At 42.2% G+C, this 71,744-nt stretch overlaps 4 protein-coding genes across 4 annotated transcripts in view; 1 reads left to right on the plus strand and 3 right to left on the minus strand.

Annotated features, from left to right (window-relative positions):
• mrpl1 (mitochondrial ribosomal protein L1) overlaps window positions 1-894 on the minus strand; it is a 14,352-nt gene extending 13,458 nt beyond the window's left edge. Inside the window, exon 1 of the mRNA XM_061072168.1 lies at window positions 854-894. Coding sequence (XP_060928151.1) covers window positions 854-884 — 31 coding nt within the window. The 5' untranslated portion in view covers window positions 885-894. The remainder of the gene's footprint in view (window positions 1-853) is intronic.
• Window positions 895-1,952: 1,058 nt separating this feature from the next.
• Window positions 1,953-12,075, plus strand: cnot6l (CCR4-NOT transcription complex, subunit 6-like). Its single transcript, XM_061071697.1, has 12 exons — window positions 1,953-2,017; window positions 4,085-4,206; window positions 4,989-5,175; window positions 5,644-5,729; window positions 6,020-6,109; window positions 6,282-6,350; window positions 6,441-6,598; window positions 7,360-7,514; window positions 7,711-7,862; window positions 9,352-9,579; window positions 9,966-10,168; window positions 11,854-12,075. Exons 2-12 carry the CDS (start codon window positions 4,095-4,097, stop codon window positions 12,073-12,075), a joined length of 1,662 nt encoding a protein of 553 aa, XP_060927680.1. The 5' UTR covers window positions 1,953-2,017; window positions 4,085-4,094.
• A 5,748-nt stretch (window positions 12,076-17,823) lies between these two features.
• Window positions 17,824-19,373, minus strand: LOC133002482 (interleukin-8). The gene is made up of 4 exons (XM_061072309.1): window positions 19,288-19,373; window positions 18,770-18,887; window positions 18,504-18,584; window positions 17,824-18,022 (listed from the first exon to the last, which is right to left on the minus strand). The coding sequence occupies exons 1-4, from the start codon at window positions 19,358-19,360 to the stop codon at window positions 17,959-17,961; spliced, it is 336 nt and encodes a 111-aa protein (XP_060928292.1). The 5' UTR covers window positions 19,361-19,373; the 3' UTR covers window positions 17,824-17,958.
• A 9,424-nt stretch (window positions 19,374-28,797) lies between these two features.
• On the minus strand, window positions 28,798-51,256 carry LOC133001835 (early estrogen-induced gene 1 protein-like). Its single transcript, XM_061071534.1, has 12 exons — window positions 51,207-51,256; window positions 50,844-51,107; window positions 36,634-36,754; window positions 35,753-35,782; window positions 34,235-34,351; window positions 33,893-33,939; window positions 32,978-33,129; window positions 32,022-32,129; window positions 31,248-31,443; window positions 31,029-31,150; window positions 30,472-30,541; window positions 28,798-29,652 (listed from the first exon to the last, which is right to left on the minus strand). The coding sequence occupies exons 2-12, from the start codon at window positions 50,984-50,986 to the stop codon at window positions 29,607-29,609; spliced, it is 1,152 nt and encodes a 383-aa protein (XP_060927517.1). The 5' UTR covers window positions 50,987-51,107; window positions 51,207-51,256; the 3' UTR covers window positions 28,798-29,606.
• Between the last annotated feature and the right edge of the window lie 20,488 nt (window positions 51,257-71,744).

Consider the following 71,744-nt stretch of genomic DNA (forward strand, 5'->3'; position numbering starts at 1 on the left):
ATTAACTCTTCATTGTACCCTCGGCACAATTGTAAATTAGGTTATTATTCCTCAATGTGTTTTCCGAGGCGTAGATAAATAATCAATCAAAGCGTAGCAGCAGAGCCACGAGCTTCATGAAGGATTTGATTCAATAATGAGGGAAATGTGGACATCTGTAAATTAGATCATAATGCAAATTGAACAGTGGGTTTATCTGTAGTAAATAATGTAAATTATGGCTTCTATAAACACAACAGGCTGAAACTACAGCCTCTCCCGTTGATATAGTAAACCCGAAACCTCGTTCAGAAATCTCCCTCTTTAAGACAAACGTTCTTATAAACAAACACACACATATTTAAAAATAACAAATTCAATGACAAATTCAATCATTTGTATTAACTCTTCAATTCGGCTGCACATGACCAACGATTCGTGATCTTAATTTAGCTAAACTTCCACTTTTCTTATTTCATCAACGCTTCTCTCCGCCGCCCACCACGACGTGTTGTGGTGCAGGAACGCGCAGCACAGACCGGGGGCTCCATCCACAAAACAACAAATAGCGTTAAATTAAAAGCTGCAATGTTGATTCTATTAACGCCGAATTAAACAGAACATGTCACTGATTCTGAAATGACCAAACACGATGTTATTCAAAGTGTGGAATCATTCACTAAGGAAGAGGAAAGTCAGAATAACACATTTCCCAGACGGGGTTCGGGAGATTCTGTGTTCGTCAACCAGTAGAGCTAGCGAACACAGAAGCTAACACACGAATATACAGTTTATTAATCTATTATCTTATAAATGAACTGGTTTAAACCAGTTCCAGTGAAGTGAGTTAAAGAGTTAAACTGGAGCAGCTGACCTTTCCACACAGTCCGCGTGCAGGATGCCATGTCTGGGAACTCGTCTGCTCCGGGTGGAAACAGTGACGCTGTGACAATGGTTCCGTCCGAGGAGAAACAAATCTTAAAGAGTGATAATCAAATGGCTCTTTAAAAAGATAATATAATATGATAGATGATACGTTTAAGTTGTATAGACTTTGATTATATCGTGTAAAGTAAACCACAAAAAACTTGAATATAAATAAGAAATATCCTTGTGGAGATTTCAGGGTCACATTTAATTATCTGCTTCTTTTGTGTTATGGGGGAAACTGATTTATAAAAATACCCCACAATTAAGTTTTAAGTCAATTAAAGACAGTTTTTTGAAGATGTTTTACTTGGTGAAATCACTTTGTGCCGATTCTCCACTCGCTTCCATATGTTCTAAGGTAATAACACAAAGTTGTGTCCGTCTATAAAATATTAATTTAGATATTGAAATTATTTGGTTGTACTAACTAACCAGAACTCCATCAAATCTGAGGCAGTAAACTCTGTCCTTCTAATGTTTTGTGTATATTTATGAGTTTTTGTGTTACACTAATACCACTATGATATTAGTATAATACCCTAGAAATATGATACACATTAGTACAATCACATTCTGTATATCCTAAGTGTTATGCTTATCCAGTAGAAATTAATATATTTGGGGGCAGTAAACTTCACCTTTCCTAAGTATAAAACATCTATTAAAATTAAAACACTAAGTATAAATGTTTATTAATATATGTTTTTGTGCTACACTTATACCATTATGATATTAGGACAACCCCCTAAACATATGATACACATTAGTACAGTTATATACTTTTAAATGTGTTTCCTCAGTGAAGGATCCGTTTAATTCCACCAGAGGTTATTTATTCTGTATAAATTAATATTTTACTTTCTGTATTATTACCTGTCAGCCCCATTTTCGCTTTATTATTTCCATTATTTTATTATAAATTATAAATAAGCAGAAGTGAAGAACAGGTGCTGACAGGAGAGGAGAGGGGTCGGGGGGGATGAGAATCGGTGTGGCGCGCCGCGGGCACGAGCGGAAGACGCATTTGTTGTTCTCCCCCGAGCTTCCGGTTCGTTCTGCGCGGGTTCGACGCTGATGTCTCCACCGGATCCTCCGGCCCCGCGTGCAGGTAACGAGCCTCCGGTGCTTCTCTTCCGGGTCCGGGTCCGGGACCCCCCCCCCCCCCCCCGCTGTCCCGGGACTGGCCCGGGTTAGAGTCACGCTCCTAACCCCGCTCCCCCCCCCCTCGCTTGACTCGTGTGTGTGTGTGTGTCCCCCCCCCCCCGGTGCTCCGCCTCGCCGGGTCCCGGGCGAAGTCTCCTCCTCCTCCCGGGAACCAGCCGCTCTGACCCGGCACCGGGGACCGGAGCTCACCGGGACCCGGCTTCTCTCTCTCTCTAAACCGGTTACCGGCAGATAGCGTGGAGCCGGGACACCCCCCCCCCCCCCCCCCCCCCATGGCCCCGGTGTGACAGCTGCTTAGAACCCCCCCCCCCCTCTTGCATGGGGCCCTGTCACTTCTGACATGACAGCTGTGTTTGGATCCTCAAAGCTGTTCTTAATACTGACTCCCAGTTCTCCCAGTTCTCCCAGCAGCTGACTCCCAGTTCTCCCAGTTCTCCCAGTTCTCCCAGCAGCTGACTCCCAGTTCTCCCAGTTCTCCCAGTTCTCCCAGTTCTCCCAGTTCTCCCAGCAGCTGACTCCCAGTTCTCCCAGTTCTCCCAGTTCTCCCAGCAGCTGACTCCCAGTTGCTTCTAGCATGCAGTGTCCCAGAGTTTAAACCCCTCACATGTGATATGTGTCTCTGTGTGTGTGTCTCTGTGTGTGTGTCTGTGTCTGTCTGTGTGTGTGTCTCTGTGTGTGTGTCTGTGTGTGTGTGTGGTTGTGCGTCTGTGTCTGGCTGTGTGTGTCTGTGTGTGTCTGTGTGTGTCTGTGTGTGTCTGTGTCCCCGCCGGCAGCCGCCAACTTGTGACCCGGTCCCGTGTAAACAGGTTATATAAGAAACTTCTTCACCCCCCCCACTGAGCAGCTCCGTACTCTGACACAAGTACAGCCCCCACCCCCCCCCTCTGCTTTGAAGTACAGAGCAACACGTACCCCAGAGTATTTAAAAGTACAAGTAAACATTGTGCAGATAATGTGTCTCTTATGTAGTAAACAGCTTTATTAACTCTTCATGTATGAGCAGCTGTTGCACTGAGTGTTCCCTGTGTTTACATATATATATATATGAGTTTATTGTTATTACATTTTTTGATTTCTTTGGACGTGTCGCTGCAGATTCAGAATCGCACACATTGTGTATCGTGGTGTGTTTACAACGTGATCGCTGAGATACACAATATATCTCATATTTAATACTATTCCCTGGAAATAACACCTCTATTACTGTTATCACTGCTGCTCTCTTCATCTCTGTCATACACTTTCTTGTTTATAAATACTTGAAAACTCTTTTCTCATGAATCTTGTAAATATACAACAACAAGTATTGTTATTTGGTTCATCTGATAATCGGATGTTAATATAGATAAAGGTTTAAATTAACGTCTTTGCAGATCAGAGGATGTATTTTGTTTTTTTATTTATTTATCAGTCAACAACCACACACCTGAGCAACTTTCCATGCAAGTTTTTATTTGTATTTTATTATTACTTTGTATTTAGTCTTAAACAACAATAAGAATTTGTTGCTTTTATCTATTTTAAACTTAATTGTTTGGATGTTTGACTTTTAAACTGGGAAAGTTATTTAAAGATTTACAACGTTTTTCAAACTAAAAATAGTTTGCAGATTTTTTGCCCAAGACCAAACACGTCCTTATTACACAACCAGAAAATATGTTTCATTTTCAAATTCATTTTGTATATAATATTAAAAAAAAATGTTTAATAAAGTGTAAAGCTTTTTATTTTGGGCTATAATTATGTTTCACTGTTATTCCATTTATTATTTTGTAGTTTTATTGATTCATTGTTTTGAATATATGTTAGTATATAATATAATAGTTAAAAATTTCACAATCCAGAGTCTGCTGTTGGGATAATGATTCATTGATTAATCATTCCTGCTCTATTCTTTGTCTAATATCTTTTATCATTTATTCTTTAGCACAGGACCGATTTCTTCTTGTGGCTTTTTTATCAGTTTCTGAATTCAAAAGTAAAAACCTCGTGTTCTTCTTCTGTCTCTCAGATTAACAGGTATGCCAAAGGAAAAATATGACCCTCCAGATCCCCGCCGATGTTACACCATCATGGCAGCCGAGGACGTAGCCAATGGGAAGAAGTCTTACTGGGCTGAGCTGGAGATCTCTGGTCAGTCCAACTCACTCCACAGAAACATCCGTCAACATGAGTCCTAATCTGACTTTAACACATAAACAGGAATATGATCAGAATATTCTATTAGAAACTCCTGTAAACATCGTAATGGGACTAATGTTTTAATCAGAATAAAGTCAGTTGTCAGATGAGTGTTTTGGTTTCTGTTCAAACTGAAGCGGAGCTGAATTCTCTGAAATCTTGCGCAGAGGAAACGACTAATCATAAATAATCCTGAGTCTCAGCCGCCATTGAAAAGTTAGATACTCCTCCTGCTGGTTAGAGGAACAGGTGTAAACCAGCCGAGGAACTTCTCTCCACACCAAACCTCAGAGGGTCTCTGATCAGACGGGACCACGAGAACTCTGAGGAGTGTGACTGAAAGTGAAAGATGAGAATAAATAAGCGTAGAACCAGGTGCTCATCAGGTTCCTGTTCTCGTGGAATCACAAGGATTTCTTTCTGAATGAAGCTACTGACAGAGAACGTAATTTTTTTTCCTTTTTAAATCGGTCACAGAGTTCTCCCCCAGTGTCGGGTCACTCTGCTGGATTCTCTCAGCCTGGTTTAATTGTGGGTTTTTGTGTCACATGATTTTTCCGCTTGTTGTTTCATGTGGTTTTTCCCTGTGAGAAGCATGAATCTGCCAAATGAGGAACTGAATAAGATATTGTTCTGTCCTGAAAAGGTCACAAAAGACAACACTCTGTTTTGTGTTGAGCCGATCAGAAGGTTTTCTCTAACGAGCTGTGAATTGTGTGTTTGTGTGTCCGCAGGGCGGGTGAGGAGTCTGAGCAGCTCGCTGTGGACGCTCACTCACCTGACGGCGCTGCACATCAACGACAACAACCTGAGCCGCATCCCGCCGGACATCGCCAAGCTGCCGCACCTGGTCTACCTGAACCTGTCGTCCAATAAGCTGCGGAGCCTTCCCGCCGAGCTGGGCAACATGGTCGCTCTCAGGTTGGTCCGAGACGCCTTCAGGGACATCAGGGACACATGAGCGCCACCGCAGCAACGGCCTGCATGAAAGCCAAACAGCCTTTCACTGCGATGATGTGTATATCCTGAATGTTCAAAACTCGTTATTCAGAAATTCTCCAGGAATCATAACTGCCCACATGCTATTGAATTTTACACTTATGATCTACTTATGTTCTTTCTTTAAGGTTCAATTGTTAATTCAGAGGATTATGGGACAAACTTTCCCAAAGCGTAGAAGAGAAATGATGGAAAAGATTTAAAAAATGTGTGGATGCGATTTTTGAAAGTGTTCAGAAACACAACTCGCCTCCAAAAGGACAAACAAAAACGAATATGATGAGCAGAGACGAAGCATTTAGACTGAGAGACGGTGGAAGTTGCATCAGAGACGAGGAATCACCGCTTTGTGACCGAGAGGTTGACATGTGTGTGTCCTGTGTGTTGCAGGGAATTGCTTTTAAACAACAATCTTTTGCGGGTTCTGCCTTACGAGCTCGGGAGGCTGTTCCAGTTACAAACCCTGGGGCTGAAAGGTGAGTTTCTGCTTTGAGTTCCATCACGTGGGACAAACAACTTGGTTTAATCCGTTTTTAACTTTTTGGACTTTAAAACTTTGGTCTTAACCTAAATATCATTTTGGTCTAAACCTAAATATCAGTTTGGTTTAAACCTTAATGTCACAATATCGGTTTGTTTCCTGACTGAAAAAAACGTCTTTAGATAGATCAGACTTGGGAACATTTCTTAAAATCAGACATAAACGTGTGTTTCCTTCTTTGCATTTTTCATATTTAGTTAATTTCTTTATGCGACTGTTGTGCAGGAAATCCTTTGTCCCAAGATATCCTGAATCTCTACCAGGAGTCGGACGGAACCAGGAAGCTTTTGAACTACATGCTCGACAATCTGGCCGGTAAGCGGCTCGGGCGCCTCACCTCACCTCACCAGTGCTTACTGGAACTCATGCATATTTAACCCTGTGGTTTATTGTACACCTGCGCACCACAGCTACACAACAGCTGGTGTACTGTGTGTGTTTGTTGTGGACAAATGAGCCCTAATCCTCCTCTTCCTCCGGTTTCCAGTGCACCCGGAGCAGCTCCCCCAAAGACCCTGGATCGCGCTGAAGGAGCGAGACCAGATGATGCCGGCAGGTAAGACAGGAGCGGTTACACCTTCAGCCTGTCGGGAGTCAAGATCATATTTACAGTCTCTAATGTGTCCCTCACGTGTCCGTCCTGCAGCCGTGTTCACGGTCATGTGCTACAACGTGCTGTGTGACAAGTACGCCACGCGGCAGCTGTACGGCTACTGTCCGTCCTGGGCCCTCAACTGGGAGTACCGGAAGAAAGGCATCATGGAGGACATCACCGGCTGTGACGCAGACATCATCAGTCTCCAGGTAAAGAAAGAGGGCAACAGCAAGCTGAATTTAGTTTTGCAGGAAAAAAGAAAAACTAATCAGACGACCATTAGAGCAGTGTACCAAGAGTCTAAAGCTTTTCGAGAGATTTCATTTGACCGATGAAGAACACGGCAGCAGATTGTCAGACTCGTTCACGTGTTAAAAACATCATCAACACCAGTGGTGTACAAAGTACTTGAAAGCCATACTTGAGTAAAAGTACAGATATCTTACCTGAAAGTGACTTCGGTAAAAGTAAAAGTCACCCGTCAGAATATGACTTGAGTAAAAGTCTTAAAGTAGCTCATATTAAAAGTAATTAAGTTTTAAAAGAATCATAAAAAACATCAAATGTCAAAAAACTGCGCCAACCTCTGCTGCTCAAGTATGAGCCAGTTTTGAGAATGTAAGAAGTAGAAAGATCAGATATTTGTGCTCAAATGTAACAAGTAAAAGTAAAAAGTCGTCAGGGAAATAAATACTCAAGTAAAGTACAGATATGTGAAAAATCTACTTAAGTACAGTAACGGCCACCACTGATCAACACGTCCACTCGCTCCCTATGAATCTCTTCATGAGCTGAGCTGATGGAGCTGATCTGTTGATATGAAAACTTGCTTTTTTACTGTTATGAAAAAGCATCTTAAGGAGGAAGTAGCTTCATCTGGATCAGAGAAAATAAGAAATGTTCCCTCACTGCACACATCCTGTTCCTTTCCCTCACTGCTGTCGTCTCTCGTCCCCGTGTCCCGGTGCAGGAGGTGGAGACGGAGCAGTACTACGCCATGTTTCTGGAAACGCTAAAGGAGCACGGCTACGACGGCTACTTCTGTCCAAAGTCTCGCGCCAAACTGGTTTCTGAGCAGGAGAGGAAACACGTGGACGGCTGCGCTGTGTTCTTCAAGACGGAGAAGTGAGTTTATACTGTTCAAGGTGTTTCTCTGGACTGAGTTAGTTCAGATCGGTAGAAAACAAACTCAGATGATCAGACCACACTGTGACTGCAGGTGGTGTCAGCAGGAATTCTATGATTTATTTAGAAGTGAAAGATGGAAGTTTTAAAGTTCTCCTCCCTGGATATTGATGCTTGGTGGTTTTCCCTCCTGCAGGTTCACGCTGATCCAGAAACACACGGTGGAGTTCAACCAGGTGGCCATGGCCAACTCGGAGGGCTCCGAGGTCATGCTGAACCGAGTGATGACCAAAGACAACATCGGCGTGGCCGTGCTGCTCGAGGTCAACAAGGACGTGTTCTCCGGAGGTAAGAGTCGCTCTGTGAACTGTGTGCAGAGCAGAACCCAGGAGGGAACATCACTGCTCTGGTTCTGGTTCTGGTTCTGGTTCTGGGATCCAGAGGGAGACGCTTTAGGCCTCAGAGCTTCACACACACAGACACTTGGTCCAGTGTTATATACATATATATATATAATTGTTAATAATATATCTGGCAAATGTTTTTTCAATTAATTGTTTAACATATTAAGAGCTCCAGGTGATGTCATCTTTGTTCTTTTTGTCTACATTTATACATTTGAAAAGACAGATAAGATTTTACACTTAATACTGTCTTTAAAATATCATATCTTTATATTATGAGTTATATTAAATCTACACATTTGCACTAGGGATGGGGGAAAAAATCGATTCAGTTACAAATCGCGTTTCCTGTGAATGACGATTTTAAATCGATATGCTGCCTCCCAAATCGATTTTTAAAAAAATAAATAAAAATAATAATAACATATTTATTGGTTTATACCGGGGGGGATATATTGGGGGAGCAACATCACCCCAGAGCATGTTGACCAGCTCTTGTTTTTGCACAAGAATCTAAACATACCCAAGCACTAGCTTTGTATCGCCTACATGCAAACAACAATAGCCTACTTTTTGTTTATTTCAAAGTTTATATTTTAAGTAAACTTTTATTCATTCTATTTAATTTACCTTTTATTTATTGTTTAAAAGTAGCCTAAGTGGCATACATTTCTTAATCTGTCAGTTTGTGTGCAGTTGACAGGGGCTATACAATAATAGGGCACATTTTTATTTATTTTCTCTATTGGCTGCCCGGCAGTCATTAAGTTAATGTTAATATTTGAAATAAAACTTGTAAAGTTCTAAGTGAATTTGACTGTGTTGTATTTGAAGGAATGATTCAACATTTTTCCATGGTCCAGTATTTAAAAAAAATAACCAAAAGAAATCCCAGGAAATCGTAATATCGAATCGCAATACCCACAGAAATTGCAATACATATCGTATCGCCACCTAAGTATCGTGATAGTATCGTATCGGGAGGTCCAAATTCAATACGTTATTCTGTATTTCGCCACCAGGGGTCAGTTGTTTCACAGATCTCTTGTGTTGGGGTTCGATCACATGATCAGTTGTGATCAGTTCATTCATTTCACTTGACAGTGATTGACAATGTGAAACTCAATTTATAGCCAGAACTTCCCGTTTGTGGTTTAATTTCTTTGTATTGAATTTCCCTTAATGTCTTTGTGACTGTTTTTATTTTACTGTCTCAGCACTTTTGAGTTTCTCAACTTGCATAAAAAAAGATCACGTTCGGGATTTAGTTTTAAATACCTTCCTCATTCTTGTAAATGCCAAGCTTTACCGGGATTGGATGTTTTTATAGCTCTTTTTTACTCATTAACATTTTAATCCTTTTTATCCTGTTGTAATTGTCCAGGTCCTGATTTCAGTCACTGATCTAATCCATCGGGTTCTTCTGTTTCCAGGCATGAAGCCGCCTCAGGAGAAGCAGCTGATCCTGGTGGCCAACGCCCACATGCACTGGGACCCCGAGTACTCGGACGTCAAGCTGATCCAAACCATGATGTTCCTGTCGGAGCTGAAGAGCATCGCTGAGAGGGCCGCGGGCTCCATGGCGACCGGCTCGCCGACCTCCGACCCCTCCTCCGTCCCCATCGTCCTGTGCGCCGACCTCAACTCGCTGCCCGACTCCGGTAGGACCGAGCCCCTGTTAGCGTTTGAGCCTCCCACTCTGGTTGCTTGGTTCCCATGTTGTGTTAATTATGCCCATTTTAGCACAAGTTGATATGGTTCCTTGGGGTCTTAATGAAATGTCTATAGCATATTTTGGTCAAAATACCACAAGGATCAAACAGCCCTCCTCAGATTGACCTATTTGGAGTTTTTTCCAGAGTTTTTTGGACGGTAGACAAGACAGATACCCAAATCAACGGGTAGAAGCACTAAAAAAGTGGAATTATCATAATATGTCCCCTTTAAAACTGTGTCTAACAGTTTGATCTCTTTACGGTTGTTTAAAATATGAATGATTCACGTGATGCACCTTTTAAAATAGGAGTTTTACTTTTGTGTCACGCAGGGGTAGTTGAATTCCTGAGCAACGGAGGAGTGGCTGAGAACCACAAGGACTTCAAGGAGATCCGCTACAGCGACTGTCTCACCAACTTCAACTGCAACGGCAAGAACGGCAACTCGGACGGGAGCATCACGCACAGCTTCCAGCTGAAGAGCGCCTACGACAGCAATCTGATGCCTTACACCAACTACACATACGACTTCAAGGTGACAAGTTTCATGTGCCGGTTGTTTCCCAAGGCAAACTGTACGTTATGTTGAGACTAGGGTTGCAAAATTCCGGGAATATTCAAAGTTGGAAACTTTCCATGGGAATAAACTGGAAATGTTGTAGGTAATTTATACTAACTGTATTAACCTTGTCATGTACAGACATAAATATAAACATTTTGTTTTGTCATAGGCTGATTTGAGCCCTGAGGAAACTTTGGGCACTTGACTATATGCTTCTGCATCGTTGTGTCATTCTTAACATAGGTCTTTGCACAGTATTTGCAAATGTACACAGCCTTTCCTTCTACATTGGATGAGGTGAAATGTCTCCACACATGAGAGAGTGCACGTGGCATTGTTCTGTAGAATAAGATGAGAAAAAAGTTTGTAAAAAAACACTAATGCAATGCCAGAGATATAAATAGTTGGCCAAACAATTGGAATCGTCTGTGAAAATATTTTACAATTGATGGATAAATGAATGGAAATAGGCTAGATGAACAGATGAACAATCCTCAATCAGCATGCTAATATATCTTCCCCAGTAATATCATGGAAACTTACCTGACTAGTCACGACACTACAGCAGGCCTCAATAGCCCTGCTGTAGAGTGAAGGATGCTGGGAGTTATCTGTGCATGTGATGGAAGAATGCACAGTGGAGGGTTGAAACTCAACGTTCCATACATCTTTAAAATAGAGTTTTGAATGATGTTTTTATTGCTCATCGTTTAATTTGCCTATTTTATTTTATTTTTTCAAAATTCCCGAGCTTAACTTCCCATGGAAAGCCCCTTTGCAACCCTAGTTGAGACTCTCGGATCCAGTTGTTCTTCTGCCAGAAGCTGCCAGGTGGTTTCCTCTCAGTACGTTAGAAAGTCTGTTAATAAATTGGCACCATTTGAATTGAATTTCGCAGAGTAAGCACTTTTCAAAAGGCTGTTAATAGATTGATGGTGATAGATACTAATAGTATCTGAAACAATTTAAAAAAAAATACATTCAAAATTAAGTTTAGCATAACTGGGGGGATTCTTCATGCTGATTTATGGCCTCGAAGTGTAGAAACCACACTGAGCCCATCCGCAGCTCCACAGTGTTTTATGCAGAGTTTCCTGTTTACAGCTATATGATCCGTTTGTAGGCGTTTACATCAGCGATGACAAATAAGATCATGATGCACGACTGATTAATGCCAAGAGATGAGTCAACTCATTAGTGGGCAGACATCCGCTGTGATGCAGGAGAGTCAGACAATAAGATTTCACAATAACAAAAAACAGGAAACTTTTCTGTATCTGACACAAAGCTGAGAGGTCGGAAAGGTCGTTAGAACCATCGTTAAATTATCCATTTGAGATGATAAATATGCTGTTTCAGGTTAATTCATCTTTATAAAAACCAAAATATCAAACTCACAGTTTCAGGTTATGTTCTCATCCCTGTCCATTGTTTTTTAGTTTGTAGTCAGATAAAGTTTCACAGCCGCTTTGTTCTAAAGGAAAAGTTCTAACACTCTTTATTATATTATATTTTAAACCTGCAGAAACCCTGGATGTATAAATCGCTGCTCTCTGATCTGATTCACGACCATGTGACCGTTTGTCTTTCTCTAACGTCTCTGCCTCTGTGTGTTTGTGTGTTTGTGTGTTTGTGTGTCTGTGTGTTTGTGTCTTCAGGGCGTGATCGACTACATCTTCTTCTCCAGGAACCACATGAGTGTCCTGGGCCTCCTGGGCCCTCTGGACAGCCAGTGGCTCAGCGACAACAGCATCACCGGGTGCCCGCACCCCCACATCCCCTCGGACCACTTCTCCCTGCTGGCCCAGCTGGAGCTCCGCCCCTCCCTGCCCCACCCGCTCAACCCCCTCAACGGGCTGCACCTGCCCGTCAACAGGTAGTGCAGCCTGACGAGGCCCCGCCCACCTTTTAAACACTGCCCCCCCCCCCTCCAGCTTTCTACAGGACCCTGTACAGTTTACCGATCACGATAGACCTCAGACTCCATCCAACCCTCTGCAGCCCGGAGACACACACTGACCCAGAAGGAGTGAAGTATTCGCCCTGGTTGTTGCTCCTCTTTGTGTTCTTTTTTTTGCACACTGTAAATGTGTATTTAATTTTTTTTCTCCCCCCCCCCACTCCCCCTAGAAACCAAATGTTGGGCTCGGGATGAAGCTGCTTTCTTTTTGCCGTCGACCTTTTTAAAGAAATATCCTCTGAATTTGATTTGGGTAAAACAAACACACAACTTAACGCACTACAACCACGTCAACACAATAAGTTCAGAATGTTACAGGAGGACGTGAAAGGTTTGTTTACATCAGTACATGTTTTAATATTTTTCAACAGCCAAGAAAACCCTAAAATACTTTAGTCGTCGATACGAGAGAAAATACTTTTTAAAGTACTGACGGGCTTTTAAAAAAACACACAATATAAATTTGTTGTAACACTAAACTGGTTTGTTTGGTATGAACCACTGGTCACTACAGCACTGAGGGGGGGGGGGCAGTTTGAGGGACACTCAGACTGCCCCCCCCCCTCAGGTCCATTCACTTCCATGACTGTTGAACCTTCTCCTCGATCGTCACAGACGAGTCGTGTTAATCTGAACGAGTTTAAAAATGCAACTTGTGATTTACATTGCCACCAAATTACCCCCCCGCCGCCCCCCCGATACTCTTTGTTTTATTTTTTAGACGGGAAAACTATCAGTGACTCAGTCCTGACGGTGACACACGATGCGCTTTATCTTCTGCACGTGAGCGGCGTCTTCAGAGCATCGTCCTGACTCCCAGCACCTGACTGGCCAAAGAACCCCCCCCCCTTCCTCCCCCCCACACAACAAGTGACTTACGCTCTGCAGATATTAAGATTATATTTAATTATCGCTGCCAGAGAGCAAAACAAAAAAGAAGCTCCTGCGAAAAGAATCTGCTCCTGATTCCAGAGCAGGAGCAGAATGTATTTCCCCTGAGGTTCCTCTCAGCTCCGTGTCTTTGAGTCCGGGGACGAGAACCCAGGGGACTAGAACCCAGGGGACGAGAGCCCAGGGGACTAGAACCCAGGGGACTAGAACCCAGGGGACTAGAACCAAGGGAACTAGAACCCAGGGGACGAGAACCCAGGGGACTAGAACCCAGGGGACGAGAACCCAGGGGACTAGAACCCAGGGGACTAGAACCCAGGGGACTAGAACCCAGGGGACTAGAGCCCAGGGGACTAGAGCCCAGGGGACGAGAACCCAGGGGACGAGAACCCAGGGGACTAGAACCCAGGGGACTAGAACCCAGGGGACTAGAGCCCAGGGGACTAGAACCCAGGGGACGAGAACCCAGGGGACTAGAGCCCAGGGGACTAGAACCCAGGGGACTAGAACCCAGGGGACTAGAACCAAGGGAACTAGAACCCAGGGGACGAGAACCCAGGGGACTAGAACCCAGGGGACTAGAACCCAGGGGACTAGAACCCAGGGGACTAGAACCCAGGGGACTAGAGCCCAGGGGACTAGAGCCCAGGGGACGAGAACCCAGGGGACGAGAACCCAGGGGACTAGAACCCAGGGGACTAGAACCCAGGGGACTAGAGCCCAGGGGACTAGAACCCAGGGGACGAGAACCCAGGGGACTAGAGCCCAGGGGACTAGAACCCAGGGGACTAGAACCCAGGGAACTAGAACCCAGGGAACTAGAACCAAGGGGACTAGAACCCAGGGGACTAGAACCCAGGGGACGAGAACCCAGGGGATTAGAACCCAGGGGACGAGAACCCAGGGGACTAGAACCCAGGGGACGAGAACTCAGGGGACTAGAACCCAGGGGACTAGAACCCAGGGGACTAGAACCCAGGGAACTAGAACCCAGGGGACTAGAACCCAGGGGACTACAACCCAGGGGACTACAACCCAGGGAACTAGAACCCAGGGAACTAGAACCCAGGGGACTAGAACCCGGAGTCCACATCCGCTGGGACTCAGGCTCTTCTATGCATCGAGCAGTTCCTCTCAAACTACAGACACTAGGAGCAAACCATTCAGGAAGCTATTCTGAAATCCTTTATAAGCACAGGGAACGTAGGAGCGTTACATACACACATGTTGTTGAAGTAGAAGTCCAACGTCTTTGTGCGTTTTTGATAAACCACCGTTGCACTTATGCTCCAAATTAAAATTCGAGTAAGATGCAAAAAGTGTTGAAATTGATTATGTTCAGACTATTTAAGGTTTCAAAACATCATCGTCATCTGGTTTTGTTTTAGGACGTTTGAGAAAAATATCAGATGGACAAGCACTGGGTATCAAAGCAGAGATGCAGCACATTAGTTCCAGGACATATTTATACATATTTAAAGAAACAAAAAACTAAATCAAACTTCTAAAATATCAAACCTCGTCTAAACCAGTGGCTCCAGAATGTGAGATCAGCGTCCTGAGATAATTAATGAGGCGGCGATCAAGAAAAATCTAAATCATATTGATTGGTACGAGGAGAAGAAGCTGAGGTTCGATCCCCGGCTCGGTCTCACAGGAGTTAACACAGGATCCTCTAACACCTTCTGAGATTGAACGAGTCGAAGCATTTGCTCTGTGGAGTGTTTGAAGAGAAAAGCCATAATTACCTAATGATAGACGCTGTCAGCACAATCCAGCGCCCCTGTAACTTAGGCTGTAACCCACATTCAGATCAGTTGAACTGGCCTGTAGGGGGCGCTGTCGGCTTCAGGTTGCACGTGATTTGACTCTTGAGGCCTATACTTCACTCCTGAACTGGTTTTTCAGATTTTTTGTTTTTGTACAACAGCTGTACAGAAATGAAACTGTCTCTGGGGACAGGGCGTCTCTCACATGTCGAGGGGGGAACGTACCATTCTCCTGACAAAGGGGTGTACGTCTTCGTCACAAGTCATAGATGTACTTGTTATACTTTTTTTTTTTCCTTTGCCCAGTGCACTATGACGTGCAGTCTTTCAACTGGTGCTTTGTACGACTCAGTATCACCAGGTGTTTGAGAGGAAAAGATCAACGTTCTCGGTTTGAAAGCCCGTTGTGTCGATGGCTTTTATTTCTCGTTTGATTTTGTTTATTTGATGTGTTCATTTGGCTTCGACCTCCTCATCAGCTCGGCTCCTTCGGCTCATCCGTTAACCATCGTTACCTCTCGGCTCCGCATCACGTCACCTTTCTACAAACAACGTGCCTAGTTTGTACAATTCCTCCAACAGCAGCACTGCCCATGAGACGAAGACGCTCAGATTAACCCAGCGCCATCATGCATCCACCCATCCATCCATCAATCCATCCATCCATCCATCCATCCATCCATCACTCCTTCCCGAACCAAACTGAGGAAATCACCGCTCACTTCAGAGTTTGAGGACAAATCATTCATTTCTGCCGCAGATCTGAAATCCTCACTTTCACCCGTTTGTGTGTTTTTTCTTTTGCCGATTCTGCTGCAGATAAACAAGCTGTGTTTTCCACAGGATTATCTAAACTGCCATTGCATGCAAGTTCTGAATGTAAACAAAAAGAATCCTGTCGTTCACAACCTGGCCCTGGTTTTTGTTTTAGTTTTTTTGTTTTGACTGTTACGTTTGTTCAGGTTTACAGCAGCGTGCTCGTGAGACTCACGCGTCCATGTTCCCTGAGGAACAGCAGGATTATCTGAAGAGTTGATCTGTTGTCTCAAAGCTGCTCTCACGTGTTTGACGGCGTCCAATCGGGTCGCTGCATCCAAACCGGGAAACATGAATTCAAAGGATATTGTGTGAATGTTTTCCCTCGCAGTGTATTAACCTGTTACTAACTATGACGCCAAATAAGTCTGATAAAACCCAGATAATGACCTTGAACTGAGTTTGAAACGACCTCTAGATGCTGCTGTAAAGAGGGTTTGTTCTGTTCATCTTTACAATGTTTCTGTTCGTTAACAACACTGACGATGCACAGGTTGGTGCTCTGGTTAATTTGCAGAAATCTGGCCAATACAATATATATTTTGGATTTGGGAAACAAAGAGAAAAGGCAAAAACGTTTTAAAAGTCAGATTGACTGTATAAAAAAAAATTGGAAATTGGAAATCTGTCAATTTTAAGAGTGAGAAGATTTAAGGAACCCCCGGCTGGTGGAAACATTTTAAGTATTTTAAAGTCGCTGCTTCCCAGCAACTTTCAGCAGATTTATTTTATTCATGTGTTAAAGTGCAGTGAAGTGAAACTGGGTGATGCCACCCGCCACCAGCAGTCACCAACCCAAGGTGCTACTTTACTCCTCCAGAGGATTTTAAAGAGCTGCACTCAAACCTGATCTGTGTGTCTCGCATGTTGAGTTTCCATTTCACCAAACTGGTTTTCAGTCGCTCGGCCTCCACCACAGACGGGAGGCGTCGGGGGGGGGAAGGTCGAGCTGCAGCTCTGTGGTGAGGAGCAGAATCACACACAGCGGGTTTTGTACTGTGGATTCAACGTGTGCATCGTGTTTGTCGATTAAACGTCACAAAGAGAAACTTGGCGTTGGCTTGTGGGGACGAGTGGAGGTTTTGTCTCGTGTCGGTGGAGCGGCTGACTTTGTGTTTCTCCTGACTCAACAGGACAAAGAAAATACAGGTTTAGCCTTTGTAGAGGTCCTTCTTTTATTTTGAAAGCTGAGTTCCCGCTGCACATTGCAGTTTAATTCATACGAATGAAGTTGTTCTCAGTTGTGTCATCAGGTCATTTAACAACTTCACCCAAAGAACTTGATACATGTAAATGAATGAATATATATAAATAAAGAGATTTAAAATCAATGAAAAGTCCCTAAATTAAGTTGATTTATTTTTTTATAGAAATGAAATTAAGCTGGACATGAAATATATTTTCCCTAAAAACCCAAATGACTACAGGGAGATTCCAAAGAATTAAATGTATAAATAAGTGAATTTACATTTTATGATGTTATTTTTAACTCTTTTCTTGAAGTTATTAAGTGCTTTATTTATAAAGAAAAGCCAAATATAAATAGTACCATAAAAAGACCATAAAGATAATTAAAACACATTTTCGTGACCTTTAATCCAATTAAAACAGTTTTCTCTCAGTTGCCACATTGGAAATGGCAGTTTTTTCCACTAAGAACACTTTGGTACTATATGTCTTTGGGGGGGGGGGGGGGCTCGGTGGCTCCTGGGGGGCCCTGCACTGCTACACAGTTGGTTGTAAGGCACCACTGCTGTAAGGGACTGTATGAAAATGACTAGAATAAGATCTGCAAGAGGCATAAATGATTAATAAAAATGAATAAGAGCTGCTAATTGGTTATTAGCTAATTTAAACTCATATATATATATATACAAGAAATACGAGTTGATATTTACATGTATGAAGTGATGGACGTCTACAAAGGCTACAGCTGTATCTGACATGTGAGCAGCTACACCTCAAACACACACAGACACACAAACCCTCATGTGGGCAATAAACTTGTCACTTTTCAAGAGACTTTTCGTCTGTGATTTATTTCTCCATGTAAACCAACACTCAGCAGTAATGTTGTGGACAGCAGGACAAACCGGATTGTTTTGTTCATTTATACCAAGAAGAATGATTCAGAGACGCAGTTTTAGAGAATGTTTACATCACATGTTTATTTAAATAATCCATTTTTTGCATCAAATCACATTTTCTGATGATAAAATGGCAAAATAGACAAATGTGAAGTAGAAAAATGCCCTTTTTTTAACTTAGACCACATATCCACTCTCATGCAGTTAATCCCTCGAGTCACATGACGCCACAGGATGTGATCAGAAGTTTCCTTTTGAATAAGCGTCGGTTGAAGTGCTGGTTCCACTCGAGGTCTCGTTTTCACTGGAATTAGAACAAAAAGAGACGAGATTAATTAATTAAAAAGTGATCAGGTAGTTTGGTGTTGTGTTGTGATCGAGGATGAAATGTTAAATATAAAAAGTTTTATACAATAACAAAATCCCAGGTAATTGCTAAATATCTGTTATTGCAATAATCACTAGTCAGCACTAGAGGACGTCCTCCCACTGATGAAGCCTAATATTTGAACACACAGATTGTAAATAAAGATGGACGACAACATCCCAACTTCCTCCCATTATCAAGAAATGAAACCAAAACATCCTGGATACACAAACACTACCACCATCATCATTTTGTCTTTTCAAGCTGCACTGACAACTACATCTTTGAAAAAACTTACAAACAGCAAAATGTGACTTTCTAAAAAAATGTAATGATTATTTTTGATTTGAATCTATAAACTCTGAAAACTGAATCAATAATTGAATCCTTTTGTAAAAAACAAACTCAAAGTCTTCACCTGTACAGTTTTGCGAGCAGCTCCTGGACCCACTTCTCTTTCGGGTCCACACACACTGTGTAGCCGTTTCTCCTTGTGATCCTGGGGAGAGACAAGTGAAATAAAAGAGTGATGAACTTTCCTCAGGAGAGCGAGTAAGACTCCAAAGCAGCAGATAATTCATTCATTGTGATGACGTGAAATAAAACTCTTTATATCTGATACCCACAGTTTTACTGCGGTGGCATTATTTAGAAGTTTATCTGAAATCAGTCACGACTACTTACAGGATTTCAGTCCGGCGACATTCTCCCGAAATAGGGATCACCTCAATCTTCCTGATGCACCTTCGAGGGACTTGCTCTTTGGTCGTCCGGATGCAGTGACACCCCCGCCTGCGAAAAGCTGCAAGGAATTCAAATTTAAAATTGAGTTAATGAAACGTAGGTCGTGTGACCACAGGGGGTCTGATGTACTCCATCTACTGAAGAACTAACTGAAAGCTGCAGAAACTACAAGATTTATTCGGTTTTGCAACATTTTTCATTAAAAACTGGTATTCAAGACTCAATAATTAAAAGGAAAACAGTTTAAATTAGTAATTGGAACAATAGGTGGGTGCAATATACTATAAATATACAGTTCTTAAAAGTAGAAAAATACCCCTCTTTGCTGATGACACCTTATTGTTTCATTAAGTTTACTACAAAGTACAACGATATTAAACTAATCAATACAATATCTCCTCAAGTTGATTAAACAAATAAAAGTTCCTCATGTTATTAGCAGTGATGGAAGCTCTCACCGTGCAGGGAGGTGATGCAGCAGCAGAGAGTCAGAGCAGCCAGCAGCAGCAGTGGTTTCTGCATCATCATCATCTTGGCGTCTGTTGTGTTGTCAGCACCAGTGAGGATGTGACACAGGAGCTCTGGGTTTATAAAGCAGCAGAGAAGGAAGTGTGAGGAGGAAAAAACTCCTCTTGATTCGACAGAATGTAAAAATTGATCAGTTCCAGGAATTTTGCTGAGTAAGCTGGATTTAGTTTTCCTCATGTGGGCAAATACCTATCACTGCAATTTAAATAAAACAAGGTCCTACATTATTTTCTTTATTTTTATCACTAGTTGGTGTCATGTCTTCCTGCCATGAGACAAGTCTAATTTCCACACTAGTGTGGACTTGAATTAAGTCTGTAAAAGTCACTTTGTTAAGCTTTAAGTGCAGAAAATCAATCAATCAATCAAATTTTATTTGTATAGCTCATATTCACAAATCACAATTTGTCTCATAGGGCTTTAACATGGTGAGACATCCTCTGTCCTTAACCCTCAGCAAGAGTCAGGAACAAGTACTAAAAAACCTTTTAACAGGTAAAGAAGGTAGAAACCTCAGAGAGACACATGTGAGGACCCGTCTCCCAGGACGGACACAAGTGTAGAGGAGAACATCATTAAGATAAAGGTATATATATATACTATATATCAAGCAGTCCTGCTGCAATCACAGTCTATGGTCAGCAGCCACCTCGGTCGTGATCCAACATCACGATCTCTGAATCGCGATCCACAGATCCTAATCCGCAATGTGGCCACAGCTGCGGCCCTGGATCTGCGGACGATAAGGCAAAGGGACTCTAGGGAAGAAGTCAAGTCAGTAACATGTATTGATGAGATATGAATTACTTTGATGTGATAACGATTGGAGAAGAGGAAGGAGAAATTGGAAAGAGAAGCTCCGTGTGTCATGTGTCCCCCGACCTTCTAGACCAGGGGTTCTCAAACTTTTGCAAGCTGGGCCCCCCCAAAGCTGGATAGGGGTAGTTAGTTTTAATACGCATGGCTTCATGCTGTCATTTGCCAGCACTGCAAATAGCTCTCGTCATATTTGCAAAGCTTTGGCTTCTTTGCAACTGGCGCATCGGTAGCCTGACTTTAACGAATCTGAAACTTGTCCGTAGTACAGTGTGTGTGAAGTTAATAAAGTTTTAATTGCAACGTCGTGGTCTTGTGAGTGTGTTTGTATGTGTGGCTGTGAGCGACTTGCATACGAATAATGAATAAGGCTGTGCTAGGCAATGGTTCCTAACAAAACGAACCGTAGACAGGGACAGCATAGAATAGTATTCAAGTGCTGGTGTTTTATAGGTTGCAACACGGTGGATGATTGAAGATGTAAAGGTAGGTGATAAGAAGAAAAGGGCTAGCTGCAGTTTGAAGAAGTTAGCTAGCTAGAAGGCTAGCTCTTGGGGCTACGAGCTTTCTAAAAAGACTGTGGAGCAAATTACTCCTTAGATCAGGCTACGAATAGGCCTACTGCACGTGCACGAAGTTTTTTTTTTTGTTTTTTTTCTCGCCGTCTGTGACGGGGGCGCGCCCCCCACTTTGAGAACCACTGTTCTAGACCTATAGCAGCTGAACTAAGAACTGGTCTAAGATGAGCCTGGACCGACTCTAACTATAAGCTTTATCAAAAAGGAAGGTGTTAAGCCTACAAAAGGCTTTTCAATATAAAAAAAACCATTGAATTCCACAGGTATAGAAACTCTAAGCACTGGAGACAGTGAAGTTTGGCCTGGGACAGATTGTGGGCTCATCCCAGTTTGAATCAGGAACAGACAAAATATTTAAATATTGGAGAAGTTATATTTCTGTTCCCTTCCCCATCCTTTCTGGTAAATAATTTACTTTTGTTCCCGTTGATGACATAATCGTAACAGATGAGGTCACACCTTGTTAAAGCCCTATGAGACAAATTGTGATTTGTGAATATGGACTATACAAATAAAATTTGATTGATTGATTGATATGTGAATTAAATACTGAACTCTGCTGAGACCACGCTGAGGACTTCCTGATCATCCAGGGCAGGATTCTGGTGAATATTACCTGCATGATTTCAATAAATATTTGTATTTCCACTTAAACGAATTAATTGACATCGGACATCAGAAAGTTTACACGTATTCCGCCGTAAACTAAAAAAACACCTCTTCCGACTATACCTTGAATAAAAAAAAAAAAATTTAAATTAAAAAAAAAAAAAATACTACAATTTTTTGAAACTAACAATTTAGTAGCACTTAAATGGCACTTACTTATAGCATTTTGTAGTTTTGCTTTATTTTTGAAGAAATTGTACTTTCTTGATTCTTGTCGTTCCTGGTATGTTCCCTCGGGGATTGATGCACTTATTGTAAGTTGCTTTGGATAAAAGCGTCAACTAAATGAAATGTAATGTAATGTAGATGCAGAAAAACTAGTCCACGCCTTTGTTACATCGAGACTGGACTATTGTAATTCATTATTATCAGGCTCCAGCAGCAAGTCGTTAAAGACTCTGCAGCTGGTCCAAAATGCCGCAGCACGTGTCCTGACGAGAACTAAGAAAAGAGAGCACATTTCTCCAGTATTATCATCGCTACACTGGCTTCCTGTTAAATCTAGAATAGAATTTAAAATTCTCCTCCTCACCTTCAAGGCCCTTAATGATATGGCACCTCTTTACCTTAAAGAGATGTTAGTTCCATATCAACCTACTAGAGCACTCCGATCCCAGAACTCAGGTTTACTTGTTGTCCCTAAAGTCTCTAAAAGTAGAGTAGGAGCCAGAGCTTTTAGCCATCAAGCCCCACTGCTGTGGAATAATCTCTCACTTTCAGTTAGGGAGGCAGACACGGTCTGTTCGTTTAAAAGTAGACTCAAAACCTTCCTTTTTTATAAAGCTTATAGTTAGAGCTAATTTGTGCGATGTTCCAAATTTGATTAAATGGCAAAAACCCCTGATGATGCTAAGACGCACAGGGAATTTATGACACAAGACACACGGAGCTTCTCTTTCCTGCTTCTCCTTCCTTTTCTCCATATTTATCACTTCAAGATAATTCTTATCTGATCAGTACATGTTACTAACTTGACCCCTTTTCCCGGAGTTTCTGTGCCTTAGCGCCCGCGGATGCAGGGCCACAGCTGTGGCCGCACCATGGATTATGATTGTGGATCGCGTGTCGGAGGTCGCAATGGTGGATCCAGTTCGGTGGATTCTGTATCGTGCCGGCTGATCGTAGTGGTAATGGAGGATCCATTGTCGCGTTGGCATCGGATGATTAGGGACCACGACCGAGGCGGCAGCTGATAATGGATTCTAACTGGCGGCGGTGGACAATGACTGTGGATTATAGTGGATCCCATCCTGATGCTGGATCGTGATCTTGCTGCTGGCCAGAGACTGTGATTGCAGCGGGACTGCCTGACACATAGTATTGAAAAATGTTTAGCCTAATGGATGCTGCTAAAAATCCTGATGATGTTTTCTTACACCTGACATCTATTGCACTTCTGTCCGTCCTGAGAGAGGGATCCCTCACATGTGGGTCTCTCTGAGGTTTCTACATATTTTTACCTGTTAAAGGGTTTTTAGTAGTTTTTCCTTACTCTTGTTGAGGGTTAAGGACAGAGGATGTCACACAATGTTAAAGCCCCATGAGACGAATTGTTATTTGTGAATGTGGGCTATACAAATAAAACTTGATTGACTTGATTGATTGAATGTAATGAAAAAAAAAGAATCTGTCGTTAAAAAAAAAAAAATGTACATGGGGAGTCCATGTTCTTAATCTGAGTCCTGTATGAAATATTGGAAATAATATTTAGGGATGTGCAGTTTTTAATTGACAGTAGAGGAGCAGAAAGTCAAAGAAGTAAGATGTTGCACCAGAGAAAAGATCCCGGTTGTTTCCTGGTGCCGGAGGGGAACAGGTAAGGGCTTCATTAGTGTGGACTCAGCTGTTCCTCCCTTCCTGTGAAGGAGCAGACGTTCTTCTCTGAGCTCTCTCTGGATGTCTCAACGTCTCAGCTCCCTCTGGACGTCTCAGCTCCCTCTGGACGTCTCAACTCGCTCTGGATGTCTCATCTCCCTCTGGATGTCTCAACTCCCTCTGGACGTCTCAACTCGCTCTGGATGTCTCAACTCATCTGGATGTCTCAACTAACTCTTGTCTCAACTCGCTCTGGACGTCTCAACTCCTCTGGATGTCTCAACTCCCTCCGGACGTCTCAACTCGCTCTGGGCGTCTCAACGCCTCGCCCTGTCTCTAAAGAAGATTTCACACATGAGCTCCAGCGAATCAGGTTCAGAAGTTCAGCAGAGGTTGTGAATAAAGTTCAGATGGATTCACAAAGACACAGAAACCTCTGGAGGGTTCAGGTGGCAACACAGCTAGTGACCATGTGGAACAAACGAGAAGGAGATGATCTGAGGAACCCAGAGGACTAACTCCTGTGAAGCTTACACACTGAAACCACGCGCCTGTCAATGTAAACTTCCCTTTGACCTTTAATATATAAGAAGAAGATTTCACTTCTCCTCAATTTCAAGATTAAGCAAAACTCAGAATTCACGAGGAGAAGTTTCGCTGAAGCAGAAGAGAAAGTATCAAGCGGAGAAAAGGAAAGTTATCCCCCCCCCCCCCCCCCCTCCACTGCAGACACTTCCTCATGACTGCTCGTCTCAGAATATGCCACCTTCTAATATTAGGGTGTTTAATGTCATTTCGTCACACTCTGCCAGTATCTTATACCCAACAAAGGAAACCCCTGATTGAAAAATTCCAGACTTTCAACAGCAGACTGCAATGTCCAGACCCCCCCCCCCCCCTCACACACACACACACACACACACACACACACTCACCCACCTGACTTATTTCTGTAAAATGGAAAGTTTGTAAAAAAAAAAGATCTATTTTCCCTTTGCCATTAAGGGGTTTTAAGGCATTTATCAGGTTACACTTGAATAGATTAAGATTAAGTTACATTTATTTGTCCCAAACACATGCACAGACATGCACAAGCACACTCATGCAAGGAGTGAAATTTAACCTCTGCTTTTAACCCATCTGGTGCAGGACACACAGAGCAGTGAGCAGCCATGTACGGCGCCCGGGGAGCAGATGTTGGGGGAGTAAGGTGCCTTGCTCAGGGGCACTAGACAGGGTAGGGAGAATCCTCTTGGATTTTTAGACAGATCAATCCAGGTTCGTCTTTTTGTTGTTTCTCCGTGGAGTCGAACCAGAGACGAACCAAAATGTTCTGGACACTTTTAGAAGTTCCTGCATCTTGATCATCTGCCAGAGAAGGTGGAAGGAGGTTTGATTCCCAGTGTTTCACCACGTTTTAATAAATCTCCAACTCTCAATCACAGTCTCACACAATTTGTTTCGTTGCTTTACTTGGAAACAAAAAGCTTTTTTCCTTTTGAGGAAACTCTCGACCACACGCTGCAGCGCTCACACGTCTTATGTTACTGTAAATCCCCGATACGTTTGTTTATGGTGAGAACGAGTGGGATTGTTGATTCACACGACACTGGGGGAAAAGCTGCTTTGTTTTAATGCTTCGTACGCGAGAGACGTAAAGATTTGAGACGATGATTGAGAGGTGTGAACCACAAGAGGGCTGAGGACAGCGGAGGGTGAATCACAGAACTTCGTCTCGATGGAACAGAGAAACAGAAGTCGACCACAACAATGTGCCCAACATGTTCCAACCCGGTGCCACAGCATTTCAAACACTGTGAATTGTTGCCCACTCATTGATGATGCAGTTTATCTATTGCATGCAGAGAAATATTTATTCTATTTTCCAATCATCATTCCTACAAGCTTCACTTTCCTCTACTTTCCTGCTCAGACTTTAAAACTTCCATGTGGTTGAACTGCAGATTGGAACATTTCTGTGCAAAGTGCAAAATGGCGGCGACCGTGTCCGGGACATTTTGGCTTTAATTCTGTACAACAGGAGGAAGTGGAGATGGGTCGGCCATCCTTATTCACAGTGGACGATTCATTTTCTAAATTTCCCTCGGGATTAATAAAGTATCCATCTATATATCTATCTATAACAGGGTCTCATATTTATCAAGTTTTATTTGTGTAGTTGACAAATCCGAATTTGTCTCATAGATGTTAACGAGGAGCAACGTCCGCTGTTCTTAACCTCAAGAGCAAAACTACCCAAAACTATCTAAAACAAATTATTCAAATAATATTATATACATTGCAAATAATAACTGTGTATAATGTGAAGATTAATGCTCAGTTCCAAAAAAAAAGGTTAATTATAATATGTTTTGTGCTTGTTTAGGTTATTAATGCCAAATACCAGAGTTTGAGACTGTGGTGTAGAGAGGTTTTAAAAAATGATCTGAAGAAAAATAACTGAATATCAAAATGCACCCGGGTTTCCATCCAATAATGTTGTGACAGCGCCCTCTACTGTTGAAAATATAGAATTACAGGTATCTCAAAGATAATGTGGGATGTACACTAACCGGCCACTTTATTAGGTACACCTTGTATTTTCTTTACACACAACCGCCCGCTCACTGGATATTTTCTCGTTATCGGATCATTCTATGTAAACCCTAGAGATGGTTGTGCGTGAAAAATCCCAGTAGATCAGTAGTTTTTGAAATACTCAGACCAGCCCGTCTGAAACCATAAACCATATTCCACGTTCAAAGTCACTTAAATCCCCTTTCTTCCCCATTCTGATGCACAGTTTGAACTTCAGCAAGTCGTCTTCACCACGTCTAGATGCCTAAATGCATTGAGGTGCTGCCATGTGATTGGCTGATTAGCTGTTTGTGTTAACAAGCAATTGAACAGGTGTTCCTAATAAAGTGGCCGGTGAGTGTGTATCTCACCTTCAAATTATGGTTTAATAAGAAACTTCTATAAGGTCTGTAAGTATCTGTTCTTTTATTAAATAAACTCCTGCAAGACTGAAACATATTCCTGTAACATGTGTTCATTTTTATATATTAATCTGAAACAGTAATATCTCAACTGCTTTTGAAAAATGGGTATAATTGTATAATATCCTATTTATACCATTAAATCCCTCAAATTCTCTGAAACATTACACAGGACATGATGAACTCAAAAGTATTAGTAGTATAGTATAAGATATATATACTATATACTAGTATAAGTACAGTTCAAATATCTGCATTAAAAATGGTATTTTAAAAGTATTAAATCTTATTGTGTTTCATGATTAGAGACATTAACATCAACGTAGTGGATTTAAAAAAACGACACAGAAACAAACTGAGATTAGATTTTTATTGTTTAGAAATAATTTCTGCAAAAAAAATAGAAGATGGCAGTAACTACGAGGTGATTGGAGGAACATCTCCAGCTCAGATAGATTAAGATTATACTAGCTTTGTTACCATAGAATAATTTGTTAGATTTACTATTAGAACAAAAAGAAAAGCTCCAGGAGACGAGTTGTGTGCATAGCTTATAACCAACCTCCAGACAACAAGAAGATCAAATGAGAAGAAATAAAACATGTATAAATAAATGCTTTAAGAGGAAACTAAAGGCCGTGGTGACATAAACCCAAATTCAGAATATACGATCAGTGGTTCATCCCCAAACGTGAGAATAACGAACAATGTGAAGAAATCAACCGACGAAAAAACGTGAAAAAAGAAAACTGCTGCGTCACTGGAGAAAAACGTTGTTAATAAAAAGGTAAAACCTGCCACCAAAAGGGACATTTGAGTTTCTCCTGATGCAGATAAACTGAGACTTAAATTGTTCCATGACCTTTGTGTCCGTTAATTGTTAATTATTAGCTGGTTCCAAGTTCTCTGACGTGAGCGTTCAGTTTTGAGGTTTTTAGACAAAAATAAGCATTTTGTTTTTAACCCAATTTAACAGATTTGTGCAGATAGAACCCGTACGAGTCGTAAATACTCAAAATAAAATCCTCCTGCTTCCATCTTGTGTTGGAAAAAACTTATAAAAAAAAAAACTTATAAAACCTCAAACTCTGTTTCTGAAACTAAAAAAAAAAAAATCGAGAGCATCAACCAGCCGGCGGGTTTCTGACTCTGAATTCTTCTGCTGGCGTTCGTTCATCTGACGACGTGGAAACGCATCAACCTGACTTCACCTGAACATCCCTGCAAACACAGGAGGACCTGAGCTCAGCAGGCGGTTGCTCCACCAGGGGGCAACGAAAGACTTTGACAGAAACTCCCTCGTCACTGAGCACAGAACAGTTTGTCCTACAGATCAAATGATTTCCCAGCCGAGCATTTAACATTTGGTTTTGACCTCTGAAGGCCGAGGGAGTGAGAAGAAGTCGTTTGGACTGCTTCCTCAGTGGTGACGGAGCGAAGGTGCAGCAGCAGCAGCAGCTCGGTACTCAAGCACAGTTCTAACCACAACAAAACCAAAAAGAGAAGAAACTAAACAAACACAAACAGGAGACGCACATTTCTCTCCTCGCCATCGCAGCACTCGGTCGTCGTCATCGTGCTTCGGGGTCATTTAAGAGAAACTCAACATCAGGCACAAAGTGGCTCCACCGCTCGTCCCCCGATCCACAGGGAACAGAGCCGATCGAGAGTGAGTCGGTTGATCAGTGGTGTTTATGAACTCCTGACGTTCAGCGCTGGATGTGCTGCTCTGAGCCGCAGCGTCTAATCATTTGATCCCGCCTCCATGAGGATGGGGATCTACAGGTTTTAGACGTTTTGAGGGGAAACCTGCGAAAATCCAAACTGGGATTGAAACGTGAGACGGTTTGAAAATAACACAATCTACAAAGACTGTATTTAAAGATGGACGACTCCCAAAACTGAAGCCAAAAGGGTCTCGATCGCCTCCTGGTGGCTGGCTGCAGTACAAGAGTACAAGTCATAAACTCCACCTCCTCCATGTTAGCAGACAGGACATGAACCAGATTTAAAAAAGATGGTTTTGGTCATTTTAGGAATTTCTCATCACACAGATTTTTGCAAAAGTGTCTGATGAGCTTCTGGATAGTGAGATTTGCCGGAGTCGTCCATCTTCATTTACAGTCTACGATCAAAGACTGTAAGAAAACATGAGAATAGACTGCGGCTCCACGTGACTAACTCACAGAGGAACCGCAGTTCACAGGATAACCACTGGGAGCTCGTGACACTGCGGAGGTGACGGGTAAACTCTGTAAACACTGTGGGAATAAATCAAGTGGAAAACAAATTGGCCAGTTTGTTACCACGTGTGAGAATAAACAGAGAAATCATCCATACGTCCCCTGATCGTCCGGTAGCTTCAGCTTCTACTTCACTTCCTCATTAATAGCAGTTGGGAATTGTTCTCCCCGTCTGTAGCTGTATATTAATATAGTTTCCATAACTCACACACTCACACACACAGCATTTTTCCACGGATGGTCTCTGACATACAGTCTAAAAAGATTCCGTTCTGCTTTTTAACTCCTTCGTCCATTTGGTGTAAATGAGATTAGAGTGTTAAGTTTTCTAGAATAAGGACAAAGTGCCAAAGAAAACTCAAACCTGAAATAAAAACAAATGATTGAAGAATGAAATGTGCCGTCACTGAAATTACTCATTTTACATTTAGGCCTAAATGTGTTTTAAGGGGAAGAAACACAAACAACTGTTTAGTTCCCACTTCCAGAATCCGTACTGGACAGTGATTCCGAGCAGCTTTTCAGTCTGTGGAGATTTAACACTGCTGAAGTCACAGAGTTAAAAATACAAAGAGGAAGAAAGGAAATGCAGGAGCCGCTCACAACTGGAAAAGAAACACAAACATTTAGCTTTCGGGACTCTGCATGTTGCTCAGAGGAACCGGGTTGTAACCAGATTTCTCCTCTAACCTGGATCTGGTTAAATTTGAGAAATTGGCTCATTTGAGTTACATGAACTCTCTTTCACACTTTCGACTTTTTAACAAAGGTAAATTGAAGCGTTAGCATGAAGCACCAGTCAGAACAAGGACCAGGGGACACATGGATGGTTTTGGCGTCTGTATCTAAAAACACTTTAAAGGTCAAATGAAACGATGGCGTGATCACAAGAATCAGGTGAAGACGCCACAAACAAGTTTCTAGAGAGATGTTTGGACTCTGAGCATCACAAACACGGCTGAACGGAGTGGAGGCAAGTGCTGCCGCGCATTTCACATAAAGTGCAAACTGACGAGGTCCGTCCCTTCGAGGCGTCCAGACCAGCTGGAGCTCCGGGGACGACCAGCGACGGAGAAAGACGGGACGATTCCCACGGGTCGTCCTCCGCCTTCTTCCTGCCGCTCGGGGTTTAGTGGCTCTCGATGACCACGGGCTCGTAGCCGCCGGCCGACACCCTGCAACGACACAACCAGGCACAACAATCAGTGTGTGTTCGCTCTGGGATTCAAGACGTGACTCCCACAGTTAACACAGATCTTCTTCTAACGTTTCATCCTGCAGCTTCAAACCTGTTCATTCTATTTTGTCTCTTTTGTTAAAGATTAAAAAGGTTTTACTCACTAACGCTGAGATATCTCGGTCTGACAAGATGTTGCTTTTCTGTGACAAACAAACAAATCCTACCCGGCTTTTTTTACAAGCTAACTATATGACGAATAAACATCTCAGACAAAAAGTCACTTTAATGTCTTTACAACCTTTTAGACATGAGATGAACTGTTTGCTGTTAATTGATGAATTAACTCTGACTTCTGCTAAATGAACTAAAGCACTAAACTGAATCGGTCCTGCAGCAAAACTCTTTTTGATTCATTCCAAATAATCTGATTTCCTGCAGAACAGATTTGTTGCTCTGTTTAAAATGAAAGATACGTGTAACTGGAACATATTGAAAATACAGTTTGTGCAAAGGGGAATTGGATTATTGAACAAAGAGCCACCATCCTCCACAAATGAGGAAGATGGTGGTTTCAAAGTTTCATGTCAGCTGACCAGTCTGCACTGCAGGTTTTCCTTCTCTAATCATCACCTTGTACCAGTTATTTCTGCCTCTTTGAGTAGTAAATGTTTCTCTGACTAAATCTCAATCTGTATCCAGTTAAAATGAAAGTGAGAAAAGAAGAAGAGAGAGCGACACGCAGACAGGAGGAAGTGATAAGAGACACAGGAAGTGATCAGAGACACAGGAAGTGGCGAGGAGCCGAGCGTCTCACCTGTTCCCGAGCCTGATGTTGCTGAGCGCCGTGGTTCCGTCTCGGTTCACGAACAGACGCAGGTTACTGTCTGAGAGAAAGAGAAACACAGGAGACACAGAAACCAGGTCAGCAGCCGCTCGACAGAAACCAGACGGCTTCAACACGCCGACAATAAAGAAGAAGACAGAACCCAGAGCGGAGAAAGTGGAGCTCGGTCCAAACATGGAGCAGAGTTCAGCACTTATTTGGATGTCAGTGCAATACGCTGACATCTCCAGCTTCACATGAACAGACTCACTATAAACAAACCGAGGCCGTGTCGAGCAGCGAGAGGCACCGCAGTGATATCACCTCTGCTGGTGTTTATCTGAATTAAGACTGCGTTTCCCATAAAGCCTCTTGAAACCACATCTCCCTCTGGCAGACGCTCTTCCCAGAAAATCCCTGTCAAACATTTTTCTTCTTCGACTCACAGAAAACAAACGAGGCCCAACGACAACACAACGCTTTCACCTTAAAGAAGCTGAACGGATTTCTGAATGGTTTAACAGCTTCTCAGAAACTTTCCACTTTACCTTCAGTGTTGTTGACATCTGCAAAGTTTTGGCTTTGGACGATTTTCTCCACAATGTCGTCAGCATCCATTCGAGTGTCATTGACCCAAGAAGGGTGAGTCTCCACCGAGTCCTGCTTCCTCCTGAGGTACAACAACAAGAAGAAAGAAGTTAGAGCAGATGTGTCGTTTTATTGGATTCTAAATGAAGATGAATATGAATCCCCACAGTCCCGTGTACCTGGAGGGCCGGTTGAGGGGTAGGAGGGGCCGCGGGGGTCGGGGGGGTCTCTCAGGACGTCCGGCGTCCCTGTCGCCCTCTGTGGGCGTGTCGGGGGTGAAGCCCAGGCACCCGGAGGTGCTGCTCCCGGTGGAGGTGTTCCTGCGATGGGTGAGGTCCGACAGGCTGGAGGAGCAGGAGTGCTCCGTGCTGTAGCCTGCAGGGATCAGCACAACACACGTGAGAGGACTGAACAGGTTGTGTGTTTGGTTGTGTTAGAATTTACAATGAACGACTTTGTGGAAGTATTGAATGAATGACCCTGTAATGTTGTCTTAATTTAGTGAGCCTCACTGACCTCTATCCCACTCTCTCTCAAGTCACCCTCTAACATGTTATTGTTTTTTTATTCGGATTGTTTTTATTCATTTATTTGTTTTTCTCTATTGATCTGTGATTATTGTCTACATGTTAGCACTATACCTCTCCCAAAATGTACAAAGTTACCCAATTTTGACAAAGGTTGAGAGCAGAAGAAAGAAAATTGCCCTTGGGCTGATGTAAGTTTTTGTAAACAACTGTCAAAAAAATAAAGAATATAAAAAAAAAAATTTAAAAAGAATTTACAATGAACAAACACAGAGAAAGTTAGAGGCTCCTGTAACAGAGACTTTCCAAACTTCTAAACTAGTATTTGGATTAAGAAATTACAAGATTCATAAGATTTAGTGTTACATTCTCAACTTTTCTGAAATATGAAATATAAGAACACATCACAAGAACGCTGGGACGGACCTGAGATCCGGCTCTGCTGGCTGGCGTAGCTGGAGTTACGGGAGTGACCCGACTGGAAGACTTCAGCAGAACCAGACTGATGATTCACCTCGGACTCATCGAGGAGACCTGGAGGCAGAGACACAAGGACAACACAGATGTTACCACTTGAGCTGAAACTTCCCACTTCTTCTACATATAGCAGAACAATAAGCGTTAGTTAGAGAGTTCGTGGGTTTCACTCAAGCCGATCGGTAAACGTAACCTCTCTCTCCTCGTTTCCAAGTTGGAACAAAAACAGGTTTTGTTTTAATTCAGCTCGTTTTCCATCCGAAGAACATTTTTTAAGAACTTCTCCCAGAACATTTTGGCTGAAGATGTGAAGCACATCTGGTTGAGAAGGTTGGACCCAGATCTGAAAGACTGGAGTCCAGATCCAGACAGATTTATCACATTTAAAATCGTACATAATGGTTCTAAAAACAGGTGAACTGATTTAAAACCACAGTTGACGTGAGGTTTATTAGTTCATATATCAATATTTAATCTGTCCTCCGTCTAAACTTCATCTGAAATCACTGTGAACCTCAAACTTTTACCGTATAAGGATTTTAATTTGGATTCGTTCACCTTCCATTGATTTGATTTGATTTTTGTTGATTCTGAACAGCAGCAAATTATATTTAAATCCTTTTGAATCGAAGCTGAAAGCTTAGGATTCAAATACTCTACATGTTTATACAGGATTTTTAATAAATTTTGATATCTACACTTTAAAATTACAAATTTTAGTCTTTTAGACACAAAAGACACAACACAGGCTTTGTCTTATTTTGGCTATGACGGATCTTCTGGCTCCCTGAGCATCTGGTTTGTTTCTCTTTTCTTTCTAGATAAAGAAATCAGTTGTTATTCAGTCAGTTTGGACCTAGATCCTAAACGTGACCTTCTATAAAATTACAATCCAGTCGTTCTACCTGAGCTGACGATGGAGGGTCGAGGCTTGGCCGAGCGGCCCAGTGAAACCCCCCCGGTGGGCCCAGGCTCGGCTGTTCCCTCCCCCTTGCAGTCCAGCTGCAGGGTGTGTTCTCGTCCTGAGATGGAAATGGACTTCGCTGTGCTGGGAGGCCTGCAGCGGGGGGGAAAAACACACACAACTTATCAGTATGGAACAGATTAAACGAAGCACAAAGCTGCGGCTCGGCTTCACTCGACCCACACAGGATAAGATTCATTTTTATCGAGTAAGAGTAAACAGAGTCGCTGCAGCAACGAAGGAGACGAGCACAAACATCAAACATGTTGAACAATCTGGTTAAAAGGTTGTAAATATACACAAAACACACAAAGGACACATGGCGCTTGGCATTTTACTGTTTCGTACAAATTTAACTTCTTAAAAACAGGGGAAGATAAATTGAGATTGATTATTTTAACAGTTTTTAAAATACATGCTGCTATGTCAACTATTACAAATATAATGAGCAGGAAATCTGTCGTTTATAAAGATGGGAATAATTATTTTGATCTTAGTTACAGGTTTAAAATCCAGATATTTTTTCTAATTGTTTAAACAATGAAAAACAAATGAGACGAAGCGATAAAGAAATAAAAGAGAAGGAAGAGAAAATAGCTTAACCCTGAAAACAACAACTCTGCTGGCCTGTATCAGAGATATTAGTTTCCATCTTCCTTTTTAAAATCAATCAAATCTAATTTGGTCTATTGACAGAAATAATCTTTCATCTTAGGCTATAGAGACATGAGAGATATGAAGCATTTGAAGAGTTTCAAGGACTTCAGAGCTCAAAGGGTTAAAAACCAAATCACAAATCCCTGTGACGCACAAACACACACACACAAAGTCCTGAGTCTAGATTTGAACTACTCACGTTTTAAAACACGGATCTCCAGACAGCAGGGTCATCCCGATGATCACCTGTAAGAAACAAAAAGTATAAATATATATATATTTAGAAGTGAACTATAAGGAGCGGCTCAGGTGCAGTTGAGGGTGAATTCAGACCCACATCAACCTTTCAACTCCTGTCGCCTCACATTCAATTTGTGCAGTGGAAGCAATCAATGAAAAGGTCACGTGTCAAAGGTCAAAGGTTCAGAGTTAATGGTCGAGCCGGCCTCAGGCTCTGGGACCCAGTGAATTTATCACACATTCAAATTCATGTTTATAACCACGAGGGTTTCATCCCTCCCCTCACTGCCCGGCTCCTTGCCTTCAGTATGGAGTTGTCCTGCCGGGTGTTCTTGGTGTCGTATCCCTCCAGCAGGCAGCAGCGCACCGTGGAGCCGGAGCCGGCGAACTCCGCCATGTTGAGGTCTGTGAAGCCCAGCTGAGGAAGAGGAAGAGGAAGAGGAAGATGGGACCTTTGAGTTAATTCTAGAGCCGCTGACGTGACGGCCTTTATCCCTGACTCGCTGTTTCTGCAACACCCTTCAATTAGCCCATGAGAAACATTCAGGTTCCTGAGGCTCTGAGCTTTTGAAGATTCAGTGAATGACAGAGAGCAGAAAACCACACGTCAGTCTGAACATCGAGCGTCAGAGGAAGATGTGAAACCTGTGTTTTTACAGTTTGAGGTTGAATAGACGATAAAGCAGAGCCTGTGTGGTGGTTTAGACACGGACACTTGGGACAAATTTGACTTCATAAAAACATGGGAAAGATAAATTGAGATTGATTATTTTTATTATTAAGTTTTTAAAGTTCAAATACACAAAGTCACATGCTGTTAGGTCAACTATTACAAATATGACGTGCAGGAAATCTGTCGTTTATAAAGATGGGAATAATTATTTTAATCTTAGTTACTGGTTTAAAGTCCAGATATTTCTTCTATGCATTGGTGCTGTCCAATGGGTGCAGGTTGCAGAAAGAGCAGGTTCCACCCCTGCTCCTCCAAATATGGTTACCTCCGGAGAGAATAACAAGATTGTGCGAAAAGGAAAGAACCTGATCGACTCTGGGCTGGTTCTGGATCAGGGGGCGGATCCAGGACTTTTTAAATCACCGTCTTTAACATTGAAATCTGGGGTCTTTTCAGCATCTTCACAGATTCCCTGGTAATAATGAATTGATCCTGATGAAAAAAGAAATCAGGCCCATTCTAGATGTGTAAGAGTGTGTGTGTGCTTTGGTGCAGCCTGGATGGATTTAAGGAAACAGGGTCTGTGATCTGCTGAGTCACTAATCTAACGTTGTGAGTTTAAATCACAGGTGTCATTATTCTTAGTATGTGACCCTTTCAGTACGTTTGTAAACCTCTGACCTGCTAAGTGTGAGTTTCTCCTCAGCCTCAGATAACAGATACGTGTCCGTCTGCAGGAGCTTTATCTCCACATCAGCTTTATTCTACTGCCTTTGTCTGTGTTGTTATTTTAAATTAAACCCGCATCTCTCAAGAGTAAGGTTCCCATTCTTCACCCTCCCAGGTTTCCCTTTCTTTAGGGCGCTCCTGTTTTCATAGGTGTGTATTTAAGGAAACCGACTTCTGAGGAGGGAAGCGGGGGGGTAAAATTAGCTGAAAGGAAATCTAAACAGAGAGCGGGTGAAAACAGAGGAAACGGTTCCTGTTGGGCAGCAGCGTTCCGAGGAGCCACAAAGGTTTTACCTCCATGATGAGTTTGACCTTCGAGTTTCATTCAGGAGACGTGACTCATCTGTTTTGCAGATTCCTGGCAAACGTGAAACACCGGTGAACAGGTTTAAGATTTGAGTTTGTGCCGGCCCTTACCTTCGTGTATGCTTTTCCTCCTTTGAGTTCCTGCAGGGAAAAAACAGGAAGACAGGAGTGAACCCAGTGATTCAACTGATCCAACTTTATATTAGAGAGGTTTCCAATTATAGGCCTCCAGCTTCAGGGTGGGAATTACAGACCGGGACCACGCTCATGGTTCCTGAGCACGACACCGAGGCAGCGCTCACACAGGAAGCTTCCGTGAGAAGCTCCAGGTGAACTCTGAGGTTCGTTCATGTGAAGGGGATCAAACTGATACCAAAATGACAGTTATGTTCTTCTAAGTTAGGCATAGAATTAATATTTTATACAAAAACCTTCCCAAAAGGTGAAATACAACTATGGTTAAAACATAATTTAAAAGGATTTAATATAGGTCCTGTTTACATGGTTAATACAGCCCTTAAAACAAGGGTTATATATAAGAAAGCCATCCAAAAAAATAGAGCTGCAATAAATAGCTTATTAATCTTCTCTTGGTCTTATATTATAGAACATTGAATATTTGTAGGGTTTTGGTCTAAACAGGCAGTGACACAAGAAATGTTCCAATACCAGCATCAGAAATTGCTCCAATACTGGGAGAGAAAATGTCAGTTCGACCTCAGCGAGTACCTGACTCTAAGTACTGAGCCCACACAATGTCTTTTAAGTACATTAATAATGCATAGTACATATTAATAACGACCCGATGGCATCTTCCCCTTGTTTTCTTGTCTCTAAAACAATGGACGAGTGGACTCTGATACATTCAGAACTGCTGATGGATGTGTTCCCACTCAGCAGACGTGTGGTTTTCTAATCACTGGGGTTAAATTCCCAGTCTGTGTGGGACAAGAGTATTGAGTAAGTTTATCTGCAGAAGTTTGGAATCGTACCTTCCTGACGGACACTCTGCACACAGACGGGTCCAGGACGCCCGTGTGCGGGTTGGCGCTCATCTTCGACACGAACGTGAATCTCTTCCTCCAGCGAACACAGTTTTCCTGAACCTCCTGTCTGTAAGAAAGAGGGAAAAAACAACACAAACACATGAATCTCTGCAATGAACAGTTTGTTATTCTGCTTTGAAACGTCTATTTCTGCAGATCCCTCATGTCTTAATGAGAATATGATTCCTCTGGTTCTAAGACATTAACTTGTGTTGCCTGTTCAGTTTTCCCCTCAACCCTTCTTGACTTTCAGGTCCAACCCAAACATTTTCAAGACTTGGCCACTTCTAATTTAGATTCGCTCCAGCCTCCCGACTTCAGGACAGCACGATTTTTCCAGTTATGTCATCTCTGTCTCACAGCCTCATGACCAGCGTGTCCACTGGGGTCACGTTCATCAGAGCAAACATGTTGTGAGCAAGTTTTTCCAAAACTAACTGGAGAACTCAGCTGATTCCCAGAGCTCCGGACTCACGTGGGAGTTTTTCTAGCAGGTAGATGAGGCAGTAATACTTTTCATCGTGTCAACTGGTTTGTCTCCGGGGAGTTTCCTCTCCTGCTTCGCTGAGGAGAGCAAACCTCTCGAGGAAACAAGTGCACAATGGTCCCCCAGCTTCTGGGAAAAACAGTGCAAGTATCAGTGGAAAAGCTTTAAGTGTCCATGCATCCTGGTTCACTGGTGGGAAAACAAGGGGTGTGTGTAAAAAAAAAAAAACTGAGCAGGTCACTGATCCGTTTGTCCCCGAAAACAAAAGCTGAGGAGAAAGGCAGCTCGACAAATTCCAGACGAAATGTCAGAGACGCTGCAGCAGCACGGGAAACAAGAATGTGGATTTGTGTTGTCGTGACTAAATAAATAAAGATCCCAAATTGCTTAATAACAAAAGAACATATGACGTCTGATATTTATAATGTTCCCAAAACACTTTCCCTTCTAAATCTGATTTCATGCAGCCACACAAGTCTATACAATAACACAACACTTGTTCAGAGCTGAAGAAACAGATCCAACAATCTGTTATTTAAATAATTAGAGTAGTTGTCTTGATCTAATTAGATATTTGGCTTCATCGCTGGGGTTCGAGCTGTGGGTTCAACTTAAAGATCTGGGATTTAGGAAACCGCAAAACAACCTTTTTGACATTTTAAATAATATTGTGTCTCAAATATTATGAGATGATAAAACTTCGGCCTCGCAGATTCACAAAAGAGCATAAACATAAGTGCACAGCCTTCAAATCTAAAAAGTACAAATCACGGCCTTGTTTTAAAGATATAAAAAAAGTCTATAAAACACTCGGACATGTTTATCCTTTGAGAAAACAACACGTTAGACTCGAGCAGTTGTGTATTTCCGTCGGTGCCGCAGCAGCTGACAGGGAGTGTTTCACTGGGTTATTTGAAGTTAATTATAAATTCCTCTGGTGCTAAAAACAGGGACACGTCCAAAAAAGAGACGTTGCAGTCGTACGATATAACGCTAGGTGCCAATTATAGACGGAACAGGAAATCTTCATTATTTCTTAAAATATGAGAATCCACACGGCTCTTTAAAACGTTTTGGTTGAGAAAATGACGGTGATTCAGTTAAATGCCGTCGGGTTGGAGAGAACCGCAGCTTGTGTAAATGTTCGGTCACGTGGGAACGTTTCTTCAGACGTGGATCAGCTGAGCCGGACGCCTCGTTCACCGGGTTTCACACAAATCACAGAGCTGCACGTCGGGCTCAGATAGAAACTCATCTATTCCTGTTTTCTTTGTTATGATTGTACGGCACTTCTTCTTCTTCTTCTTCTTCTTCTGTTTTGACTTCAACATTGTTCCTGCAGTAACCTCAATGCACACGAGGCAGCTCTCGGGGTTTTGGGTCTCGGTGCAGACGGTGCAAATGACCCGTGCACGACAACAGACACACAAAGACGCACACATTGTGAAGTACAGACTAGCAGCTGCTCCTCACACTCCCCTCCCCCCCTCTCATCTAACTCACCATCATCACCCTCTCTCTGTTGTGTGATTCTTCCCACTTCATTTCCTTCCTTCCTCCTCTTCCTCCCATCACCTCAATTCATTTTAAACACTTTTCTGGTAAAACACGTCGACGCTGAACGACTTCCAGTTGAGCTCTACTGATATTTACACATGTTACTATTAACATCCTGTGCATTTAAGGTATTTATTAAATATTTCCCATTGAGGAGACCTTTGTTTGTGTGTCAGCTGTTGTATTCAATGTAATTGAAGCTGGTTTCAGCTGATATATAACAAATATGGATAAGGTACAGGGTGTTTTTGTGCTGTTGTTTAGTTAAAGTGTCCAATTTGAAAAGTATTTGAAGGTCCTTATTATAATAAACTGCATTGTGTTGTTAATTTGAACATTTTAAGACTAATTGACAAACAACAAATGGCTGATTTATCGATCCCTGATGCAAACAAGCATTAGTTTCAACATTCCTCCTCCTAACCTCACAAGGCTTTGTTCTTTTTTCTATATTTAATCCAATACTAATCTGAAGTCATTCCTCTAACCCTAAAAAATCCTGTTTGGGGATTTAGAACAAGTTTCAAAACACAAAAAACACTGAGTCATGTTGTAACTATTCACATTTCTCGTGCCTGAACGGACACTTGGGTGTGAAAGGAGGTGAAATGTCCTCCTGCATCAATCCCTGGAAACAAGTGATGTTCTCAGAAGAGCGGAAACTCAAAAGCACGTGCAGACACACACTCTCTCTCCGCTCTTATCAGAACCCCCCCCCTCTGCACGCTCTCGGTTCTCCAGTGTGTAATGGCGAGCGTTCCCACACCACATTCCTCAGTCCAGATGGCTTTGTTCAGGCTCCATGGAAACCTCACCAGCGCTCTGCCAGCAGCTCAGAGGAGGAGGAGGAGACGCTCGTACCAACACTCTCCCTTTCAGCCTCGGACGTTTTTATAAGCCCCCGGACGCTTGGTTCCAATCTCACCTGCAACCTTTGCACCTCTTTTAATCCTCAGAGTTATTTCTTTCTGTGCAGGAGCCGGCTGGGGCGCCACACGTTACAGAAATCCTTCGGTACGGCTTTTATTTCGGGCTCTGTTCACACGTGTTATCAAAACAACTCTTTCCAGTGTGATCTGCTCCAGATTAAAACCCGGACACTGGATCAGGAAGCCTGCTCACCACTCGTACACCAGTCGTGTTTTGTCAGCTTACAGCCAGCGTCACAGAGAAGTTAGCACTCTTTTGTTAAAGCACAACTCTGATAGGAAAGGAAAGAGTAGAAGGTGCTCGGGCAGAGACTGCAGATTTAACAAGTGAGGCTGCTGTTGACACTGAAGACCAAGAACTGGATTGTTAAACAACATTAAAGAGGCAACACTATGTGGATCTAACATCTCATCCCCTAGTGGCGAGCTGCGGTATCGGCCATGAACCCTGTCTCCTCCATGTTAGCAGATGGGACATCATCCAAACACGCTGCGGCTCCACTCCATGATCACTACTGTTGACACTGAGGCCTAATAACTTGATTTTTAAAAGTGCAAGACGGCTGTATACCTGCACCCGGGATATTTTAGCTTCATTTATATATAATGGGAATAAGTGAGAAGTGTCGTCCATCTGTATTTGGAGTTCAGAGTCTCTGGGAAACTTGGATCTATCGATCACTGCTTGCTTTCAAAATACTTTCTCTGAATTCTTTCTAGTTTGCACAACATTTGGGATTTGGGGAGTTTAATGCTGTGTTAAGACTTCACTTGCACAAGCAGCACTTCTGCAGCAGACTCTCAGAGACAGAGGACTGAACTCCGACATGAGGAAAAAAACAACACAAAGAGCGTGATTGTGTGTGTGTGTGTGTCCTCTTCCCTGTCCTGCAGCCACTGCTTTCATCACACTGTACAGTTGAACAAAATGAGAAACTGCTGCATGCAACAAACAAACATTTCCAACCCGATGACAGCAACAGTCAAATCGGATTTATTCCCCCCCCCCCCCCACCGGGCCATAGCAGCTCAACTGTTAAATGTTCTTTTAAAAACAAAATCAGCTGTGTCGAAAAACAATCCCCAATCGAGAGGACGTCCAAAAATGATCTCAGTCTCAGAACCTCAAACTGAAAACACACATCAGAGAGAAAAGTCTGCAGCGAGGCCGACTTCTCCCCCGAAGCTTTACGAGTTAATGTAATCACGCTACAAAAATAGAACAAGCACAAATTCCTGCATCATGAGCAATTACACGCAAATTAAAGAAACAGGGACGAGATTCAAAGGCCGTTCCAGCAAATATGTGACGGAACTGAATCTTCAGAGAGAGTTGAGGAAGAGAGGATTTATTAGCAAATACAGAGGAGAGGGGGAAGAGAAGAGATGGCGTTCTTCTTCAGATTATTATTTGTGGAGATACAGTAGGGAAACGAGAGGGAATGAAATGCAACAACGACTGCCCAACTGAAAGTGAAGGTTTTACGGCTCTCAACTAAATCCCTCGGCCAACGATGGCGTTGCCAGGTTTGACTTGAAGACGTATCCTAACAGAGCCTGGAGCAGGGGTGGAGAGCTGGTTTCAAATCATATCAGTTCTCATAACATCGCAGGATAAAAATGCAGCCTTTAGGGGGCTCAATTTCTAGAACATCAGTTAAATGAAATAGCACCTGAACCTCTCAGCTCATGTAGCATCTTTGCCTCCAAACCTTTCGTAGATTGAAACGTCCGACAGCGACTCAAACATCTATTTTTACCTGCCTCAGTGCATTTTAACTTCTTGTTACAGGATTTATTTTTATCTTCCCTTTGTGCTAATCGACAATTCTGAGCTGTTAAAAGCAAGTAAATCTCAAAGAGTGAATTCTCTAAGAGTCAGTTTCAGAGATCTGCGAGTTCTCCCTCCGAGCCGCCCATAAAGTTTAGACTTCTGGAATAGAGTCAAACTGTTTTGTAGGTGGAAACGCCCCGATGTTGGTAGCTTGAAGTCCAACACGCCGCTGATATGAAATCTGACCTCCGTGGTTAAAAGGACAGTTTAAGTAGAAAAGGACGTTCCAACAAAGCCACCACAACAAAGATATGAAGCACTTATGGAAGAATAAGTTTTCGCTTTTTATCATTCCTCCGGGGAATAGAAAACCATTGCTTCTGACTCTCTCCCATTTCTCCTCCAGCTGCTCAAAGTTACAGGAAATGGAATCAGATTTGTTTTGATTTTCTTCCTGCAGCCAAAAGAATAATCTTCAATCTGGCCTCAAAATGATGAGTTTAACAAAAGTCAGTGACGAGCCCGAGCCGAGTCCGAGCTGCTCTGTAGCCGAGCTGATTCTTACGAAGGGAAACTGAAGCTACACGAAGCAAACACGACAAAATAAACTCCTGCTGCAGGATTCAGACTAAAGAAGAAGAACCGCAGTTGTGTCTCATCCCTCAGCTGAAAGTGTAAATAAGAAGGCCCTGATTCGAGCTATCCCCCCCGACTGCACCCCCCACCATGTGATGACTGAACATGTCAGCAATGCAGCAGTAAGGGATCCTTATCTCCCATCCTGGCTGCGTGGCTCCTGGCCCCCCCCCCCCCCCCCCCCGGTCACAGCAGGAACACAAACAGCAGGCCTGGCCGGGTCGGGTCGAATCAAGGGCTCAGATAAACCAGCCCGAGAGCAGAGTGCTGAGGAAGCAAACAGCCCCCCCCCCCCCGCCCTCTGCAGAGGGGGGAGGGTGACGTCAGGACGCACCAGTCAGCAGCAGGAGGGGCGAGGGGTCACGAGGATGTTCCCGTCCGCAAAGAGGTCACAGGGTCGATCCTCGCCATCAGCAATGACCTTAAAACAACCGCGTGTTCCATCCTCCGCTCTGCGTTCATCAACTTCACCGTAAATGTGCCGCACGGATCAGAAAACGCTTCAAAGTGTTCCAGTTTCCATCAAAACAAACAACATGTTGTGTAACTAATATGGAATACGTTGTTTTGAACCAACAATTTCACACATTTGAAGTCGGTGAAATCGGTGTAGCCGTGACGACTGTGATGTGATGTCGGCGGCGGCGGCACAAGAGGAGCTTTGTCAAGTCAAAATAACGCTGACTATCTCACAGTGATGTCACCACAGTTATCTCCGGCCGGGCTCAGAGAAGAACAAGGTTAACACAACACTCTTCCTTCACAGGGAGGATCGTTGTGTCCTAATCTGTCGTTTCTTCTGCTGTTGAGGTCAGAGGTTGTTAAATACATTATCTTCTGTTTTATGGTGCAAGGACCAATGCAAGGTCCATGCGAGTGAAAACGAAGGAGTCAGCGTGACAGTTTTCATCGGTTTACGATGACTGAGGCGGGATCAACAACAGGAAGTGGGACATTTTATCTGTTAAACATTTAATCACAGGATTTAATTTTATCTTCACTTTGTGCGAAAGGAAAACTCAAGACCGATAAAACACAGGAGCTCGGCCTCAGAGAGAGAGAGAAGCTCTGACTCCGAGTTCCAACGAAACAAGGGAGTTCATTTCAAAATCACCTGGCCCGATACCAGAGGAATAACCCCCCCCCCCCCCCCCACAGCCCATCCACATCCCAGCAGAACGCTGAAGGGGGGGGGGGGTGAAGTGAGAGGAAAACAGGAAACAGCTGTTGAGAATCCGCTCGTCCCGGTCGATTTCTGACTCTCCCTCCACAACGAGGTCCCTCCTCTCTGGACTTCCTCCTTCCTCCTTCCTCCTTCCTCCTTCCTCCTTCCTCCTTCCTCCTTCCTTCACTTGGCTCTATCCTCCTTCCCTCTCCTGATCCTAAGAGCTCTGACCAGGTGAAAGGAAAGTGACAGCTCTCGCTCAAAAACAACAATTAAATGAATTCCATTGGTTTGGAAAACTGTCAAATCAGAGATGGTTTCCATGTTGACAGGAAACGTGGGAAAAGATCATCAGGGAAAGATGAGGAGGCCGAGTCGGCGTCTCAGCCAGTCCGCAACCAGGTTGCACTTCCATGATTCTAATTGGAGAATTGCTGGTAGATGCGATGGGAAGTTCCTACAGACGAGCGGCGGCTGATTGGCATTTTTCTTCATGTGATATTGTATAATTTTAAACTTTTGAGTTCAAGATACAAAAAATTGAAGGTTAACGATAAATTATAAAAAGGTAAAAAAAACGTTAAAAAGGCAACAAAAGTGGGTTGTTGTAAAATGACTGAAAATATAAACCGACAAAAGTTAAGATATAAATCAATTAATTTGTTTGTAAATAAACTGTTTAAATGTAGTGGGGAAAACATTAAAATAATATTTTTCTCCAACCTTTCCCACATTTGAGATTTTTTGAATAAGAAGCAGAAAACCACTTACTGTTTTAATGTGTAAAATGTAAATAAATGCACGACCTGAGCTCGGTGGAGATAAAGTTTGAGAGAAAAGACGTGATGAGTCCGATCCTGTTTGTTATCTTCAGAATCCACAACAGATCAAAACAAGTTCTATGTGGTGAACTCAAAACCCGGAGTTATGCTTTTTGCAGCTGTGACGTTCACTCTCTCATCTGCTCCCTGCAACATGTCTGCAAGCGTGCCAGCTGCAGACATGTGGAACATGTGAAGCTCCTGATGTGACGCACACTGGGCAGAACACGCCGTTCATTTCAGCCCTCAAGAGTCAATCAGGTCCCAGAAGGGGGTTCCCTGTAACAACCAAGTTCCTGCTAGAGAGAGAAAACCACCATCTTCATCATCATCATCTCCAGCATGAGTCATGACTCTTGTTGAATAGTACAAAGAAGAAGAGGGATCACCAAAAAGTTTGAACAAGGCCGTTTACAACCACTCGACCCAGTGAGGTGCTGCTGCCGCCTGAGAACAGACGCTCAGGAAGCAGCTCGGCCAACTCCACCCGAGAGTTCCTGGTTCTCCTGAGAGTCCAGAGACCTGCGTCCGGAACTTGTCTACTGGGAAGCTCTGACACCAGCTCTGTTTGAAAACACAACACCAAACAGTCGCACACAAATAATGAATTCAAGAACAAAAGTACCAAATAAAGGAGATCTACTCGTCAAAAATGCTTTTAGCCACATTAACCTTCTGAAACGTAACGCCCTGCAAACGCCCTGAGCTGACAGCCGATAAATCAACAAATTGGTTAGTTGGTAAAGTAAATTAATTATCAACAATAATGTCAAATATAATTTCTTTGCATGGTTACTTATTGTAATTAATTAAATAGATAATAATGACAGTAAAGTTAGTCGATGAAGACAATCCTTTTTTTATCCATGACACATTACACTTTAAATCTGCACATGTGTGTTGGGGTGTGTGTTTAAAGCTTCTTTGTAAATGTGTGAAAGTCGGGTGTGTGCATGTGTGTGTGTGTTGCTGCACCGCCAACGTTAAATCATCATCAGAGCAGGAAATTAACACAATCTGTCCACGTTGCCACATCAGAGCTGCTCGCTGCATGTTCCACTCAGACTTTCACCTCTGCCTCTCTGAACCCGAGCACCTCGTCCTCTCAGCCGCTCGCAGCTCCAACATTCCTGCTTTTTTTTTGCTGGGCTTTATAATAAATACAGAAATCCTCTTTCCCCCCCCCCCCCTTGGCAGTCAGGTTGTAGTGGTTGTGTCTTCACTCTTTTCACAACTGGCCTTCGTGCAGTGGTGTGGAAATGTCCGGAGGAGTATGTGGATAAGAAATGATCTGTAAATGTAAACGTGAAACTAAAAACAAGACATTGCTGATAAAAGGCGGAAAATCATGCTGCAGTGAAAATGTTTCTCTGCCAAAATCAGGACAGAGACCATCTGGAGTCCGAGTGAAAAACACATCAGCAGATCCGACTGCATGGAGGCAGTGGGTGTTTCCCAATGTCCGTATCGCTTCGGATACTTTACACGGATGTTCTGTTACTAAAGATAAATGTGCTGTGAAGAAAGAAGTCTGAAAAGGATCTTTTTTTCAGATCTGTGCTCCATGAAGACGGAACAGCTGCAGCCAAGTTTACTTAAGTGTCCGAGTGATTTGGTTCAATTTAGTTTCTTACGCTGATCAAAGAAAAACAGATCAAAAACACGCCTTGAGGAGACAACACACACGCACACACGCACACACACACACACACACACACACACACACACACACACAGCGTGCACATGGACTTGTAGAAGAGATAAAGGGTTCAAGCTCAGGAACACATCATGGAGTTGCATCTTTTGAAGGACTCGATGTACTATATAGATCGTGAAGGCTGAACTGGGATGAGACCATCTGCTCCACAGAGAAGATCTATCTGCCTCACCAGCTTGTGCTTTACCATCGGCTTCTATCTAGCTTGTTAGCTTCACAGCTGGGATAGTTTGGCCCAAGAAGGTTGAACTTTTCATTGAGTAATAGAAGCAGCAGTTGGCTGCCGCATTTAAAGAAGCTTTTGAGCTTATCTCTGCAACACAAGTTAAGCTACCACAGCTTCCTAAAATATGCATGACTTGAGTAAAAAACAGATACATAGATATACAGATCTATATAACAGATACCATGAGCCTCTATGAGTCATTAGATCATCCTCTCTCTCATGGAGCTGATTAGGATTTGATGAGAAGTTGCTCCAAAGATCTACGAACTGTGTCGGGAGCCGGTCGACAGAGAGACGACTCAACAACTAACTTATTAAACCGTCTGTGAACTAACCGCTCTGCAGGGTCTGAAAAGCTTTGGGACGTGATGTGAACCGACCCGGAGCCTCAGAGGCACCAGCACAAAAAACACACTGTCAAACTGAAGTGGAATCATTCTGCTAGAAACACAAAAATGCCTAATGACTAGAAAAGCCTCAGCGGGCGAGACACAACAAACGCTGTGAGCAATTACATCCCAAACACGTGGAACCAATCCAAAGTGGTTCAGAGGGTTTCAAACAACTTCTGAAGTTCTCAACCGTTAAACGCAACGAGCAACAGTTAATATCCAATTAACAAGAGTGAGTTAGTAATTAAAATACTTTTTTATTTTTTAAAAGGATGTAAAACAACAGCACAGCTTGATGTTATATCACTACAACTGTAAAAAAAAAAAAAAAAACACAAGTTCATCCACAGGGACCGAGAACAAAAGGTCTTCTGTCTCCGTGGCGACAGCGGCCATGAAGTCTGTTACATCATCAAAGACCAGACAGCTGTGTCTAAACCAGGGTCGTCTATTTACATCGGTCGTCAATATATTTGTCCTCAAGTCTGATTAAGTGCAAATCTGTTCCTTTACATGAATGAGAAGACAAACAGCAGAGAATCAGCCCGATGAGAACTTCTGATTTCTGACTCAAGGACTTTACTGTGTTGTTGAACTTTCTGCTGACCTTAGTTCACGTCCTGATATAACAGCATTGATCCTCGAGGGTGCAAACAACTGACACACAGAAGAAATATAGGACGTGCAACCCGGCGAAACCCAGTTAAACACATCACTTCCCAAAACAACACGGATGTCTCTCCCCAGCGCTGTGAGTTCACACAACATCTGCCACATTGGACGTGAAACCATGTGTTCCAGATGTTTCTACTGAGCCGCCGTCACGTCGATGTCCTGCAGATTTCACAGAGGTCAGACGATCGCGGTCAGTGAGTTGGACGGTCACATTGGCAGCATGTGATGTCGACCACAACACGACCAGGCCACACAAAGACCGGGTCTGTCAGATCTGTGCCACAACTCCATCTGGGTGCTGGAGCCTCCCCGTGCCATCGCCTCCTCCTCTGAGAGTTCCTTGTTCTCCGTCACAGAGATGATAACTGCGATGGGGGGGGGGGTGGATGTGTTACATAACCCCCCCGGGAGAGCAGGATGACCCCTGAGAGAGACGAGCGTCGCTTAGGACAGGACCTCAGACGCAGGGAGGAGGAGGAATCAGTTTGTTGTTCCTCAGCTGATCTGAGATTTGGGTGTTTTTATGAGGCTGTGTTTCTCTGGATCGTGTCCTGAACCAAACCCAGAGATCCACATAGTTGTTACATCTGGACGCAACAAAGGGTCAAACCGAGAAACTTTAAACCAATGAGCTCATGCAGGGAAATATTTCACAAGAGGAAACTGCCGGATGTTGGTCGTGAGTTCTGGGGATTCACGATGAGCTCTTGGTTTCTTATCTTTATTTTAACTCGGGAAAACATTGAGGTGGAGACAGAAAACAAACTAAATGTTCCAGGACAACAAGAGAACACAAATAAGAAAACAGTCAAATCCCAAATCTCTGCCTCACTCAAGTATTTGTGCGACTAAAACTCTGATCTTCTCTTTCATAAGTGAGATGAAAGAGAAGAGATGATCCTGATCTGTGTTTTGCTTTCCCTTCTACCAGACTCCATCACGATGCTGCGTGAGAGCAGAGAGGTGGAGCTGGATCTGCGTTCACTGAGGAAAAACATTCTCCCACGTACGCAGTCTCTCAGCCTCAGGGATTTAAAGTTTAACAGACCCACACAAACTGGGTGTGGACGAGACTCAATGAAAAGAAAAAGGGAAAGCAAGCATGTTTAACTCCACACAAACAAACACACACACACACAGTCGGAAGTGGAGCGTCTTTTCTAAGCCGTGGACATCAGGTCTGTGCTGAACGATTCTCTGACAGTTTAAAGCCTCAAGCTGCTTTAGAGGCTGTAAAGCAAAGAGTGTGAAGAGGAGACGGAGAACTAGAATAAAAAGAAACCCCGCGATGAAGCCGTTTCAGACATTATCCTGAAAGTTTCCAGAGGGGCTGAGATGTTCTGTTACCATTTTCCTCCTTTCCCGAATCTGATATCTGAACTCAGCGAGCGAGCGATGATGTTTTTTAACACGCGACGAACGTGAAATCAGAAGATTACAAATATCTCAGGATGGAAAAAGCTGAGTCACAGACGTAGAAGACACAAGATTCGAGAGCTTTTGACACAAACGGATCCAGGTCATGTTTTCAGCCTGGAGATTCCTTCAGCAGCTGTTAGTTCACAGGTGTAAAGAGGTCACGGAGGTCACACAAACGCCAGATGTTCAGTGTCCCGGCTTTAACCTTTTAACCAAAGACGTAAACCTCTGGAACTGACATCTGAAGTCACTTTTTCAAGGATGTGTAATCTCATCCGCTGAATCAGAGACAAGGAAGGGAGAGGAGATGAAAGTGGCCGATGTTATCGAGGTCAAAGGAGGAGAAGAAACGTCCAGGAAACAAACAAGAGTCGTCAGAGTTCCTCACATCCGAGTTTTAGAGTCGACAGAGATCAAATCCCCAGTGAGAGCTGGTTTCAGAGACGTGGTCGTGTTTTGGTCTGCTGGTCGTGCGGAGGCGACAGATCAGATACACACTGAAGCCACTTAACATGGCAACACCCAGCGTTTAAATCTGACTCAGGAACAGTCTGAGCTGTGAAGAGCGAGAACCCAGAGAAACTTTACAGCAAAGATGAAAAGCTGAAGTCTTTTAGTTCTTTATAAAACCAAAGACCTCCACAACACAATGGGGTTTTCTTTGCATTTTTAGTTTTATAATTATTAAGTTTATGATTAAACTGTAAAATATAAAGCCTCAATTACATTTCTTGCTCACAAGGGTTTGATAACATCTTTTAAAGTATATCTGCTGCATTATTATGTCAAAAACTCCATCTGTCAATCACAGAATCACCTCAGGATCCTCTTTTAATTAAAAGGTTTTTTAACTTCTAACTTTTGTCTGATTTATCGCTGTATTTTAATGTTTATATTATCATATTGCTTTTAATTAGGTGATTGCTTTATTGCTTTATTTCACCCATTGTCTTGCATGAACTTGTTTCCGTTTGTAGTCTCTTTGTGTGTTTCTTGTTGTCATGTCTTCGAAGCCCTTTGAAATTGCTGTGAATGTTAAATTAAAAAGTGTATTATTCTATATCTTCCAGCCTCTTACTTTATGAATCAACCATAACTGCATCGCTAATCTGTCAACGATGCCCAAAAAAAAATGATTTAAGTCTATTTTAGATCTTTATAATATTAAAAAGGGAGATGAAACAAATGAAAACATAGGATATCACTATATATGAAACCAGACAGATGAGAGACGACTTTTAAACTCTATTAAGTCCAATAAAATGTCAATAAATTCAACATTCATCTCCTGTAAAGTCCTGGGTGGACTTTCCAGGAGGAGTGGTGATCAATGCACGGACTACGGGACTCGAACCCGGTTTTTCCCGGTGGGTTCTGACCAGTGGTGTATAAAGTACTTGAAAGCCATACTTGAGTAAAAGTACAGATATCTTACCTGAAAGTGACTTCGGTAAAAGTAGAAGTCACCCGTCAGAAAATGACTGGAGTTAAAGTCTTAAAGTAGCTCATATTAAAAGTACTTAAGTATCAAAAGTATCTGGTGTTGAAATGTACTTAAGTATCAAAAGTAAAAGTACAAGTACCAAAATTAAAAATGCAAAGTGCTTTTTATAGTAGGCCTATACAGACACAAAACAACCCAAAATGTTTCTCCTCAAGATTTATCTCAACTGACTGAAAAATTTTAACAACAATATGAATATAATGTATATAATGTAAAAAATGTTAACCCTAGATGAGAGAGAGAGAGAGAGAGAGAGAGAGAGAGAGAGAGAGAGAGAACCAACCTCTGCTGCTCAAGTAACGAGCCAGTTTGAGAATGTAAGAAGTAGAAAGTACTAGTGGTGAGGGAAAAAATCGATTCTGTTCAGTATCGTGATATTTTGCGCCCGCGATACTATCGATACTGTAGCACAAAGTTGTTGTTTTTTCACTTCAGTTAATGTGTAGAAGACAATGTATGTTTTATGAGCAGTCTTATTTTCCTAATTTTTTGTAATGCCTTTGAATAACATGGGGGACATGAATCACAATATATCGCAGAATCGCAATACTTGCAGTATCGCAACATATCGCAGAATCGAAACGCAATACTTGCAGTATCGCAATATATTGCAGAATCGCAATACTATTGAATCGTAGCCCAAATATCGCAATACTATTGAATCGTCACATTTTTGCCAATTCCCACCCCTAGAAAGTACACATATTTTTGTTCAAATGTAACGAGTAAAAGTAAAAAGTCGTCAGGAAAAGAAATACTCAAGTAACGTACAGATATGTGAAAAATCTACTTAAGTACAGAAACAAAGTATTTCTACCTCGTTACTTCCCAACACTGGTTCCGACCCGGTTTACCTGGAGGAGGTGGCGGAGAAGTCTCCCTCCAGCAGCCGCAGTTTGCAGAAGAGGACCCCGTTGACGAAGGGCACCGCGGTCAGCTGCTCCAGAGTCACATGCGTCTGGAACTTAAACTTCTTCTTCTTCACGAAAAACGCCATGACGAGCTTCTCGGGATTCGAACCCACAACCGGCGACTGGTCCAAAAGGTCCGCGGCTCCTGCTGATGGTTTGTTTGGCTTCACTTTGTGTTTTCAAGCGATGATTCTCCGGAGCAGAAATCTGGAAGAAGGAGGAGGAGGAGAAGGAGGAGGAGAAACCACGTGTTTAAGGAGGAGAAATGATGAAGACGGGCGGTTTGAAGGTGATGAAGAAACGAACCTGCAGACATGTCTGGTCCCGGGAGTTTCCTCAACACAACACAACACAACACAACGCCAGCCTGAAAGAGACGCTGCATGTCTTTCTGCTCGTTTCTCCACCGAGGGGAGGAACTTCACTGTGACACAGACCCACTTCCGGCTGGTATCAGAATAAAATATATCTAACATCGGCTTTCTCACACATGCTCGATTTCCTTCATTGTTTTCTGTTTTTCAATGTTTAGTCTTTTACTTGTTTTGTTTATCATTTTATTTAATTTATTGTCTTGATTTGAGATGTTTTACTATATTACTTGCTGTCTTTTGTTTTTAGAAGGATAATGTTTTATTTCGCCTCTTTGTAATGCTGTTTTAAAAGCTGCATAATAATTATACAAAAAATTATCATTATTATTATATGTATTAATATAGTTGTTGTTGTTGTAATTATTGTTGGATTCATTTGAAAAATTTAAATCACTTGACAATCATGGTTTAATGTTGAGTGATCTTACTTTGAAAGGGAGAGTTGTCCACCATCCGGTCAGTTACTGTCTCACCCTCGTTGACTTGACACCCTTTGGCCTCAGAGGTGAAGCAGCGACACCGTGTGGTCATACATGTTACATGTACCTCTACACATTAAAATAGAAATACACACAATGAGTTACAAATATGATTTTTTTTTTGTAATATTTTCAATGGAGAATAAACTAACCAGACTTTAAAGTGCTGGAGGCTCGTTTTCAGTTCAGATGCCTCAGTTTGTTTTCATTTTACAAACTCAGATCAACTTTTTAAAGTAAATGAGGGTGAAAACGTAATAAAATATATATATTAACATATATTTATCTTTGTCATGAAGGAATGTTTATCTCCATATTTGGAAAAAGAGTCAAATCAATTACAAGGTTCTAAGATTTTTAACTTTTAAACATGAGAATGAAACTGAGTGAATTTGAGCAGCAGCTTGAATTTGCTCAGTTTTAACTTCAGCTTCCTGTTCACCCAACAGAGAGCAGCAGATCTCTGTGTGAACTTTGTGTTCTGTTCAAGTTCTATTCCAATCATATGATGCACTCAAAATTCAAAGATTGAAAATAATCACGAGCTGATTAATGCAACAACAAAAAATAGACGTGAGAAAAGGAGGTATCAGGTTCCATTCACTGAAATATTATGTTTAATTATGTAAATGATGCCTTATTTGATTAAAGGCCTCATTTATATATTTCAGAACAGAAATGTGAGCCCTGGATGAGCAATGAAAAAAATCAATAAATCAACGTCATTTTCAACTGCCAGGGAAAATCCAATAAGTCAATAATAAAAAATGTTTTGCCATATTTTTTAACTTTGTTTTCTAAAACAAGATATGAATGACATAAGAAGAAACCACTCAGTAAAATCTTTCAGACTACAGACGACAGAAATAAAAGTTCTGTGAATGTTTTTCCTGCAGTCTTTCACCCTTTGCATTCTTTATTTACAGTTAATGGTTTCACCTTCATTTAATAGTCATCTTCCTCGTTCTCGCTGTGTTTAATTGTATATAATTAATCAAATGACCCACAGATAAGATTAACTTATGAAAACAGATGTTTCTCCACTACAACAGAAAAACATCCTAATCCAGCTGTAGAACCTCTGGGTCCAGATGTGTGACGTCGTGACGGAGCAGCCGTTCTCCTCTCACCTGGTTCCTCTCCATCAGATATGATGCTGTTTGTTTGGCCCCTTCCAGGTTAACGTGCTGCTCTGTTCTGGAATTGTTTACTCTCGGCTCTGTGACGCCACCGGATTCGACAATGAGCGAGAGAAAAACATGTTTGTGTTGATGCTGGACTTTAACTGGTGTCACAAACAGACTGGGATGTTCAATCAGACACTTTGAATCCGGAAAGGATCAGATGCAACTGGAAAACTCTTTATTAAGTTTGAGTTATTATGCAAATTTTCTTCATCATGACATTTTGAGTTTGACTTTGAATGTTTTTGTCTTTTTATGTAAAATATTTACCTTTACCTCATTGTTTGGTTTCTTTATTTTTATGCACAATGTTGCTTATACGACCAGATAATAATATTTAGATCATAATTTGTATATAATAAAAACTGTCTTGCAATAAGTGTTCAGAAGTTTACAGGTAAACAATAAGATACCTAACAAAATATGTTTCTCAAGTAGATTCATGTCCGATAAATATTTGATATGATAACAGGTTATTTCTATGAGCCTAATAATTAATTGTTAAAGATTAATAAAACTGAGAGAAGCTGAAAAATGAGCGTTAATGGTTTGTGTTGACAACGCATTTTCTTAAACAAAGTGTTTGGGCTCTTGAACATCAAATCTCAGATCTGCCGTTGAGGAATTTTGTCAAATTTTGATCAGTTGTCATTCAAACTCAAAGATGAACTGAATAGATTTCAAAGTTCAAAGGTCGTGGTGACCTGTCATGAGTTTGGGATAACAATGATGTAGACTGCAACTGCACTGGTGAGGAAAACAAGCCTATTAAAGCAACAAATGGATTTTAGTTAAGATTAAATTCCTGAGGTTTGAGTTGATCACATAATCTATAATCAGTGGATTAAGTAGTTATGATATTGATCAGTGGTTCTAGTAACTTGTATCTGAGCTAAATTAACGTTTTGATCCCAGCTGCAGAACATTCAGTCAATTAAGCTGCAGAGAAACACGTCCTCGTCCACTTTAACATTAAACACAACTTTTGGTGGAGGTGGTGATATTTTATTATGTAATTGAATCTGATGCTTGGCCCAAAGTATGTGGATGACAAATCATTACATGCTCCAGTTCAGCCACATGTGTTTAAGTGAGGCCTGTTCTTCCACACTTAAGTGAGAGAGGGTGTGTGTGTGTGTGTGTTTGTGTGTGTGTGTGTGTGTGTGTTATAAAAACCCAGAGAGGATCAGCTGACGGACTCGGGATTCAGCTCTCTGAGTTTCTTCAGCACCTTATTGGGCTTTTGGCTCTCGTCCATCTCCCAGTTTAGTTCCACAGTTTGTGCGCCCGACCTCATGATGTTTTCTTTAGTTTTCATAGGATGAACAACGTCAGAACTAATTGTATACAACATGGAAAGTAAGATATAAGAGGAAAATAGGTATAGAGAGAATAAAGTTCGTAAATATTTAGACATAAACTGGTATATAGTGTGTGTGGCAGCAGGGCTGTTGCAACACAGGGAAATGAAACTCAGAGAGGATGACTTGATGTTAATAAATCAGGTTTATTGTATGTTTTATTTTATACATTTGATGTTATAATACTTAAAACACTCGCCTGCCCAACGGCCTCAGTTAACAGTTGTTGGTAGCAAGTGATTGATATAATTTTTCGAATCAGAATCAGACATACAAATTGACTTGCTGTTATTATTTCATTACTAATTCAGTTTGGACTGGAGCAGTTTATTCCATTCGTTTTATAATCGAAGATGAAGACAGAAGTGACCATTTTGGTCTTATTCCACATTTTTACTTTGCATTACTTGTACTTTCTACATTGATTTAGAAATCAACAGCAACATTAGTTCTTTCAAACACATTCATGTCAGTGTAATTATAGATTTCTATCTTTACAAAGTGAGAACTCAACACGTGTGATAAAGGAAGGTCAGTGTTTGAGTGACAGCTGATCTCTGTGAGGAGCAGAAACGTCACCACAACAAACTTTGATCAAGAAACATGGAGACAAAAGAAGTTAAAGATTTAAACACAGAATCTAAATCACTGCTTTTAACGTCTCAAATCTATTGGAGTTTACAGAACTCAGCTGTGGATCCATACCCGACCCCAACTCCAGCATAGAGAGGCTGAGTGAATGTGGTCTGGACTCTGTGGAGGAGAGCCATGGTGTCAGAGACTTTGTAGAAGGACAGAACACCTGCACTGTGATCCAGGTACACTCCTACTCTGGAGGACACAGGACCTGACACTGGAGTCTTGATGCTGTTGTCATGAAAGTTATAACTGTTTCTATCACAATATAATGACCAAGATTTATCATTGAATCCAAATAAACATTCAGGTGAGTCTCCTGCTCTGGTGATATTTGTGTATGTGACTGCTACACCAACTCCTGCTTCCACCTCCAACTCCACCTCCCAGTAACATCGTCCAGTCAGACTCTCTGTACTCATGACCTGAGGCCTAACAGTGAATCTGTCTGGGTGATAAGAATAAGACTGCTTTTTACTCAAACATGTTACTTTTCTGTTTCCCTCAGATAATAACAGACATCTGTATGCTGTGTTTGGATCCTGTGTGATTTCCTGTGAATATTTTACGAAGTCAGCTCTGGTCTTGGGCTCTGGTTGTGGCAGTAAAACATCCACTTGAGACACAATCTGTAAAATCTCTGTCTCTGTCTCACTCAGAATGTCCTTTAGTCGACCTCTGACCTGTGACACAGCTGCTGTCACGTCCTCAAAGTACCTCAGAGGACGGATCCTGAAGCTGGATGAGTGTGTAGATTCACAGAGTGGTGACAGTGAGGGGTAGTTGTGTAGAAACTGGTTGTGATCCTCTGTGTCTGAGAGCTGCTTCAGTTCATGGTCTTTCCTCTTCAGCTCAGTGATCTCCTGCTCCAGTCTCTCCTGAAGCTCTCTGACTCGACTCACTTCAGTTTCCTGCTGGGATCTGATGTGCTGCTTCACATCAGAGCTTCTTTTCTCCAGCAGACGGATCAGCTCACTGAAGATCTCCTCACTGTCCTCCACTGCTTTATCAGCAGAGCCATTGACGGCCTCCTCCTCCTGTTGAAGCAGCTTCACGTCTTTCTCTTTGTCCTGGACTCTCTGCTGGATTGTTTCTTGCTGCGCCATTTCAGCTGCTGCCAGTTACTCTAGAACAGTTTCACTTCCTGTGAAAAGAAACAGATCTCTGCTCCTCACCCTCTCGTTCACTCCCTGCAGTGACTCATCTCCCACAGTTCCCAGCTTGTTGTTCACTGGTTCTTACACTGACACACCTGTGAAGGGAGGAGACACAGACATGTCCTGACTGGGAGGAGCTGCTTGTGTTGGAGGAAGAAGTTGTTGGTGTTTCAGGATTTACTGCATTTCCCAGCGGCCTGTTCTCACCTGGTGTTAAAAGGAGATTTAATGAGAGGCAGAGTGTGTTATACTTCATTCACAACACACAGTAACAATCACAGTTAAATCTAATAGAAGCATTTAATAATAATAAATCACATCTTTATTTATAAAGCATATCTCAAAACTAACAAAAAAAATCTAGTAAAAATAAAAAATACAAACTCAATCAACGAAGAATGAAAAACTAACAAAGTAGAATAAAGGTTAAGTTAAGGTTAAGGTCGTCTTTACTGTCCCTGAGGGACAAGCTGGTTCGTAAACAGTTGTCACACACAACCCATACACATCACAACAATACAGACATACACAAAAAGAGCACAAAGAATCCATTAGTTTATTTTGTATTGCTAATGATGATGATTATGATGATTATTATTATTAATAGCAGTAGCAGTAGTAGTAGTATTGTTGTTGTCGTTGTTGTTTTTGTTTCTCTGCTGTTGTTGTTTATTTGTTTATTTATTTATTTGCAGCAACCTGCGCTTGATCTTCGCCTCAGCTGCAGTTTAAATGAAAGATCTCCCAGGATTGGTCAATCCTCGACACGGGGGACGAAAGACGGCACGGGATTGGTCGACGATTCTATGATGCCATGGAATCGTCAACCAATCCCCCACGTCCACAGGGGGCGTGACATCACTTTTATTACATTTATTGTCTTGATTTGAGATGTTTTACTATAAGTTGCTGTCTTTTATTTTTAGAAGGATGTTTTATTTGGCCTCTTTATAATGCTGTTTTAAAAGGTGCCATATAATAATAATAAAACAGTTATCATTATTATTATATGTATTGTTGATATTGTTGTTGTTGTTTTATTTAATTGAACAATTTAAATCCACTGACAATGATTCATGGTTTAATGTTGAGTGATCTTACTTTGAAAGGTAGAGTTGTCCATCATCCGGTCAGTTACTGTCTCACCCTCGTTGACTTGACACCCATCGGCCTCAGAGGTGAAGCAGCGACACCGTGTGGTCATACATGTTACATGTACCTCTACACATTAAAATAGAAATATACACACATTCTGTTTACAACTATGATAATGTTTTTTGTAATATTTTCATTGGAGAATAAACTAGCCAGCCTTTAAAGTGGGCCACATGGTTTTCATCGTACTACCATACAAACCAGTAGCCAGTCAGATTTACCTTGAGCTTCAGTGTACCCTCAAGCTCGACCTGTATCATTTTATCATTGATTACATGGCAAAACCCCATGATGACGCTAAGACGCAAAGGGAATTTATGACACATGACACACGAAGCTTCTCTTTCCAGCTTCTCCTTCCTCTTCTCCATCCTTATCACATCAAAGTAATTCTTATCTCATCAGTACATGTTACTAACTTGACCCTTTCCCCGGAGTTTCTGTGCCTTAGCGCCCGCGGATGAAAGGCCACAGCTGTGGCCGCACCATGGATTACGATTTGTGGAAAGCGCATCAGAGGTCGCAATGGTGGATCCAGTTTGGTGGATTCTATATCGTGCGGGCTGATCGTAGTGGTAATGGAGGATCCTTTGTCGCGTTGGCAGCGGATGGTGGTGGACCACGACCGCGGCGACGGCTGATGATGGATCCTAACTGGCGGCAGTGGACAATGACTGTGGACTATAGTGGATCCCATCTTGATGCTGGATCGTGATCTTGCTGGCTGCTGACCAGAGACTATGATTGCAGAAGGACTGCTTGACATATAGTATTGAAGTTATCCTTCAAAATGTTTACCCTCATCAATGCTGCTAAAAACTTTAATCCCGATGATGTTTTCCTTCACTTGACATCTATTGCACTTGTGTCCGTCCTGGGAGAGCGATCCCTCACATGTGTCTCTCTGAGGTTTCTACGTATTTTTACCTGTTAAAAAGGTTTTTAGTAGTTTTTCCTTACTCTTGCTGAGGGTTAAGGACAGAGGATGTCACACCATGTTAAAGCCCTTTGAGACGAATTGTGATTTGTGAATATGGGCTATACAAATAAAATTTGATTGATTGATTGATTGAAAAACAATATTTAAAAGGGGAGAGCCAACCAAGTGCTAGGAGATTGTATATGCTCCCAAAAATTCATAAGGATCCAGAAAAATGGACTGTTCCACTAGAAGTGTCTCTAGGCAGGCCAATTGTATCTGACTGTGGAAGTGAAACGTACCAAACAGCAGAATTTATAGATTATTATGTCAATCCGTTGTCAATAAAACACCCATCATATATTATAGATACATATCACTTTACAGACATTGTTAAAAACCTCCAAATCTCTCCAAACGAATTATTCTTCACCATGGATATAGACAGCTTATGTACCAATATTGATACCAAAGCGCGACTATTGGCTGTGAAAAAAAAAATGAAAAAATATCCTAACATCAAAAGGCTGGATCAGGCGCTAATACAATTAATGAAAATCAATCTCACCAAAAATGATTTTGAGTTAATTTTTATTTTTTTACAAATTTTTTTATTGATTTCACAGTTGCAGTAGACAATACAATCAAAGACAGTTTCATTTCCATTTTATATAACCCCATTCCCATCCCACCCATCCCAGAGATCTTCAAACATTTTAACAACCGTATAATATACCAGATCGGTTTTAGATAACACGACATACAGAAATAGATAAATAAATAAATAATAAACAATAACAATAATAAAATAATAAGGTAATAAAATAAAATAGATAAAGAAGGGGGGTATAATATAAGTTGTTTGCTGCCTGCATGCTCAACTGATCATCCCACTATTCCTGGGTCAGGTTGAGTACATTTCAAATGGGGTGGGGGTCGGCGGACTAGTCAAGGTGTGAGCAAAGGATCAGGGGGACGTTTCAGTGGCAGGGAGTTTATCGACGTAATCCAGAAGTGACTTCCAGTGCGAATAAAACTTCTCAGGGCGGCCTCTAAGGCTGAATTTGATTTTCTCCAGTTTCAATAGAAATAATAAATCATGTAGCCAGGATTTGAAGGAAGGTGGCTGGGAAGATTTCCATAAGAGAAGAATTTTTCTACGTGCAATCAAGGATGCAAAAGCTATAACATTTTCCTGCAGGGATGTGGTTACAAGTTCATCAGGAGATGAAGTAAATACTTTAAATTGGATAACAGAAAGTCTGGCACAGCTAGAAGAGGAGTTAACAGCTTTCAACGCCTTTTTCCAAAGAGCATCGGAAATGCTAATCTGCAGTTCAGTTTCCCAGCCGGTCCTGCTCTTATTCACAGATGAATCATTTGTTGGTGATAAGAGATTATAGAGATATGAGACATGGCCCTTAGGCAACGACTTAGCCTGGAGCACCAGATCCATGCCGCTGAGGGGTGGGGCTTGTGGAAACTGAGAAGAGTAGGTTCGAGCAAAATCGCGAAGTTGGAAGAAGCGAAAGAAGTCTGTATTACCTAGTCCAGGGGTCGGCAACCTTTTTCACAATAAGTGCCATTGTGAAATTTTCTTGTTAATTAGTGTGCCATATCAACATTATTTTTAACATTAAGTCATTTTTGTCTATCCATATTGGCTATATATATAAACACTTAAAATAATCTGTTTATCATTATGACAATAGGTTTGTTATTAACCCCACCAACCACACTCATATTAAGAATTTCCCCAACCCAGATTGCACTGACACCATTTTAAAACACTGCCTTCAGTAACTCATTAACAAGTATTGCCTTGAATTGTCCAAAGTGGACAAAAGCAGATCAAACATAAATAACAGTACTAGGGCTATACAAGAATGTGACCATATGAAAAAATCAGAGTCAGAGAAAAAGAGGTGCACAAACAGCAACATATGCAAACACATGTGTAGGCCCTGCAACAAATACAATGATGCCTATCAATCAGTGTGACCCCTGACCTTGCTCTCCTTTGCTGAGCTCCATTATCTTGGGGTTGTAGTTGGGGACTTTAAGTTGCACACATGCTTCGGAGTGGTCAGTCGTTAAACGACTGCGGGAGGTGCTGAGCAGTGAGCCATGCGATAGCTTGCTTTGGTCCCATGGTTTTTGGCAGTGACAAATATTTTCAGACAGTTGGCCTGCTTCTCATACCTGGACACTGCACGCCTGATGGATTCTCCCTTGTCTGCCTGGAATTTGAAAGTTTTTTCGTGCTTGGTCTCAAAGTGGCGCTTAACGCTTGACATTCGGCAAACCACATTTTCTAAACATGAAGTGCACACAGCACGGTCCTTATTAAAAAACGAGTCCATAGTCTTCTTCCCATAAGGGCTGAAATGCCCGGGCCTTCAGTTTTTTAGACAGCGGATACCTGACACCATCGCTATTACACCTGAGCGGATGCACTTCGCAGAGATTCATGCGGGAAACTGCGAGCAGCAGCGGCTGGGACATGGGCCGGGAGGCTTCTTCTTCTTCCTATTTAATGGCGATTGGCATCCAGCCTATGGTGCAATACTGGCACCTAGCGGCTGGGAGGTGTTAATACAGGCTGCATGACGGCAAAACCTTTGAACATTTCTTTAATAGGAAATCGACTGCGTGCCAATGATAATGGCGCCGCATGCCAATGATGGCACGCGTGCCTAAGGTTGCCGACCCCTGACCTAGTCCGAAGGTTGAACATAGTTGATTAAAATTGGCAAAAAGTCCGTTCATGTACAAGTCTCCCAGGCATCTCAGGCCTTTATTTTCTAGAGTTGCAAAGCCTGAGTCAATCTTGGCTGGTATAAATAAGTGGTTATTACGAAGAGGTGTAGTCTGAGGGAGGGAGAGCCATCCAAACCATTTCCTGATTTGAGTCCAGATTTTTAATGTATTAATTACAATGGGGTTGGATGTGCAATTTGAGAGAGAGAGGGGGAGGATACTACATACTTGTGCTTGAAGGGATGTGGAACATGAGCTATCTTCCAATTGGCACCAGCCCTGTTGAGGAGAGGTGAAACAAAGTAAAATCTTTTGTGCGTTAGCCGCCCAATAGTACCCAAGGAGATTGGGCAGTCCAAGGCCACCCTCTGATCTGCTCCTCTGGAGCAAGGATTTATTGGCTCTGGCTCGTTTACCTGCCTAAATGAACGTGGATATGATGCTATTGATACGGTTAAAAAATGAACAGTGGAGGTAGATTGGTAAGCATTGAAAAAGGTAAAGGTACCTTGGTAAGATATTAATTTTTACCGTTTGCACTCTGCCTGCTAGAGACAGCCGCAAACGGCTCCATTTGTGAAGATCCTGTTTGACTGCATCAGTCAGTACCGAAAAGTTTTGTTCTTTCAGCGTGCGCATAGATCGTCTGATCATTATTCCTAGATATTTTATGCCAACCACGGCAGTCTTAAATGGCATGAGATGAGTTGGGATTTCTGTAGCTAGTTGGTTTATTGGGAACCACTCACTCTTGGAGATGTTGAGTTTATATCCAGAGAATATGCTAAAAGAGTCCAGGATTGAGCGAATAGATGGAAGGCTTGACAGGGGATCGCTTACATACAGGAGTAGGTCATCAGCATACAATGAGACCCGATGTTCCTCTCCATGTCTCCTTATTCCTTTCAATCCCCCTTCTGATTTCAATGCTATGGACAGCGGCTCAATGGCAAGCGCGAACAGCAGTGGAGAGAGGAGGCACCCTTGACGTGTGCCACGAAAGAGGGGGAAAGGATTGGAGCGCTGTGTGTTCCTGCATACTAATGCCTGAGGGGATGAGTACAGTAATTTGATCAAGGACACAAAACGTGAGCTAAACCCGAATCGCTGCAAGGAAGAGAAAAGGTAAGGCCATTCTACTCTATCGAAGGCCTTTTCGGCATCAAGTGAAATAACCATCTCCGGATCTGTAGAGGAGGATGGAGTATGAATGATGCCGAGAAGTCTCCTGACATTAGAAAAGGAGTGCCTCCCGCTGATGAACCCCGTCTGGTCTTCCGAGATGACTAAAGGCATGATTGGCCCCAACCGGCGTGATGCACAGTTTAGAGCAGTGGTTCTTAACCTGGGTTCGATCGAACCCCAGGGGTTCGGTGAGTCCCTCTCAGGGGTTCGGCTGGGGTCAAGACACACACAGTATAGCCCGGTTCACACTAATCATGTCGTTTCTTCTCCGTGTTAGATTACAAATATTTAGTTGCTTAGTAAAAATGTGCTACACAAAATAAATTCAGCCCACTTGTATAATTCTAGACGTCCGCTTGGCCATCATTGGCTGCAGCTGATCATGCCACATTATTTTAATCTTTCAATCCCTTCATACTTACTATGACGAGCAAAAAAAGAAAGTGGTTGGACGAATACGTACAATGTGGATTCACGTGTATAGGGGAACGTGATGGGAGTAGGCGTCGTCAATGCATGATTTGCAATGCCAAGTTGACAATTTTATAAAACGTTGTATCTTTGCAAGCAATCTTTTTCGAGGATGGTAGACATGAAAATTAAGAAAAGGAACAGACTTTGTTGCGAAAATGATATGAGAGTGGCACATGCCAAGGTGAAGCCGCGCATTTCTGAACTTGTATCTGAAAGGCAACAGCAAAAGTCACATTGATTTGAAGTAAATATTCATTGAGTTATGCTTTTGTGTGAAATTCATGTTTTGTTGGTTTTGTTCTTTGAACAGTGATTTTGTGTGCAACTGATGCATCGTTCATTTTGTGCACTAATAAAATATATACCTATGTTTTTGTTGCGGGTGGAAATCAAAGGCAGGAGGCGTCGTTCTCAAGTTAAAATTAAGCAGGTTTATTCAGAGGTCACAGGTCAGGAAACTGCAGTGTCTAGCAAATGATCATGCATGGTCCACTGATCCTGTACAGGAAAAATGGCCCTGAGGCAGAGTACGCAAAAAGCTTATATATTGATACTGGGCATGACAGAGGTTCTTCTTGGATTGGGATTGGTCGGATTTCGTCGGGTCGTCCTCCTGGCGTCGTTTGGTCGTCCTCCTGGCGTTGCGTGATGACGTGCAAGCCGTGTCGCGGTTACTAAAGTTCATGAGCATATTGCCTCGTGTGTGCGCTTATTTTATGTGTGTGTGAAGTGAAGTGAGGTCATAGAAAACTGTGAGAAAGGCATGAAAATCTCTAGTCTAATCTGTCCGCTGTGTGTGTGTGTGTGAGGGAGTCTCACAACTAATATAATGAAGTGATTTATGAAGCCATAGGTTTGAAAACCTGTTAACTGTCCGCTAAGGCAGACTCCCTTTTTAAGGAGTATGAACCATTCTGAGATTGAGAAGCGGGAGAAGAACTATGTGTTATGTTTGTGTGTTTACGCTATGTGTATCTGACTACACGTTAAAGTGTGTGTATGTGTGTGAACAGTGGTGTATTGTCAACATTTTGAAGAAATCATATTTTAGTTTTCCAATTACGAATGGTTTAGAGGGTCCTTGTCTTTTTTATAAATGAGTGAAATGGAAGCTTGAGTTAGGGTGGGTGGCAGAGAGCCCTGGCTGTATGAGTAGTTAAACATCTGCAAAAGTAGAGGGGCTAGCTGGTTAGAAAACCATTTATAAAACTCAACGGGATATCCGTCAGGGCCCGGTGATCTCAGAGAGTGTTAAAGGAGCGTCTAGCGCCTGATTATCGTTAGGCGAAACCTTTGGTACATCTAGATTTTGAAAAAGCGTCCATATGGGTTTCATCATCAGGGGATTCAGATTTATACAGTTGTTGATAGAATAAACTGAATGAGGTATTCATTTTAATAGAGTCGGTCACTACCATGCCTGATTCATCTCTTATCTGGATGATTTGGTTGGATGCTTGTTTGGCCTTTAGCTGGTGAGCAAGGAGACGCCCAGCCTTGTCGCCGTGTTCATATAGTGATCCATAGGAACGGAGAAGTAGTCGTTCAGCTTGTTGTAAGGAGCAAGTCAAGTTCTGTCTTAAATCCAAGTCTTTCTTTATATAAGTCCGGAGTATTTGTTACTGCTAACGATCTATCCAGATCTGCGATTAATCTTTCTAGTTCTTCCTTACGCATTCTGCGTTGTTTATTTGCATAGGAAACATGAAATTATCTTGCCTCTAAGAAAAGCCTTCAAGGTGTCCCATAGCAATGATGGGGAGGTTTCCTCATTTTTGTTAGTGTCGCAGAAGACTGAGATTGAGTCAGAAATATGGTTACAAAATGTTTCTTCTCTAAGTAAAAGAGGGTTGAGACGCTAGGATCTAAAATGTTTGGGTTTTAGGTCGAAACAGATATCTAGTACTAAAGCTGAGTGATCTGAAACCGTTATGGGTAAGTATTGTACATGAATAAGAGAAGAGATAAGAGTTTTATCCACTAGGATGTAATCTATAGAAAGAACGATGGGCGTGCGAGAAAAAGGAATATTGACGAGAAGATGGGTTCGTAAATCTCCAGGGATCGATGTAGCCAAACTGGTCCCTGATGGCGGACAGGGTTTGTGACATCTTTAAGGGCGGAATAGTTCTGTGGCTCGATCTGTCAAGAACTGGGTCGATAACACAATTCAAATCCCCTCCAAAAAAGCCAATTAAATAAAAAGAGAAAATAATGCAGTATACCTCTGAACATTTAGTTCTCATCTCAAACAACCAGATAATCATTATGAGAACTGTAAACCATGAAATAAAATGAAAACAAATACAAAAAAATAAGTTGTCCGAGTGCAAAGTTAACTCAGTTTACTGCAGGAGAGTGTCTTTGGATGAGACAGCCTAGTCCCCTGGTTCCCCAGGCAGAGGCACAGCCGGCGCGTTAGCCACCGGCTAGCACAATGATCGGCTATCAGTAGCCCTGAGCAAATAGTCTTCAGTCACATATTGTCACTACACAGCATTTAACAACAGTCATATACCTTTGGCCTGCTATGCATAGGTGGTCAGAATTATACTTAAAGGCGATTTTACGCCTGACCGGAGCTAGCTAGCCTGGCTGGCTAAGCTAGTTAGGCCCCGGGCTCTGTTATCTTGAGGCGAACGCCGCGGCCGGGAAGAGTAGTGCAGGCCTGAGAGCGAGGTTGTACAGTTCTGCCATCACCGCCCGGTATTTTGCGCGTTCTTCAACCACCTCTGGAGCGTAGTCTTCGAAGATCTGGACAGGAGCTCCTTCATACTGTAGTTTCCCTCTTCTTTTGCGAGCCTCTCGTATGATCGGATCCTTGATCCGGTAGCGGTGCAGGCGGATGATCACCGGCCGAGGCCGCGACCCTGGTTGTGGCTTGGCACTTAACGCCCTGTGTGCCCGGTCAAGCTCTGGAGGGGACTCTAAGATCTCCTCCCCGAGTAGTTCAACTAACAGCTTCGAGAAAAACATAGTGGGTGCCGGTCCCTCGATTGATTCTGGAAGGCCGATGATCCGGATGTTATTCCTGCGGCTCCGGTCCTCGAAGTCCTGCGTCTTCGCTAGTAGCTTGTTGTTGCTATCAGCTAAAGCTCAGCTTCGTCTCCAGAGTGCGAATACGCTTGTCATCTGACTCGGCGCTGGTTTCCAGTGAGATGATGGAGTTTTTAAGATCCGTCGCTATGCTGGCTCTGTGTTTTTCCAGCAGGTCTTCGATGCTAGTTAAGCATGTGTTAGCGCAGGCCCTCGGAGCTTCATTTTCGTTTGTCTTTGTCTGCTTCGTTGGTTTTGACATTATTCCTGGTTCCACGGTATTATACGGAGTTTATGGGGCGTCAGTTCTTACTTGGGTCGTTGAGGGTATAAGAAAAGCACGGGTTTTTGCAAAGTTGGATTACGGGAGACCGAGACTACACCGCTCTCACATGCTCACCAAACCGGAAGTCTCCAATGATTTTGAGTTTAATGAACAATTTATTTACAAATCAAAGGGACAGCAATGGGCAAAATATTCGCACCCGTCTGTGCCAATATTTTAATGGCAGATTGGAAAGAAAATGCCCCAAAAGCTACTCCATTATTTTAGATATTTAGATGACATAAGGGGGATTTACACCCACTCTATGGAGGAGTTTGATTAATTTGTTAATATGTTGTACACACACGATGCTTCCATCACTCTGAAATACACTTCAAATGACCAGTCTGTGGACTTTCTGGACACCACGGAATTCAAGGGATCGACATTCACACAGTCGCATAAATTGGACATCAAGGTTTAAAAAACTGAAGAACAACAAACACAAATAGATAGAGAAATGATTCCTCTTATTACAACATTCTCTACTATTAGTGGAGTAATTAACAACAAACGTAAGAACATTTTTCAAACACTGATACAAGATCAAGGATTACTGATAATTCCATAGCCACAAGAATGGTACAACACAGGTCTAAATTGAGACACAAGAAAAACACAAATACTCCTGATGTCAAAACACTTCATATTACATGGACCACAATCACTAAGAGTAGCAGGCCTCAAATACAATTTGTCTTGGACCAATATAGAACAAAAGAAAATGGAGAGAAGATGGAAGAACCAATTGGCCTGAATGTTAAAATAAATTCAACAATTTTGTGAGTATTTCATGACTTCTAAACAACATGGGGCATTTAATTAGAATGAAGATAATATTCAGCACCCAGGAGACCCAATTCATAGAGTGTACAGTGGGTTTAGAATCCTGGTCGTGGACTAGTGCTCTAATTCTAACCATTTTCTACCCTACCCTAACCACTATGGACCTTTGCCTAAACCTAAAACCTTCTAACTTGAGAACAATAGAATTATCTAAGTCCAGATATTCTGTACATCATATTCTCCAAATTACACTTATCAAAAAGAATAAATACACACATATATATTTATTTACTCACAAGAACAAGAAAGAAACTCACAAATCACAAAGACTATTGAAAAAAAGACAATTGGTGGAAGTTACTAAGTAGTAACAACATGATGGATCACAAAAATAATTCATGAATGAAGCCAACTCAAATAAACACTGAGGAAATAAATAACATGTCATTTGATATGTGAGTAAAAACAATCACAATTTGTCGTTACGAAATTCGTTTAAAGTCACAATTCTTTTTTTAAATAGAATATAAATAAATAAATATATCACTTAAGTCCAATAAAATATAACATATTCATAGATACACGGTATCATGTAGGATAATATATATGAATACGTTCATTTTTATTCCCAGTTATAGAATTAAAGGATCACAGTGGAATAGACAAGGGGGAGGAGTCTGTGAGAGGCAGCCTATAAATAGAGGAGCCCTCAGTCTCCTCACTCACTCTTGCGCTGAACATTGTAGTGGAAGGACCTCACAGCTCAGATAGAAATATTTTGCTTTTTCACGTGCCTAACAAGACCTGAAGGAGACCCCCGAGGGTTGAAACTTAAGTTTTTGATTTTATTTTCAGTTTGTGTCTTTGAGTTATTGTGTTTTTGATTACCCTTCAGTTTATGTCTTTGAGATTTTGATTTCATTTCATGCAAAAAACAATGGATCTAAGTTGCATTCTGCGCTTTCTCAAGTATTCTCCTCACAACTCCCGAGTGTTTTCCTGTCATGCAGGCAGCGCCATCAGTTGTGATACCGACGCACATGTCCCAGCTTCGTCCCACTGAACTCAAATACAAGTCCACGGAGCTGAATATATCCTCTGCAGTCGTAGTAGTAGGGAGCTTTTGTGGAGAGAAATTGTTCCTACAAGTCCCCGTCCACACGTTTCACACATATGAGGTAAATTAATTGCAGAACAAACTGGATGGTGACAAAAACAGAAAACTGTAAAAGTTAATTTAAAGCTTTATTTTTTATTTTAGGTGCATTTATATGTAACCTACAATAATAATAATGCTCATTTCTGACAGATGGAATAGTTTGGATGCGCTTCTCAAAACTTTCAGGCCAAGTAATGAAGGAACTTGGCTGCATGGGGGCGCACTAAAATAAAATGATGACGTTTGAGGGCAGCAAATGAACAAGAGTGAAAAATATGTAAATTTAAATTCGTAAATACATTTTGTGAATTTTAATTCTCTTAAAATAAGGTTAAGGTTAATATCTGAGGAACCTTATCATCTCTCAAAAAGAAATCAGACCAAAATGCCTTTCTCTTCTTTTATTTTTTTACACCAATTGAAATACACAACTGTGCCAAATTAGTGGCAACATTTTCCAACAGCAAAAACCGCCCCAGCCATATCCAGCCTTGTTGTTCTCCACCCCGTCCTGCATAGGAACAAAAAATTCAAGTTATGTTATAACTCATGATCATGCATGAAAAAAGATAAACAATCTTTGAGATTTCCCTGCACCACTGACCCTCTCCTCCATCATGCGCCTTATCCTGTGGAGCAAATAAATAATGTGTATTAACAACATCCACATATCCTTTCCGTACCTTAACATCCTCATCAGACAGCTGCTGCTCATTCTGGAATTACATAAAAATTTATTTCTTATAAAAGCACTTTTCAAGGCCTGGAAATAAACATTTTACAATTCCATGACTTTTCCAGGTTTTTCATGACAGTAGGAACCCAGTTAATTGCTCGATCAAGTGCGAGACTTCCCCCCCGACATCACCCACCGCCCCGACAGAAGCTTGACGATCTTGTCGTAATTTTCTCTGAGCTGTGAACCAGAGTTTCTTGAAATTTCTTCTAACAGTATGTTGACTGCTTGCTGGAGGTCACTCTTCAGCTTCACAGTCTGTGTTGTGAGAAGGAAGAAAACCAGATATGAACATGATGTCACTGGAGTCAGTGGTGATCGTGGTTAAGAACCAAACACTGTTGTAATTCTTCCTGCTCCCGCTCACATTTCCTCCGAGCATTTTCTCGGGCCTCCTTGGTCTCCTTCTGGTCTCTCTGCTGGCTATTTCCCTGTTTGCCTTGACCTCTTTATCCATTGCATGGATAAGATATTTCATTTCTGCGAGGCACCGTTCAGAGTCCGCCATGTCCTTCACACTGGGAAACGCCCCCTGGAGAGAGATTCGGTTAGATAAGGAAACACTGAGTAAAAGATTATTTAATTTAGCCTTTCCGGCAGTTTATTCAAAAAGCAACTTCGCGGTGCAGAGCCGCAGTTTGTTAATTGCTCGATCAAGTGCGAGTCAGTCTCAGCTCACTGGTACAGTCTGTATCCTCCTGCTGTTTGTCGTCTGCTCTCGTCTCTTATGATAAGACGGTTGTTGTTATTATTCATCTAAAATCAGTTTCACCTGGCAAGTGTCAGCTGCTGGGAAATTTACATTTCAAACACTGATCAGAGAGGATGAACCCACCTGGAGGTCTTTGGTGGAGTTCAGCTGCTCAACGGACTGGGCCCACTGAGCAGCTGAATCCTTGAGATCCTTGGCCCAGCTCAAAGATCGCTCCTCGAAGCCGTCCTCAAGCCCTGTAGGAGCAGGTTTACATTGAACTGTTATATCATCACATCAATAATAATAAATCAACAGGATGTTCTCAGTGTCTGTTCTTTTTAGTTCACATAAAGGGGGGCGGTTCAGGGTTGATCCCTGAGGGTGAGGGACTAACATCACCTAATTTCTTAAATAAATATTAAGAACCGAACACTGTTGTAATTCTTCCTGCTCCTGCTCACATTTCCTGCGAGCATTTTCGCGTGCCTCCTTGGCCGCCCTCCTGGTCTCTCTGCATGTTTTTTCCTCATTTTCTTTGACCTCTTGGTCCATTGATTGGATGAGATATTTCATCTCATCAAGGCATCGTTGAGAGTCAGACACGTCCTGCTCACTGGGAAACGCCCCCTGGAGAGAGATTCGGTTAGATAAGGAAACACTGATTAAAAGATTATTTAATTTAGCCTTTCTGGCAGTTTATTCAAAAAGCAACTTCATCTTCTTGTACAATGCTGTATCTTGTATGTATCTTAAAGGTAAGATAAAAGGAATCTTACATTTAGACAAATTAAAGATATCTTGAACTGGAATAAAAGATAATTCAAGATTTCTACTGAATTGTAAATTTCTATAATAGAGTAACAAAAGTAGTTTGAATGTTATTATGTAATTACAGATGTTGAAAAGTTTTGAGTAGTTGAAACTGAACAAATGATTGTTTTTGACAAGTCGTAATGAGTTTGTCTGACTGCACAAGTTCCTTGACTTCATTTAATTTTCTTATTTAGATTATTTGTAAAAGAGAATACAAACCAAGTTACAATAACCTTCAACACGTTCACAATCATCTCCCATTTCTCTAGACTTGTTCCTTGTCAGTGTAAGATGGAACAAAGATCTGAACCTGAACTTAAACTGACCTCTGCCGTGTTTTGCAAGATGACAGCCACCCTCCCGCACAGCAGTCTCCCCCCGGTGGCGTAGGAGGTGAGGCTGGATGGGCTGAGGTTGCTGCTGACCCTCTCTGGGGGCTCCAGGAGATGGTGGTGGAGCTAGACCACCTCCTCCCTGATGGTCTGGAGTTGCCTCCCCCTTCTCTTTTCTGCTGCCAGTGCATCCATATCTTGGTTCATACAGAGCAGAGAATAACAACCAGACCGTTTTGATCACATGTTACGTTACAGATTTTAAATGAGTGAAACACAATGAGACTTGTCACATCCTTGCTGTTGGCCCTGACTCTCTGTCCATCTTGTCGCTCTGTGCCTCCTCGCTCTGATTCGGCACAGCTAACTCTTGGAAATGTTTCAGCTCCTCCAACCCCGTTCCCACCAACCCCGCCCTAAACCTCTTCTGCCTATACAAACCAAGTTGCAATAACCTTCAACATGTTCACAATCATCTCCCATTTCTCTAGACTTGTTCCTTGTCAGTGTAAGAAGGAACAAAGATCTGAACCTGAACTTAAACTGACCTCTGCCGTCTTTCTCACGATGACTGCCACCCTGGAGCACAGCAGTCTCCCCCCGGTGGCGTAGGAGGTGAGGCTGGATTGGCTGAGGTGGCTACTGGTCCTCTCTGGTGGCTCCAGGAGATGGTGGTGGAGCTGGACCACCTCCTCCCTTAATGTCTGTAATAGTCTCCCCCTTCTCCTTGCTTCGGCCAGTGCTTCCATATCTCTGACCTCTTCTGCCTATACTCTTGCCGTCTGAGTGCCACCTGAGAGACAGATTTAAGATAACAGTCACTTGCATAACATGGTTATTACATCTTTCCTACACACAGTTTGGTCCGTGAGGATCGGCGAAAGCTAAATGAAGGGCTTTTCCGTAGGTGGCGCTGTTGAGCCATTTTAACAGGCCCATTTCAAATTACTCCAGATTAAAATTACTTTTTTGGGCTTTGCACTGCCTGCTAATTTTGTTGAGGGTTTGAGCATGTCTAGGCCTTGAAAAAAAAAAAAAAAGGGGAAATAATAATACGATAAAATCCTTACAATTTCAATAGGGCTTCCCACCGTCGGTGCTCGGGCCCTAATTTAAATTGCTTACACTTGTATCTATAATGTCACTATGAACATTCACAGTATACATCTCTCAAGGACGTATAAGTATTACGGACTAATGCAACTTATTCATGATGATAATTCCAGATTCAGATATCAACATTTCATTCTGGATACTCACAGTTTAAGTTCATGATATC

Source organism: Limanda limanda, chromosome 5 (assembly GCF_963576545.1).
Source record: "Limanda limanda chromosome 5, fLimLim1.1, whole genome shotgun sequence".
In the NCBI taxonomy this organism is placed as follows: Eukaryota; Metazoa; Chordata; class Actinopteri; order Pleuronectiformes; family Pleuronectidae; genus Limanda; species Limanda limanda.

Excerpts from the sequence above, each read along its gene's own strand:
- cnot6l (XM_061071697.1), top strand. The coding sequence starts at position 4,095 with ATGCCAAAGGAAAAATATGACCCTCCAGATCCCCGCCGATGTTACACC. Across the intron at positions 6,599-7,359 it reads CAGACATCATCAGTCTCCAG|GAGGTGGAGACGGAGCAGTA; the intron begins GTAAAGAAAGAG and ends GTCCCGGTGCAG. Across the intron at positions 9,580-9,965 it reads CAACTCGCTGCCCGACTCCG|GGGTAGTTGAATTCCTGAGC; the intron begins GTAGGACCGAGC and ends TGTGTCACGCAG.
- LOC133002482 (XM_061072309.1), bottom strand. The coding sequence starts at position 19,360 with ATGATGATGATGCAGAAACCACTGCTGCTGCTGGCTGCTCTGACTCTC. Across the intron at positions 18,888-19,287 it reads CTGCATCACCTCCCTGCACG|CTTTTCGCAGGCGGGGGTGT; the intron begins GTGAGAGCTTCC and ends AATTCCTTGCAG. Across the intron at positions 18,585-18,769 it reads TGTCGCCGGACTGAAATCCT|GATCACAAGGAGAAACGGCT; the intron begins GTAAGTAGTCGT and ends GTCTCTCCCCAG.
- LOC133001835 (XM_061071534.1), bottom strand. The coding sequence starts at position 50,986 with ATGGCGTTTTTCGTGAAGAAGAAGAAGTTTAAGTTCCAGACGCATGTG. Across the intron at positions 35,783-36,633 it reads GCAGAGTGTCCGTCAGGAAG|GAACTCAAAGGAGGAAAAGC; the intron begins GTACGATTCCAA and ends TTTTCCCTGCAG. Across the intron at positions 33,130-33,892 it reads GGAGATCCGTGTTTTAAAAC|GCCTCCCAGCACAGCGAAGT; the intron begins GTGAGTAGTTCA and ends CCCCCGCTGCAG.